We start from the raw sequence: 71,522 nt of genomic DNA on the forward strand, positions 1-71,522 counted from the left end.
AACACATGCAGATGCGAAATCTCCTGTCAGAAAATTGAAACCCCGGCAAAAATTTGTCCGAACGCGCTACCACGCTTGAATTCATCCGTAAACGAAGTCTTCTCATCGACATGCATCGCATACGTAGAATCGTAGATAACTATGAGAACATTACTATGCTGAACGCAGGAGAAGTGCTCCGTCATAGTTTCGTCCGGGCATCATTTAAAGAATCCTCTACCTGCTGGCCACTTTTGTCACGAAGGAAAGTTGACCAAAAATATTCATTAAAAAAATGTCAGCATAATTAAATCCACGGAATCACAACTATTATCAACGTTCATGAGATCAGCGAGCGAGGCGTATAAACCTTACCATTGCAGAATCTCCACGGCCCAGTATTATTATTACTACCACATTTACCACCGGGATTCCGGGACCCAGGTGGTGGGCCCCCCGCCCACATGACATCCCCAAAAGGCTGGGCCCCACCGCCATGACATCCCCGAACCGGGCCCCACACCACGACGCGCGGGCCCACCTGACAGGGGGAAAAGCGTACGTACAGTACGCCCCTCGCCACCCCCACATCCGACGGCCCAGGCGCGCCCAGCGCCGGCGCCAAAACAGCTGACGTCATCCATGACGAAATCGCCTCCGCGCTGGCCCTCCGCCCACATCCGACCGCCCACACGTTCCGCTCCCCCTCCCGATGCGCGACACGTGTCCGACCGGACTCCTCCGGTCAACCGCACCAGCTTGCACCATCCCCCCACCCCACTTGCACGTGCGTCACGGCGACTCCTCCCGCGCCCGACCCGAGCGGTCAACACGTGACACCTCGCGGGCTCTATATATAGGCGTCCTCGCGGCGGGGTAATGTTCCATTCCAAATCCTTTCCTTTTAGCTCCCGCCGATTAATTAGCGAGGCTAATCGAGCTCCCGCGGCGCGATTAAGAGCGGATTAATCGAGAGAGAGATTAGCTAACCAGGTCGCTCGCCGGAGAGAGATCGATCGATCTGATGGAGTGCGGTGGTGCGCTGCAGCTGCCGCCGGGGTTCCGGTTCCACCCGACCGACGACGAGCTGGTGATGTACTACCTCTGCCGCAAGTGCGGCGGCCTCCCCCTCGCCGCGCCGGTGATCGCCGAGGTGGACCTCTACAAGTTCAACCCGTGGGATCTCCCCGGTAAGAATGAAGCTCGCTGCTCGATGGATGTGTTTCGTTGGATTTGGGTGATTTGAGCGATGCTAATGGTGGAAATGGTGGTGGTGTTGCAGAGAAGGCGATGGGAGGGGAGAAGGAGTGGTACTTCTTCTCGCCGAGGGACCGGAAGTACCCGAACGGGCAGCGGCCGAACAGGGCGGCGGGGACGGGGTACTGGAAGGCGACGGGGGCGGACAAGCCGGTGGGGTCGCCGCGCCCCGTCGCCATCAAGAAGGCGCTCGTCTTCTACGCCGGGAAGCCGCCCAGGGGCGTCAAGACCAACTGGATCATGCACGAGTACCGCCTCGCCGACGTCGACCGCTCCGCCGCCGCCCGCAAGACCAAGTCCAACAACGCCCTCAGGGTACTCTTCTTCTCCTATCCCTTCCTTCAAATTCTCCCTACTAAACAGCACCATAGATCTCTCTAATAAAAAGATTTTTTTCATAAAATAGTTTGAAATAAATCAACAGCTAGAGGTTTCGATAAAAATAGTACAAAATTCGGAAAAAGAAACTGGAGAATGTGTCTTCATCCAGAGCTCTAGAAAGATTTTATCATAAAATAAGTTGCTAGAGCTAGAGGTTTTTGAATAAAAAATAGTTTAAAATTCGGAAAAAGAAGTTGAAAGGTGTGCCAAATTGGCAACTTGCAGCACGCCTGAGTTGTCGCTTTCGTAGCAGCCTGTGGCCGCTAGGTACAGCTATAGGCTATAGCAGTAGCTTGCATGGCGTCATGGCTCACGCACGCGCAGATGGAGACAAGCCGCAACCCACATGCATCGAATTTAACGTCACCTCGAAAATGCAGCAAATCACACAATTTACCAAACTTTAGTTTCGATTTTAACATCACTTTGGTCACTGATCTTAGCTTAATTAGCTTGATTATGTTTTACTGGATTTTAATAATTAGGTTGGTTATTGATTCGCAGTTGGATGATTGGGTGCTGTGCCGAATCTACAACAAGAAGGGCGTGATCGAGCGGTACGACACGGTGGACGCCGGCGAGGACGTGAAGCCGGCCACGGCGGTGCCGGGCGCCGCGAAGGGCGCGCGGCCGCTCGGCGGCGGGGCGGCCGCCATGAAGGTGGAGCTGTCCGACTACGGCTTCTACGACCAGGAGCCGGAGTCGGAGATGCTGTGCTTCGACCGCTCGGGGTCGGCGGACCGCGACTCCATGCCTCGCCTGCACACGGACTCCAGCGGCTCGGAGCACGTGCTGTCGCCGTCGCCGTCGCCGGACTTCCCCGGCGACGGCGACCACGACCGCGACTACGCCGAGAGCCAGCCGAGCGGCGGCGGCTGGCCGGGCGTCGACTGGGCCGCCGGCTGCGACGACGGCTTCGTCATCGACAGCTCGCTCTTCGAGCTCCCCTCGCCGGCGCCCTTCTCCCGCGACGGCGCCGCCTTCGGCGACATGTTCACGTACCTGCAGAAGCCGTTCTGAATCAAACAGAACGCTACGAGGCCTGCACGTACGAAGCGAACGAACGATCGACGCACTACTCCTAGCTCACTAACACTGTCAGCTCAGCTCAGCTCGTGTAATTCTTTACCAGTCTAGGTATACAGGCAGCCAAAACCAAACCAAATTCAACCGTGCTCGTCACCTGCACCGGCAAAAACAACCCAAATACAACAGGGATAAATTCATGGTGTGTCGAGCTTTCTGCACCTTCGCTCGTCGCGTCGTGACGACGAGCGAGGGTGAAAGTGATTCAGAAAGATCCCTAATTTTGGTTTTTGCCGGATGGAAATGGTGAGAATGGTAGAGGTGACTGGTAAATTTTCGTCGATAGGTAGCCAGAATTTTTTTTCTTTTTTGGTTCTTGTTTAGTTGACAAGCCTAGCTCCCTGATAGAGATTCAGAACAAGCAAACAGAGAAGATAAATTCAGAGACCGAATCAAGTTTTGGATTTTCAGGGGCGCCCAGCTGATGATGGTATATTTGTCAGTCGTGTCTAGGGTTCGTAGAGATGGTAGATGATGAACTGGTACATACATCAGTTCAGGTTCGTGGCAAACAGGTCTCTGACGCTTTAGTTAGGTCTTGTTTTTAATATCTTTTTTGGTTAATGTAATGTAAGGTGATTGCGACATGATATTATGTGGTAGAGTCGCTTTCTAGTTGGGTCTCTCGCGTGACCTGGAAAGCCAAATTTTGTAATGCAATTATCGTAATAAACAGTTCTGTAGCTTGTAATTATATTACTGTTCGATCCCTCTTCTCTGCCCAACTTGGGGTGTAGTTTATCCGTTTGAGATCACTCGGGTTGGCTGGCACAAGTACACGCTGGAAAACGATAGGTGAGTTGCATCTTTGCAGTGTGCCATACTGCCGCCTTCACAAAGATATTTGCAAGTGATGTTAGAAAACTATTGTCCCATGCTGATGGTTGCCTGCACGAGCATGGCAAATGGTAGTTATTGCCATCTACTGGTTGGTTGCTGTTAGGGAAAATAAGACAAAAGTTGAAACTAAGTTTTAGGTAGGGGTTTTTTTATTATTATTATTGAGAAGTACCTCGAGTTACTAGAATTTTAGTACAAAATTTTGGTATCTCTAGGTACCATGTACCTCAAGGTACTAAACTTTTACACTAAAAAATATGATACTTTAAGGTATTTTTTAAAAAATTGTAAAAAAGCTCTTTAGGTGGAAACACTTGCATGAAAAAATTATAGGCACAGCTGGCAATAACTAATGAGAAAATGATTATAATGTAGGAGAATAATAATGGACAATCGTGAACTTTCTGTGCAGCTTACGAGAGATAGATAAAAGGGAAATTTAAGAGTTCTACTAGAAAATACTAAAAATTTTACTAGCAAACTAATATCATAATCTAAATACATTGTATAAGGATATTGGATCATGTATGTAATAGTTGGTTGCTTGCTTTTTTGTAATTTGGGATTATCTGTTGAATCTGTTGGTGATGAATCCATTTATGTGCAGTTGTTAGGAGATGTCATGCAGACATGCATGCATGCCACTATTGAGCCATAATAAATGAAAAGGGCGTCATCGGCCATGACTTTCTGTTTATTTTCTGAAAAAGAAGTGGTGACAGTTGTATTTTGATGGGCGTCATGAAGTGCCCAAAGTCGTAACTATGTGCCAATAAGACAATTATCTCTGAGAAGCTTCTTTCAGTAGTACTATCTGTGACAGAAACTTGCTGTTTCAAGCAGCCAAACAGTAATTCTAGAAAATTCATCAGCTGTTTTAGTAGTCAGGAATTTAGCATGGTTTTCATTTGTAAGCTGTAAGCTTCAGAGCTTGTTGATTTTGTTTGCCTTTGACATGGTTACTTTTACCTGTATTTATCCATGCAGAACATGCAGTGCAATCTGCACAAAAGTTTCTATGATAACAGCGAACAGAATTTATGTGAAAACATCTAACCGAGTTTCTAAATCTCAATTGCACAATCTTGATCTGACGGTCAGCATTACATGAGTTCTTAATCTGTTTGTATGTTGTAAAATACTGCTCCCCCGTCCCTAGATATTTAACGTCATTAACTTTTTAATACACATTTGACTATTCGTCTTATTTAAAAAATTACATAATTATTAATTGTTTTTATATCATTTAATTTATTGTTAAATATATTTTTATGCATAAATATAGCTTTACATATTTTTAAAAAATTGAATAAAACGAATAATCAAACATGTATCAAAAAGTCAACGACGTGAAATATTTAGGGACGCCGGATTAGTATATAACTTTGCTGATGAGAAGCTTTTACCATGGCTGTCAATTGATTAGCAAAGTCGGCTAAACATTCTCTGCTTACAAGAAACCCCAAAAGCAACAGACAAGAAATCGATTAGGCACTCCACCAAGTAAGTTGCAGGTTTTCATATATGTTCATCCAACATCACTGAGTCAGCATTCTCGCTTTAGCCAAGTTTTCTCGGATTTTATAAACAGACGGTGCACAGATGCAACGATGAACCTGTAGCTCGTGACTTATACACCACTACTTTTGAAAATGCAATCAGCACACAATGAACTCTAATACTAATATAGGAAGAAATAATTAACCATAGATTCAGTCATCTATCTCTGCGTTTTATCAATGCAGAAACCCGCAGCTATTTGTATCGCACAGTAGTATTCTCTCCGTTTCATATTATAAGATTTTCTAGCTATGTCTAAATTTACATGTGTGCTAATAAATCTAGAAACATAAATAAAACATATACATTAATATATTGATGAATTCAAACAAAACCAAAAAGTTTTATAGTATAAAAGGGATGGAGTATATAATACTAACTTAGAGGCACATCACGGCATAGACCACATCAGTTAAAATACTAACTTCATTTCATTATGGCCATGCAAGATGAGCATACAAGCTTGTGATATCTTGTGTGAATCGTTTATTATTTTCCTAACATATGAATGGTCCTCCTCTATTTCTTTCCATCCTTTTGTCATTGCTGTATGTTGCTTTATACCTCATTCAGATTTCAGAGACGTGAAGTGATCATGGACTCTGAACTGGGCATTCTATCACACGGATAATCAACCCATCCGAGCAGCGCTCTCTCGTTGTCATAAATCACCATCTTGTCCAGCATTGTAATTCCTATACAGAACAGTAAATACAGTATCAGTGAAAATTTTACAGAGATGATGCATTTGGTTGACAGTTGAGCATGTCTGCATGTCTGAACTTCATACCTCCAATTAAGTTCCTTTTACCTAAAGATGGATGCTCCTTTGATCCATCAAGGATGCCCAAGCACACATGACCCTCTTGCTGCCACAAAAACCAAAGAAAAGGCATGTTAACTGTAGCTCTTTCCTTGGATGATCTGTTTTCCATTAATAAATAGCTCCTGGTAAAATTGAGTTACTGAATGTTTATTACAGAGATAATGAGGTAATGTTCAGGTGGGATCTCCAAGATGGCCTTGTTATCACCGTGGGAGAAGATCAGAGACAGTGATCTGAAGCACTTCTTGACTTCATCGACACTCCTGATTTTATCCTTCCCTTGCCAGCACACGTTAAGAGCTCGATCTTTGTCTGTCACCTCGTTAAGAAACTTGCACTCGCTGCTGAGAGTGGATTTCACCTGCAAGATCCACATAGCATATGAGTTTTAATTACTGGATGTTCTCTGTTCAGCTAGAAAATTGGCACAAGGATGTGAAGTGAAAGCTCACCACTGAGAGAGTCGCTTGGTATGGCTGGGGAGCAAAGTAGGTGTATGTGGCACCACTGTCAAATATCACTTCCATCGGCGCTGTGTTTATCGGCTGGCTATTTGAATCCAAGTGCAGGGTTCCAGCCCCGGGTGAGTAGTGCTTATGCCCTCTGGAATGAAGCACAATGCCATGAAATACGAAAAAAAAATAATATTTGTTCTTTACTGGTAGTAGAACTAATCTTTACAGTTTATATTTTCTAGTATAGTAAATCGAATCTATTTATACTACCACATCAATTACATTGATAGTAGAATTTTTTTTCTACTGATTAGCAGAACTGTAAATCAAACGTCTAAGATTCTTATATCGACGATAATACTTGTGCCGAATAATACCCGTCGAGAGCACCATAGTCCGGCTCAAAAATTAAAACCTCAATCGCATCCTTCTCTAATTGTCACTTGTCAGGGTAATCGTTGGGCAGCTCTAATAGTTTGTGAAATAATTGTCAGAGACGGACGACGAGCACTTGATGGGCAACAGTGAGAGTGCCTACCTGTTCATGGGGAACCAGGTTATACCTGAAGTTGGCACCATGGCATCCCCAAAGAAGAGGAAGCCCCCACCCTTTGAGCTGAGGCAATGGCCCACGACATGCTTGCTGATCACCCCCTGGGACTTGAGCTGCGTGAGCAGCGTCACCCTGCCCCTTCCGAGCCCAACCATGCCGTCCACCGGCGTCGCCACATTGTAATTCTCCTCCCCCTGGTCATACCCACACCTACGTTACATGAATATACAGTCGGGTACTTTCTAGATTCAATATTAATGTAACTGGACATATATATTAGATATATATATTAATCCATCGATAAATCTAGATATCACTGAAACATTTATAATATGGAGCAGATGGAGTAACATCTCGGCTTGTGGTGGGTTAATTACCCGAAGGCGATGTCGGTAGGATTGGTGCCGTTGCCTCGGAGGGAGAACCTGTCGACGATGAGCACGCCAACGGATGATCCGTCGACGTAGTGAATCGCGTAGTCGCACTGACTCTGCGGCCCGCATCTCTTCGGCTTGCCCACATCGCTCTGCAGGTCAGCGCAGCGCTGCTCCTTGCATTTCACCAGCTTGCTTTTCGTGGGCTTGTACAGCGGGTGAGGTACCTGTATCCATTTGTGAGAAAGCTACAGTTTACAAACTCATCAATTCAACAGTGAATCCAGGATATGAATATTCGAAAGCCAATTCAACCATGAACCCAAAATTAACATCCTCGTCTTTTCGTTTTTGCTTATGCTTATAAGTCTTCAATCTTTTTTCATCCTAGTTTATTTTTTAGCCTTGTTTTTTACACCAGTAAGAGCAAATGAAGTTTTATTTACAAATTATTTTTCGTTTGTAAACATTTCGTTTGACATTTTCTCTAGAAAAAAAAAACCAAACGATCGTCTCCTAAAAAGTTTCTTACGCTTTGTAACCTTGTTGCAATGCTGGCAAGGGGCGTCACACTGCAGCCAGGTGAGGATGCTGCCGGTGTCGATGTCCAGGTAGTAAGGCTTCGCCGGGTCGCCAATGTTCATGGTGATGAAGAAATGGCTGCAGAGAACACACACAAACCACAAAAAACAAAAATGTCAATATCGCACTGGACATTGACACACAAATCAAACAACTTTGATACATGGGTTCTCTGCAAAGAAGTTTTTGCCTACCCAGTAGGGTAGACGTTACCCTGGAGCTCCAACACCACATCTGAGGACGACGACGATGGCGGCACCAGCCGGAGCAGGAGAAGAAGGCCGGCGATCAGGGCCATCCTTGCAGCCATAGTTCTCTTTTTGTATCTTCTTCTGAAACTCCTCTGTTCTTTGGGATGCAAGGTATTTATAGGCCTCAGCATAGCTTCTCCCTGTCCTGTATTTTTGTGTACTCTTTCTTTGTTTTGACATTTCCTTTTTTATTGTTTTGTTCTTAGTTCCATAATTATGGGTTCCAATATTCGTTTTGTACTGATCTAGTTGCAAGACAGAGTGACAGGTGTTACCTTCTTGTTTGGAGTTACTTGTATTTGGATGGCACTGATGGCTGATGCTCACTTCACCTCTGTGCCTTCACATTAGAGCATCTGTACACAAATATATTTACACCGAATTATTACTAGATAAAAAAAATACGCATGTCAAATACATTAATAGGTTTGAGTTTCAGCACTGTACAAAGCTAATGCAATTTTGATTTTGTGTACATCTTGCTCTGCCTTGAAATTGCAACGCTCACACAAGTACTATGATTGACTTGTAAACACAGAGGACATCTACTGGCAATTGATTTTGAAATGCTGCAAAAGTGAAACGCAGCTAACTGTGACGTACTACATATAGCTAGTTTGTGTTTCCTGAATATTTAAATAAAAAATTAGATTGTAGCAGATGACAGTATTTTGGGAAATGCATACAAAATGATACTTTCAAGTGAAATAATGAGGCAGCAGTTTTTAGACCAGGCAGTATGTTTTTGTAGCTCCATATTTGGATTTTCAACTTTAGAAATGCTCACTTCTTTTGTTCTTCTTAGGTGTATTTGATTCTCATATATCCTCTGTACTTACAATTCAAACATGATATTCAAAATTATCCATATGTATAGTAAACATATAATTTGTGGACATTGAGTAGTTACCATTGGCTATTGGGGTGACTTGATTAGTGGCCATCGTTTTCTATGGTAAGTTATATTTGCATGCTCAAACGTAACCTTAACCGATCAATTAATATATAGCTCAGATTCATTTCTCCTCTTATCTCCAGATCTACAAAATGGAGTATATCCTAAAATTAATACCTATATATATCCTATAGTAGTAAGATACTCGATCTATATATACAGGGAAAGTATCTTTAGTGACCAATTTAAATACTTCAATTCTTACTATAAACATATTATTTTTACCGCGAGACCAACAGAGCTATAGCTGTCAATAAAATATACGGTGGGAAGGAATTGATTGCTCAAGATCAATCAGCTGGTGGCTCGATCTATCTCAGAAATCAACCTCTCGGTACTAAAATTTACATTTAAAATTATGATACCTCAAGATACAAATTAATTGGAGATAAAAAATTTGAGATTTACTTCAATCCAACAAAAATTATGTAAAGGTACTGGTACCTCTCACTCTACTGTACCAAGTCGTTTCCGATCGTTGGATCTAACAGTATCCATCATGTTCAGCTAGATCTAATGATGAAAAACGATTTAGTACCATGAGATATTTTGGATTTAAGCAAATCTCAAAAATTTTATAGTAAAAAATATGATATCTTCCGCAACTTTCTTAATAATAAAAAAATTGCCTGTCCATATAATAAAACAAACTCCATTGCCTGTCTATATAATAAAACAAACTCCATTATCAGTTCCCCGCAGATCCAAGAACAAAGAGGAAGGCAGCCATTACTAACAACAAAGCCGGTCATGGCACTACAGCCTGCAACACGCTCAGGGAAGCAGCCTCTCGTCGTCGTCACCGCGGCGCCGCGCGCCGGTGATGTGCCTCCTCCTCTCCGCCGCCGCCGCCGCGGCGGCGAGCTTCCATCCGAGTGACGCGGACACGTACTCGACGTGCTTCGAGGTCGGGGGGTGCACCGGCACGGGGTGCGCGATCAGGTGCGGCGAGATGGGTCACAGCCCCGCTGGCTCCGCCTGCAGGCCCAAGGACACTGCCCTCTACTGCTGCTGCGGCGTCGACCAGAACACCCCCCCCCCCTCGCTAATTGTTTCTTGAATTCGATCTGATCTCGATATATACATGTCATAATAATAAGCTAGGAACGAGGTTTCATCCTAGAGCATTTTTCTCATCAAAAGGATGTATATTTTCTACTTAAAAATTTGATATCTTCTAACATCTAAGGTAAAGAGATACTAAATTTTATATAGAAAACAATGTCTTCTTAAGGATAATAAAATTACTTAACGTCTTGGCTCAACCTATAGCCTATAGCTAAATTCGATCTTGCATTGCACATCATATATACATGCTGAATGATTTTAGTAGTGATCGTTCCATTGATGTACTTACTCTCTCCGGTTTATAGATACTTATCGTTCCGGACAAATTATCAAACTTTAGTGAATTTGAATATATATATATATATATATATATATATATATATTTGTGCATATATACTACTATGTCACAATACTCTAAAAGTATACCATGAGATAAAGAAAACATACATTGACATCATAGACAGAAATTAACTTCAAAAGTTTAATTGACATATATGTGGGGGCAACTAATATGCATATGCAGAAGGCAAGGATTTTTTTTCGTCCGGCTGTAAATGCATAAATATTTTTTCTGTTTCAATTGAAACCCTAACGGTGTGCACAAAACAGGGTCAAACGGCTGCTTGTTTTTGAAAAGCTAAATGATACCCCACGTGTTGCTGCGGGAGAACTGTTCGGTAGTTTGGAGAAGGGGATTAGTTATTCGGCACGGAAAACGTAGTAATAAATTAGTACATGATTAATTAATTATTAATTATTAAAAATATAAAATAGATTAATATGATTATTTAAAACAACTTTCCTATAGAAAATTTTCGCAAAAAATACACAGCGTATACGTGGAAAACGAGAGGGTTTAGATATCTTATTCCTTGCATCGAACGCGGCCTAGATATGAGTTCTAATTTTTTCTTACTTACTATACGATTTTTTCTTGTGTTTATATTTTTTATGTCTTTATCAATTATCCATAAGCTATAAATGATTGGATTGTATGATATGCCTTTTAGAGGAAGAGATGCAATTTACACTCTTGATGAATCATCGAAAAGCTAAAAACTAGTGAGGTGATGTGAAGAGATGTAATTTACACCTTTGATGTATCGTTCTAAGGCTAAAAAAAATTAAGATTAAAAATAATTAAGGTGGTATGACTTTACGAAAGAATAGAGAATTAGCATTATAGAAAGAAGGGACCAGGTCAAATATACAAACCTAAAAATCTGAATCAGAACAGCAGTAAGCCTTCCAATAATTCCAAATGATACACGTGGCATGGCAAGCGCTGGTGCCCCCTCTGCCTTGCCGTTGGGCCTCCCGCGCGCCCCCGTGCTAGTGGGCCGCTGCAGCCGGGCCATCTTCGCGTACGCCCGTGCACCCGATGGACGAATTTTTTGAGTTTTGAATTTTATTTATTAAATATTTTATAAATTTAATTTTGTATTTCAAAAATTTACGGAACTAACCTCCTGCCACCCTCTAGGAGCATGGAATGCTGACGTGACAAACGGTCACCCGGTTGGGAGGGACGGCCGGCAGCGGCACGTCGGGTCATTTTGCATTTAGCCCCCTTTTGCCCTCTGTAAGGGCGGAAAGGAGGTAAATGCAAAATAGACACGTCCTCTCGGGAACTTTTCATGATTGAACCGTGATTTTATACATATAGAGGGCAGAAAGGGACAAAATACAAAATGTCTCGACGTGTCGTTGCCGGCCATTCTCCTCGGCCGAATGGTCGTTTGCCACATCAGCATCCGCCCTCCTAGAAAGTGGTAGGAGGTTAGTTCTATGAATTTTTGAAATGCAAAATTAAATTTATAAAATATTTAATAAATAAAATTAAAAATATAAAAAATTCCCCGATGGACTATGCCTCCGTGGGCCGCCGCCTTCTGCCTCAGCTGCGCCTGGGCCAGGCCAGCAAGCCGTCTCGCCCATGCAGAAAGGCTAATTTCCGCGCGCGTGCTATCAGTCGATTGGCCTATGGGCCGACGGTTAATATGGTAACCAGCCGATTCTGATCTAGTAACACAGCAGTATATTATAATTTTTTGGTTATAACTTCCCTTCGGAAAAAGATTTGGTTTTTAATTCATTAAAGAAAAATAGATTTGTTCGTATCTGCTGTGATTTAAGGATAGATAATGTAATTAACAAAATTTCTAGAGGGTGCCTAATTCGTCTGTGTTTAGATAAGAACATCCAATCTTGGAGAGGTCAGAAAAGGCAAACAATTGATCCTCAAAGATTTAATTTTGCCTTTATATAACACCAACAGATTGCACAAGAGTTTCAAACAGCACAGTTTAACAGAAGAACACACAGTAATAGGGTAATCATACTCCTGAATCCTGAATTCTTGATGGCTCTCATCAAGAACAGTGCCATACTCCTGAGTCTGATGGCCCTCATGCCCTTGTTTACGACTCCCCCATCCTGCCATGCAGTTAGCACACAAGGTATGGTGGCCACATTCATGATGGAATCAATTCATTTTTTTCTTTCTTTCTTTCTGAAATTCCATTAGAACGTTCTTTGCTGTCCTCAGAGTTACAGATAGATGCAGAGGCTAGAGATGTAATCATCTTGCCTATCTGAAAACATAAGAGAGTGGTTTTAAATATATCTGTTTCCGGGTCTTCTGAACATTTGTCTGAAATTTGTGATTTTCCGCAGATGGGTGGAGTAAACAGATGTGTTTCGATTGGCAGGGCTGCACCCTGACTGTGTGTCGACAATACTGCTCACACAGGGGCCTCGAATGGCAAGGAGCCTTCTGCAACGATTCTTCTGACAAGTGCTGCTGCCAATACAATGTTCAGAGATGAACTGACGATGTACAATAGTATCACCCTGCAATTCCTGCAACAGATGATCCAATCTAATAATAATAAAGATGAGATGCTTGTGTGTGTTTTTAAAACCGCAAAATTTTGATTTTTCATCATGGGTATGTTCTTGTAAAATTTGCATAGCTGAGACCTTCTACTCATCTAGTCTGACTGGGCCGTATGGGATCATGTATGCAACACAAGGATAAACGGAGGCCCACACATCAGATACTACGGATTTGTTTGGTAGAACCCCAACTTCTAGATTCATCTTTCCTGGAGCTGTATCTCAGCCCAATGCTTTCAAGTAATCAACTCCACCAAAAAATAAAGTGGAGCGGATTAAAGTGATCTTAAATTAAAAAATAAACTAGAGATGTAAACAGAATTCAGGAAGGTCGATAACTCTGCTACACAATTCTACTCCATAGTTAAAATCTTAAAATTAAAGTCATATTGCCTCTGTTTCACGATGTAAGACTTTATAGTTTTAGCTAGATTTATATAGATGCTAATTAAACTAGATATACGTATAAATTATATATATTCATCAATAGATGAATTTAGACAAGCCCACCGAAAGTCCAGCAGCAGCACCCAAAATATTTCACCAGTACTTGTGCAGACCAAACAGGGCCCAGTGGCAACCGACGTTAAGACCAAACAGGGCCATTTTTCACAAAAGCTTATGTCAAGAAAATAAACCCACGATTGCCCCATACTTAAAGTTAAGGCTAACACAAATCACATATGGGCCAAACTACTTCCAAACACTAATAAGACACCCATTTTCTAAATTCATCATAAAATGATTTTTTTTTCATTGATTGAGGACACCAAAGTAAATAACGTGGTCTATCTCCGCTCCAAAATATAGCCACCTTTAAATTTGAACACAATCTTTGATATGTTATTTTAATCAATAATATTTATGAAAACAAGTCATTTCAAAGAAAAAGAATTGCATATTCGATGGATCTTTTGTTTTTTATTAATAGTTCAAGTTTAAAATATTTGATTTAGTATTATTCCGAAGGTGTTATATATTTTGTAATGGAAGGAGTACTCAAGTATAAATAGGGATGGTTGTGGGTTGACCCGTTAGTAATTTAGGATTAATACAGATTAAACTACACGAACTTAAATTCATTTTGAAGTGTCACTTAGTCTACTTTATTTAATTAAAGCCGACCCTAAATTATCCACGAAACTATATATATATGTCTGTCCTTATATACAAATAATGGATACGGTTGGGGAACTTCCTGGCGACTACAGTTTCTCCCAAAATCTCTAGCTCCCCAAACCAAAGAGATTTTGACCTAGACTCTAAGATAGATATATAAAACAAACTATAGCCAGAAAGTGAAAAACTTATTTGTTTATTAGATTCTGATAAACTCTCTTCTTACCGTTGCTTCTCAGAAACAAACACTATTGGAGACCAAGAGGGAAGCAGTGGCCCGGATAAGTATTGCGTCTATTTCCATAACAGTGCCAAAGGTAACATGTCGAGTCCAGCTTTGGTCGGTCCTGCCGATCGATCGTGACCGAGCACCGACGCACCCGTCCGTCCTCGTCAGTCTCTGTCCTCCGTGGTGCTGGACAGAAGCACATTCTTATACTAGTCCACAGGGGTAAACTGGTATTTTAAGAAACAAACTTAAAAATGTTTTGAAATAAGTGCTCTAAGAATACAGTTTTTTTTAGAATACGTACTTACCACAAAAGTATTATGTCCATTTAAAAATATAAGAGTTTTTATCGTGGATTAGATTTATATAGATATTAATAAATCTATAGCATATATATATATAAATAATATATGTTGATATATAAATAAATCTATTTATAGCCAAAACGTCTATAATAAATGGAGCGAGCATGTATGTACGCAACTTGGTGAAGCACAGTGGCTAGCCTTCTTTTTGTTCTTTTCGGTCACCATCTCAATCAATAAATATATATAATGTATATATATATAGGATTTATTAACATATATATATATATATATGAATCTAGATAAGATTAAAAGGTCTTCTATTTATAAAATAGAGGGAGTGCTTCACTGAGGTTACACTTTGGTCAAACAGATTTTAACTATAGCACAGTACAATCGAGTGTACTACTTACGTCGAAACGTGGCTATGTTGCAGCTAAGTGATGACGACACTGCAATACACAACAGCATCATCTGAGAGCTAAGCTTTTAAATTTTGGAGATAAAAGATTTTGCAGATAGCAGTCGCACTCAGCATGCGTGTCATCTGCTTAACACAGACTGTGCCGTAAGGCTTATAAAGTCTCTTGCGTGGAGACATACTACACCACACCACATCCCCTGCTGCTGTACCCTACAAGTAGTGTATCTTTGCACAGTTCTTTCATCAATGATCTGCAGTGTACTACCCCATTAATTCTCGCTTATTCAGCCCTGAACTATTAATGAACTCTGTGCGTGTTGCAATCGAGGACAAGCAGAGACAGCATACTTCCTTCATTATTCAAATATATGAGTACTTCTATTTTGTATCATCGAGAACTGATTCTTGTAATTTTAATCATTTCAATGATACTAAAGCCAATCAGATGTTAAAAAAAGAGAATCCAATGAATTTAAAATTCAAAAATTAACTTACAAAGTGAATGAATGAGAATCTTTTGATATCTTGCTAGTGCAAACTAAACAATTTAGAAATACTACTTGCAAATTCTAAAATATAACTTTTTTTAAAAAAAAAACTTCCGATATAAATACCTATCATTTATATCAAATACCTATCATTTCATTTATCGTAAAATATAATTTTTTTTATATCCTGCTTGGAGTATTTATATTTTAAAACTTGCGACGACCGAGGTATCGATTCAAGATGCGCGTGTCAAAGGAGGAAAAGAAAAAAAGGAAAAAGACAAGCAGGATGCTCAACCGTGCGATGCGATCACGGTAGGACCACTGACGCAGACACCACGAGGTTATTACTATTATATGCTCTCTACGTCTCTAAATATTTAAAGTCGTTGACTTTTTTATATACGTTTGATTATTCGTTTTATTTCAAAAATTTATATAATTATTAATTATTTTATATTATTTCATTTTATTGTTAAGTATATTTATTTGTTAAGTATATTTATGCATATGTATAACTTTACATATTTTGAAAAAAAATTTAAATAAACAAGTAGTTAAATATATATCAAAAGTCAACCGCGTCGAATATATATTCGGAGCTAAGGAATCGGCAAGTGCATTCCACACCACAGCATGGGCTTCTAGAAGAGACGCTAGTTTATGATTCGGCCCAGTTCCTCATGCACGCAAATCTAGCTTTACTACACGTGATGCGGCTTCGTCTTTTCTGTGTTTGGTATGCCCCATGGTACCAGTAACCAGTACCATGCCTCTAGATGCAAGTATAATAATAATCTTGATAAATGCAGACGCTGTCATGGACTTTCAGACGTTTAACGGTTATCTTATTTAAAATATACGCAACCAGTCTTAAAAAGATTCTGTTTTTAACTTACATAGTGTAAATTAATACTCCATACATGTTAAAGCATAAGCATATCTAAAATTCATGTTTTGTATCATAATATAAGCATTTCTGCATCTATTTTAGTGATTTGAATTATTCAAATAATTTCATAGTTAATAAGATGTTTTGAAAGATAACCTAATCAGTTTAAAATTTAAATGTTTACCATTGAAGTGACTAGAAGAAAATTTTGATATCTCCTTAGACTATGGTAAACACCCTAAAATACTTATATTTTGGACGGAGGTAAAACAAGGTTATAAAAACTAAAATGTACTTTATTTTTTAAAATCTCAATGCATGTATCACCTGCTTTTTAAAGTTCCGATGTATTTGTCCCTCACTTTACTAAGCTTTAATGTAATAGTTACTCAGTAAATAAAGTATTTTGAGGATACGTGAGAGAAACTTTTTTAAAAAATAAGATCTTTATGGGACTGGGGCAGTATCTCATACATAAATTTGGTATGTTTTGCTATTGTTGTTTAACGTCTTGGTGTCATTTATGATATATGGAAACGGGTGAAAGGTCCCACACAGTCTCGTTAAAAGAAAAACCATAAACAGGAGGATGAAAGGTGTTGAAAAACTTGCAAAGAAGTTCTACTACAATTCATTCTTCGCTCAGTGAGTTTCATGTCTTCCCAACTAAAATTTACAGATATTGCTTTTGATTATATTTAGCTAAAGTTCAAATTTTGAATTTGATTTTAAAATTTTCTTGTTGTAGTTTATTTTTCAACCTTTATTGTTATATCGTAAAAAAACACGTATATAAAATTTACCCCTAAAGTATCTTTTAATCATTAATAAGTTTTTTTCTTATCCTTATAACTTATAACTAAGGCCATGTTTAGATTGCAAAAACATCACATCGAAATTTTAGACACATATTTAAAGTATTAAACGTAGTCTAATTACAAAACAAATTTCAAATTCCGTCTGGAAACCGTGAGATGAATCTTTTGAGTCTAATTAATCCATCATTAGCACATGTTGGTTACTGTAGCACTTATAACCAATCACGTCCTAATTAGGCTCAAAAGATTCGTCTCACGATTTCTCTCATAACTGTGTAATTAGTTTTAATATTTATATATATTTAATGCTTCATTTAGGTGTCCAAAGGTTCAATATGATATTTTTAGGAAAAGTTTTTAGAAACTAAACAGGGCCTGATTTGTACGAGAGATTGGTCGTACATACTAACTCTGTTTCATATTGTAAGTCTTTCTAGCCTTGACTAAATTCATTCATCGATGAATGTTGTGTCTAGTTTTATTAGCATCTATATGAATTTACCCAATACTAGAAAAACTTACATTGCAAACGGAGGCCGGGAGTACATGAGAAAACACGCAACAATGTTTCTAGATAGCAGGCTTGGTCAGGTAGTGCAGGCTACCTTAACCTGTCATCTCCCCTCGTCCATGAACATTGTGTCCATACGCGACAAGAAGTCGTATATCTGACAATGGTGATCCACTAGGGTTCCCACCAAAATTTGACAACTTGCGTTTGTTTTGTTGTGAAATCGCGAATGTTACTTTGTCACATTCTTACGTTAGTTGGTTACCACCACGTTTTATCTACTATCCATTTGAGGGCCCATGTTCCTACAAATGATTTTAGATTTTTACTGTTACTTTTTCAAAAAGAGATAAATCGGTGCGTTTTGTAAAAGAATTATAATATTATCTTTTAAAAGTAATTAACTTTCTAAGTAATTTAGTTGTTTGTACTCTCAATAGCTTAAAAAACTCGGATAATCCAAAAATGTAAAATGTAGTACCAGCACCTTGAACATCATCGGCGTTTCCAAATCACCGCAGTGTTCGTCCCAGGAAGACATACTCCTCAACCCAGTGGTAGTACTCCCTCTATTTTGTTTATTATATGTCATTTATTTTTAGGTTTATATTTAATTATTTGTCTTGTTTAAAAATTTATATAATTAATAAGGTGTGTTTGGTTGGTGATCTAGATAGGATGGAATATATCATATCCATATTTTTAGAAATATGATGATCAGTTTTATGTATGATCGAATGAATATGATAGATGTGATAAGCATACTGAATTACTAATAAATAATAATATAAATTAAGAGAAAATTAAAAAAAATATCATTGACAAAAATCTAAATGTAAGAAATGTTATCGATGAAATGCGAGTTTTACTAAATATCATCGTACAAATAACTTTGTATGAGAAATGTCATTTCCGTTCCATCCATTTTTTGCGTTAAAAACATTGTTCATATTGTAGCACCTAGTGCAAAAATACCGACGGAACCCTAACAGCGATGATATTTCTTAGACAAATTCATTTGTACGATCATATATTGTAGAACTCGCACTCGTTGATGGCATTTCTTAAAATTAAGTGTTTGTCAATGGCATTTGCTAGATTTTCTCATAAATTAATCATTAGAGGTCTTATCGTAATTAGTACAAATTAACAACAGAATATAAATAAGATCACTAATTAACACTAATTAAAATTTGGCAACTACTAATTAATAATGAAATATGCTAATTATTACTAATAAACACGGTTAGTAAAAGTGAATAAGCTTATTTGGCCAATTTACCCAGATACATTCATCTTGCATGTACCTATAATATTTCTTTCTTGTGGAGCTTCGTCATGAACCAAATGCGCGGCCACGGCCAACCTAACGCATCCTAATTTTTTTTGATTTGGTTATTTATTAAAGATGTTTTAAACATAAACAAGACGAGAGATTAATTACAAGGTAGATGCAAAAGTTAACCATGGAAAATAAATAAAAAATTATAGTGGGTATTACAAAAACAGCTCCACTTTATAAACAACGGGCGGCTGCAACCGGAGAGAGAAGGGGAGGAGCACGCCGAACGCGTTTTGTCGTCAGCTCGGATGTATCTATGGATGGGTCATGGGAGGATGATCTCTGCGCGGCGTGGCGCGCGTGGGCTCCCGCCGATCCGGTTCGGTTGCCCCCCGCGCGCTGGTACAGTATATTTTAATGTAAAAGTTTAATATAAATATCTTAGGTATTTCTAAGATATCAAAATTTTACACTAAAATTTTTAAAAGTAGGTATTTTTTTAAGAATAATAAAAAACCCATGAATAAACGATATGGCCATTAATTTTTCTTTTGATAGTTCTGCGTCATAGATGATATTACATATTAAAAATTTTAAACACTACATATCACAAATACAAATATAATTTTAATTAAATATATAAATATAAATATAATACGAGGTCTTTGTATGCCTAAATCGGGGTACTTGTTTATGTTCCCACCTAGATTATTACCACTAGCTACTCTTGTGATGTAGATTCACGAGGTAGCAGGACTTGCGTAGGAGTCACCAGCGTATGTATACGTTTACGTCCACCTATTAAAATTAGAATGAACCAAAATATAAAATTTAAAACAAGCCTTCACATAAAGGCAGGAGCTGTCGTTCGCGCAGTATACCAACGCCCGAGAGCGCTCCCCTGAACCAAAAATCTTAGGTGATACTTAGATCATTGCAACCACTAGACTACATGATATTAGGTGCACTCGGTATAGTGTTTAGTATTATTATTTAGCATAGTGTACTATTATTTATTAAGGCCGCTTTCGGCAATATATACTGCTGCCTCATATTCTCTTTATCTGTGCGCATACTTTTTATATTTATATATGAAAACTGCTTTAAAATTTTAGATTAATCTATTTTTTAAATTTTTATAGTTAATAATTAATTGATGCCGGTTACAAAGCCGAATGCGGCCTAAATCTGGAAAGAAAAAGCGGCTGGGCTAATAAGCATGGTTCTAAATCTCCAGCTATAGCTGCCGCTATTGCGAAGATAGCTGTTGCAGAGGGAAAATGTTAAGCTAATTGAATATTGTCGCTATAATTTAGCTGCCGCTAATAGCTGTGTTTAGCCGGAGATAGCCGCTAAAAGTTTGGGTGGTAACATTTTGGACATCAATTTTTGGGCCCGCCAGGAATCAGTTCTAGTAAAAGTCCGAGTCAATCTCTCATCCTAGGAATTTATGAACTCTCTGTATGAAATTATCAACTATGAAATTCTATCAATATTTGGAATTGTTTTTAAATATTCTTTAAATCCACGAAATGCTATGCCTTAGCTGTGGCTATAGCCTGCCATAGCTGATCTTAGCACCGCTAACCAGCTTAGCCTGCTATTTACAACCTTGCTAATAAGCTGGGCGACGTGGCTAGCCATGGATCATATTCATGGATGATTACGTACGGGTACGGCCGGCCGACTCCTCGCCTGTCGGCCGCACACACGCATGCACGAGCATGACATGACACACCAAAAATACTCCACGCTACAGTACTACTAAATGTAATCTCTAGGTAGTACGTGCTGCAGCAGTACAGGAGTTGGAGTGAATGCAAGTAAAACCGGCCACTTCATTTATTCTCCCTTCCCTTTCTCAGACACATGCAGTATGCCTTGAGTATGCAGCTATGAAAGATTTATTAGCAATAAACAGAGTGTAATATTGTATTAATAAAAAGAGAAATAAAATAAGATTTATAGAGATGAAACCATGTATGCATAGTTACCTAGACAGCTTGTGTCTTGTATGTAATCTAGAAAACTAACAGTAGATGAAACTATGAATTGAGTTGAGAGATAAGTGTTTAATCTACTTTCAAATATCTTTAGATAACATGCCACTCTAGATAATCGTATCCATGAAACTTATATTAAGAATGGCCTAAGCCAAACATTAAATTTGAATTGAGATTAGGTGTAGTCACAACATTGTAAAAACTGCACGCAATCTGAGCCGTCCATTTTGATGATGAACGACACAATGGTCGCTACAGTAATACTGTCAAGAATAAAATTTACTGCAGTGTTTTAAACAGTGCGCGTCGCTGATTGAGACGGTTCAATTTCCATCCTATGGTGACAGCTGCAACTGCAAAGTTGCGGTCACTCCTGCACAGGATCCCAGATTCTAGTTGATTTTAAAAGTTTTTTGTTCGAAAATTATTTTTCAAATTTAATTTTGGATCGACAAGAATACATATAAAAAGATTTATTAACAAATTAATTTGTGTTTAGCTTTTTTATGCCAAACCCTGGATTCGAGTGGCTATCTAGGCCATTACGTACTGTTCCACACGCTCTCAATTTCGGGGTTTCCTTTTCGCCCGATAAACTAAATATTCCTCGCGTTTCATACATGGGTTCAAACAATTATATGCACTTTAGTTCAAACAATTGAGTTTTGTCACTTAATGGAGCTGTTAGTTGCAGCACACGGTGCTGGGCCACACGAGCAGGTGGAGTAGTGGTGGAGTGTGTAACCGTGTAATTGGGCGCATTCGCAAGTGTTAATTGGTGCTAATTTTTGGTTTCTTCTTCGTGGCCACGTTTATTTAACTGCTAAATGATATTTTCTCTATTATTTATTAATCGTTCATCATACTCAAATATCCAAATATATAAAATTATAAATTATCTATTTTCAAGTTTATAATAGCTAATATTCGATTAATCATGCACTAAGTGTTTCCTCGTTCCGCGTGCTCTGATTAGCAACACTGCCCCATGCAGTTGCGAACGTGGCCAACGTATATATGTGATGCAGCCTACTCGTTTTGCTTTTAAAAGGACTAAATGAAATCGCTTATTGGCGACCAAAATATAATTTAAAGGTAACAGTTTTTTACACGTGTTTTTAATAATTTAAAAGAAAGAATAAAAGCAAACTATAATAAAAAATTTCTAATATTAATTTAAGTTATAGCTAGTAAACTTAAACATAAGCGAGGCTATGGCGCGCGTGATGGGGTGCCGTTTGACGTCGGCTTCATGGCATCGTGGAGGGAGGCGGGTAAGGTGACAGGCTGACGGTTACCTCCATTACGTTTATACTATGAAATCTCACTTTCACCGGGGGATTAACGCGCGGGTCACCGTCGATTAGTTAACACGCCGCGTCCACAAAAGCCTTCTTTAAGCTGTTCCCTCCGTTGCATAATGCTCCCTTCGTCCCTAAATGTTTGACGCCGTTGATTTTTTTATATATGTTTGACTACTCGTCTTATTCAAAAAATTTACATAATTATTAATTATTTATATATCATTTTATTTATTGTTAAATATATTTTTATGTATGTATATAGTTTTACATATTTGATAAAAAATTGAATAAGACTAATAGTCAAACGTATATAAAAAAGTCAACGGCGTCAAACATTTAGAGATGGAGGTAGTATATATAAACCGCTTTTGGATTAATTTATCTCAAGTTTGATCATGCATGCATATTCTACGTCTGTACGATATTAAATTCTTTTAATTAATTATATCATCGAATATATTTCATAATTTATTTAGCTCCCATCGTTTCGTTTTTTGGAACAAAAGGCGAAGGAGCGTATTTTGTGAACTAAGAATTAGTTCTGGATAAAACTTTTATATATGTGTTAGTAGCAACTTGAAAGCAATAAGGTAAAATAAACCACAAAATCATGTATAAAAATAAGTTTTAAAAATCATATTTTAACTTATAAGCAGTTGCTGATACAACACAATGGGATCCTTTATTTTTCTGATGTAATCATTACTATATTTTTCAAGAAATTAAATTAGTAAAATTTAAATAGGTCTAACCTACAATGAATCGACTTTCAATACATATGGAGGGAGCATTTGCTTAATTATGCCCCAATGGGCCACCGCAGAGGATCGATGTCGTTGATTCCAATAGAACACCAAAACAAATCGTCGTCCTCTTGTAACGATGGGATCATTCTCATGCACAAGCTCCCGTCTATGAGTGCATATACGTTAATTAAGCGGGTAATTTTTGCCATTTAATTAGCATATAGGCCAGTTAATTAACTGATAGATCCCCTTACAGTACAATATAAAAGAGTGTGCGTGCGTTGTGAGCATCTGCGTAGATACATACGTATTAGTTAATTGTCAATTTTGATGTTTATATCTTAAAGATGATTATATTATGGATGGGAGAGTACGATTTTTGCAAAAGTTTCTACCTGAACTTTTTGAATACTACTACTACTTTATATCCATTAACTTTGTAATTATTAATTTATTCGTTTGTTCATTGAATTATTTAGTTATTTAGTATTAGTCTCATTCATTCCACCTAAACGGGCACTTATATATAGGCTGCGTTTATATAGCAAAACAAAAATTTTTGCAAGTTACATCGGACGTTTGACCATATATCAAATGGGGTTTTTGGATACGAATAAAAAACAAATTTTACGGCTCACCTAGAAACCACGAGACGAATCTTTTAAGCCTAATTAATCTGTCATTAGCGCATGTGGGTTATTATAACTCTTATGGCTAATCATGGACTAATTAGGCTCAAAAGATTCGTCTCATAATTTCTCACATAATTATGCAATTAGTTTTTTATTTCATCTACATTTAATACTCTATTTAGGTTTCTAAAGATTCGATGTGATATTTTGGGGGAAAATTTTTTGGAAACTAAAACGGGCCCATACTAAATGTCATGATAGACAGGGAATCGTTTTACAATTTGTGCTACGGTAGATGAGTAGATCCCAGTTTTACAAATATTTGGTGCACGTATCTCGAAGTAAAACTAACTCAGGCTGAGTTTGGCCTGGTCTCCCACACGAAAAATATAGTAATAGATTAGTACATGATTAATATAGTAATAGATTAGTAAAATATATAAAATAGATTAATATGACTTTTTTAAAATAACTTTTCTATAAAAATTTTTTGTAAAAAATACATCATTTAACAGTTTAAAGTGTGTGTGAAAAACGAGTAAAATAAGTTAACTGGCAGTGGCTGCCGAACGCGTGAGGAATCTTAACGTGAACCATCTCTCGATTGGAGTGCATGCCTTTTTTTGGACTTTCGAGTACTAAAATTCAAACGGACGCAGCTCTCGTAGTACATGCGTGAACCTTTTTATTAAGTACGAGGTATATATAATATTTTTAGGGTGATTTTATTATGTTTAAGAAAGTACTTAGGTATCAAGTTTAAAAGTTATTTTGAGATACAGAATGATTGAAGTTACTAATTTTATACTAGAAAATTTTAAGCATAAACAAAAACCTTTTATTAATAATTAAGAATAATTTATGGATAAAACTTTTATATATATGTTGACGGTGATTTAAAAGTAAAGACAAAAATAAACTATGATGAAAAACCTTAAAAATTAATTCCAAATTTAAGTTTTGAAATATAAATTTTAGCTTATAAACATAAGTAAAAAGATAGGAGCGCAATTGCGCAAATATATTTGGTCTAACCTCAGTGTATATAAGACAACCAGCTATTTGTTTCGCTCTAAGATCATGTGGTTTTGAGACAAAATTGACAACTTATCACTTGATTCGATGGGATTCGATAAAATGACACTATAGCTTGCAATTGACAAGATGTTTTACTCCATTCCTATTTCCCCTGTACGTGCTCCCGCCATTGTAGCTCCACCTTTTTCTCGCACTAAGCCTGTGGACACCCGAAGAGAAGAAGATGAACAGTTCAAAGGCTTTTCAAAAACCATTGCCCCCATCGCAGCCATGGATGCGGCCGGCGACACCAGCGTCGGCTAGCAATGGCTAGACACATCTTCCGTCTGGTAGGCTGCACTCAATTGACTACTGCTTCCAGCACCGCTGCCATGCTTGCCTCACACTTGCTTTCCTTGTCCCTATCTTGCCCTACTAGCCCTTCCTCGTGATGTCATCCGGTTCTTTTCTTTCGAGCGTATGGAGATTTTTTTTTAGTTATTTATTAATATAAACAATGGAATTTACTATTATAAAGTTGAAACTTTACTCTAAAAGGTGGCGCAATGAACTTCTGTATAAGAATGTTTTGTAAGAAAAATTACTGTCTAGCAAGTTTGGAAAATGTATTATTTTTTGTTGGTAATTGAATAAGCCGTTTCAATTTTTCTTTATAAAAACAAATCAATGGGAGCCAATTCACTAATTTTCTCGCTATTTTACTGGACATAGTTTCAAATGAACATTGGAACTTTAGTCATCAATATCTGCTAGGTTGCATTATGATATATGGTAGTGTAACTCGTACTTTCTTCGTTCATAAAATTTTAATGATGTTGACTTTAAACACAGTGTAAAAATATAAAATTATAAGTTAGGTTTAAAGTAACTTTACTCGTAACACAACTTGTAACCACATCAATGATTTTTAGGTAGTATTTTAATAAGCAAATGCTACAGGATCCAAAAACGTATAATTAACTTGAGGACACATTTGCCAATAAAATCATTAAATGTTTTTTGGAGTGTCTTTCAATCGTTCACAATCTTAGCTAATTACATATTTCTCGATATACTGTAACAAATTTTACCTTTTTAATAAGATAAAGACAAAATTTACTACTGGGCACTTGAAGCTCTTCGTCTTTGCTAGAGGACACCGCAAGATCGTGTTTCACCTGAAGGGCACCGTAAAAAAGTAATTAGCCATCGGACACCGGCGATATTATTTTATAACTTACTGGTTTTGGAGAGAGAAAACACGACCAAAGTATCAAAATACCATTGTCTAGTGACGACGTTATATCAAGAATCCATTTGCAGTGCAGCGGGTGCGGAGCCGGTTCTTGTCTACCTCACCCCCACTGTCTCCAGCGTGAAAAAAAAGATATTTTAGTACTTTTATTGTGTTTTCTCTCTCCAAAACCAGTGAAAATAATAAGATAATTTTGCCGGTGTCAAGTGGTTAACTACCCGTACTTCGGCCAAAATATGATCTTGTAGTATCTTGGGGTAAAGAATGCAAAATTCTATTGCCCTGCAGCAAATCTGCCCAAAGATAAATGGTCAAATAAGTAGGTTAAATACTACTTTCGGGATTATAATAAATACATTAAAAATAGAGTATTTATAAAAGGATTAAAATCATAATTTTAAAGAGTATATTGGTATCAAAGACGATACGCTTGGAAGATTGACAAGGGATCATGCAATCAATTAGTAGGAGATACGCGTTCCCGGGTGCCCACAATCTGCACGCCACATCTGACTAATCTACACACCCATCGATCTGTTCATCTCAACGTCTATCTCACACTGTTCGTGACAGCTTCAGACACCTCTCGCGTTGGGTGACAACCTAACTAGAAAATAATAATGCCTTGATCCAAAAATCAAAAGATGAGGTGAGAAATTTTATCCTAAAAAAAACACCAAGACGATAGGACGAAGAAAAGAAAACAGAGCAAAACTCCAAAGCCGTCCGTCACCCACCACGTCTTGCTTTCTCGACGTCATTTTCTTGCTTCCTGTTCGAGAGTATCAAAAGGTTTTTTTTTTCCTTTTACTCGTATTTATAAGCTAAATTTTAAATTTTAAAATTTAAAGTTTTTTTTATCTTAGTTAATTTTCAGCCATGACTCTTAGATCACTAAAAACGTAAACGTAAGTATAAAAGTTCTATTCACCCGCAATTTTTACTTTATAAATATGCCGGCTAAAAAAAGCCAAATAATCAACCCTCCCAATATCTGGAGCAATTAATACTGTATTAGTTTAACTTATAGTCATTTTCGTGCTTCCCTCCAGAGTATCAAAAGCTACTTTCTTTTTCTTTTTCTTGTACTTGCATTTATAAGTTAAAATTTAAATTATTAATCTTAAATTTAAAGTTTTTTATCATAATTAATTTTTAGCAGTGATTCTTATATCATTAAAAACACATATATAAAAGTTTTATTCACCCGCTATTTTTACTTTGTAAATATGTCGACTAAAAAAAGCTAAATAATCAACCCTCCCGATCTCTCGAGCAATTAATACTGTATTAGTTTACTACTAATACGATTGAGATAAATTTTTTAGATATTTTTCTGTCCGAATTATCTCCAAACCTGAGTTCGAGATAATATTTTTTCTGTCCAAATTATCTCCAAACCTGAGGAGTTCTTCGCTCCCACGAATTGGTTTTTTTCAAACCAAACGGACCAATCGCTCGGGGGTGTATATATAGCGAGGTGGAGTGGAGCTCCATTGCTGCCTTGTCTCGCCTACCCCCACCTCCCCTCGATTCCGGCGTTGTCTCCTCCACCTTATCGCTATCTCCATTGGTGGTGCGAGGCATTCGAGGCGGTGGTGATGGCGGAGGAAGTGGCGGCGGTGGCGGGGGAGCTGAGGGCGAGCTTCAGGGCCGGGCGGACGCGGCCGGCGGAGTGGCGGGCGGCGCAGCTGCGCGCGATCGTGAGGATGGTGGAGGAGAGGGAGGGCGACATCAGCGACGCGCTCCACTCCGACCTCGCCAAGCCGCGCATGGAGTCCTACCTCCACGAGGTTGGTTTCTTGGGGTGGGGGGGGGGGGGCGGTTTGGGTTTCCCTCTTCTTCTTCTTTCCATGGCGGCGAGATTGCTGATCGCATCTTGACTGAAAAAATTTTAGTTCGAATTGGATCGAGGTGCGCGTGGCGAACTGGCCCGAGATTAGTTAGCGAATAGAAAAGTTTTTGGTTTCTGATGCAGTATTACTGACGCTGTGATGATTCTGAGTTCTTGTACCCTGCCTCCTCCCGGCGAAATCGAATTTCTTGATGCTTGATTGGTTGCTGGATAGATCGAGATGCTGCTGGCCGTGGTCTCCGCCGCTTTGGGAAACCAGCGATTCTAGTCTCTTTTCATGTGCTTTGCCGCATGGAATTGTTGAAAGTGTTTGCGTGCTCCGCGCCTCCGCCAACCAGTGATCCTTAGTGGTCAAACACTCCACAGCGGCGTTGCTTCCACGAAATCCTCCTCCTGTTTGGGACGTCCCAGATTGGTAGACGTTCTTGTCAGATTATTATTATTATTACTGTTAATCTGTTATTATTATCATTGATTTGGCCGGAGATCTTTTTAATTTTACTTAACTTAAAAAGAGGTGCAAATTTGTATCAATCGCTACTTGCTGTTTTCTTTAATTATTATTATGTTCCAATCTTAGAAATTTATAACTTTGTGTTTGTCCAATCTTGGAATGCCTTGATTGAGTGGTTCCTTTGCTATAGTGTTTTTGAGATATTCTTTAAAACATCACTGTAGCACTCAAGCTAGGGATATATTGATTGGTACTCTACCCTGCCTGTCTGTGGTCGCTAAAAGAGAATAAATAATAATTTATTTTGCTGTTGCTACTTAGACCACATTCGTCCCCCTAAGTTAACTTAACCTTTTTTATTTTGCACGCACGTTTTCCGAACTGCTAAACGGTGTATTCTTCTTAAAAAAAATTTAGAAAAGTTATTTTAAAAAATCATATTAATCTATTTTATATTTTTTTAATAATTAATTAATCATGTACTAATCTATTATTATATTTTTCGTCTGGATAAGTTACTTTACACACCCTCACCGAGCCCAGCCTTACTAGTATTTCTCACAGTTCTAAGTAGAAAAGAAGTTGAGAGATACTTCCCACCTGTCACCTCCAGATTGATTTTTTGCATTGCCTGATTTAGTGGCTAGTAATGACTTATTTGCTTGCCTGCTTTTCATGACTAGATATCACTGGCAAAGGCAGCCTGCAAATTTGCCTTGAAGGGATTGAAGAATTGGATGAAACCTGAGAAGGTATTTCGTTTGCATCTTCAGTATCCACCATCATCCCTTGAGGTCAACTGTTTTGATATGAACAGATCCTAACCTCCATATATTTATGGTGTTGATGTTCAGGTACCTGCCGGCCTCACTACATTCCCATCAACTGCACAAATTGTGTCGGAGCCCCTTGGTGTCGTGCTAGTCATCTCAGCCTGGAACTATCCTTTCTGTAAGTAAATAGTGCATTCATAACCCATAATTGCATAAACACCACTTCTAGTCCATAAGAGTAATGCTATTGAGTAGGGATTAATTGCAATTTATGCTGTTATGGGCTTGTTTGTTGCATGATGCTGCTGAAAGTTCGTGCATGCTTTTTATGTGCTCGCCTCCCCTGTGTTTCAGGATTTGGTTACATGCTATAGTTGGTATCTTTCCTTTTCGTTGGAGCAATTTTTTTCATTATTACTATGTAGTGCAACCAACTTTATGAGTCCTTAAAATACCTCGCTTTGTGTCAAAGATCTAGATTTTTCTGAGGCTGAGCATTAGGAGCATATATTTCTGCACTACTTGAAAAACAGAGATCCTCTTATAAGCATTCTCCTTTTGTGCACCAAACACAAACTTTAGCTTTTTAAAGGGTCCTTTAGAAGGCAACAGCCTCTTTAATATTAATTGTGGTGCCTCTTGGCATCATTATGAGGTATGACTCTTGATGCTGTGAAGAGCATTTTTGGCCTGATACTGCCTGTCCAGTTTTGTTTTCCCCAAAAGATGATACAGGAGTCCCCACCGGTTCCAACTTCTAATCACCTCTCATATTTCTTATTATAGTACTCTCGATCGAACCCGTCATAGGAGCAATTGCTGCTGGGAATGCTGTTTTGCTGAAGCCGTCAGAAATTGCACCAGCCACCTCAGCATTGTTTGCAAAGCTGCTACCTGAGTATGTTGATAAATCTTGTATAAAAGTGGTGGAGGGAGGCGTTCCGGAAACAACTGCACTCTTAGAAGAAAAGTGGGACAAGATCTTCTACACAGGTTAAATTCTTATCTCCCATAGTTTTCACGGTTAATGTGTCCATCCAGTATGGTCTTTTTGTCTGTAGCTGCTGGTTACAGGTTATGTACTTAGTTCTGTATCCTCTTCTGTTTTGCTAAGCATGTCATGCTGTTAAGATGCTAACGTGCACATATTCCTTCGAAACTGCAGGTAGTGGAAATGTAGGCCGCATAGTGATGGCAGCAGCTGCAAAGCATCTCACCCCTGTGGCCCTAGAGCTTGGTGGAAAATGCCCTGCAATTTTTGATTCTAATGTTGATCTTCATGTAAACCATCTACTTGTGAACCGTCAATCCCTTTATTACCAAAAAAGTCTTATTTCTCAATTTCTCATAACATTTTTTCCCCATCTAGACTGCCGTTAAGAGACTAGCTGTTGGCAAGTGGGGCTGTAACAACGGGCAGGCATGCATTGCACCAGATTACGTTATAACAACAAAATCATTTGCTCCAGAACTGGTAAGGAATACCATGCACATTACAGCAGCTAAAGAGTTTATTGTGCCAATTAGACTCCTATTTGCTTATCCATGGAGTTTTTCCTTTTGCAGGTTGACTCTTTAAAAAGAGCTCTGATAAGGTTTTATGGGGAGGATCCTTTGCAATCAGAAGACTTGTCTCGTATTGTGAATTCTAATCATTTCTGCAGACTGACAAATTTGATAGAAGATAAGACAGTTTCTCAAAAGATTGTGTACGGTGGTCAGACAGACGAGAAGCAACTGTGAGTATTTAAAGTCAAATCTGGCACTACTATTTCTACTAGCAAAAGGAGTTTAATTGATCTTGAACCCTTATGTGCATACATTGCAGAAAAATAGCACCTACGGTGTTGGTAGATGTTCCTCTTGATTCAGCACTAATGACATCAGAAATATTTGGTCCCCTCCTTCCCATCGTAACAGTAAGTAGTTTTTCTCTGGCTTCATCTTGTACTTGTTATAATTAATATCACATTCCTCTGAAAATGTTATTGGACCACAGAGAAAGGAAAGTTCAAACACATACATGAAAACAATTTCAAAATTACAGTCAAAAGTAGTATGACATGAAAAAAAAAGTATTTTTCAGGTTGGTTCTAGTGGGAAGATTAGAGCTATATATAGTTGTATACTCTAGTCTATGATCTTTGTCTAGGTTCATTATGCCATAAATTATCTTGCTGTTGCTGGTGTAGTCTCAGTATCTGACTCTTTTTGGACTGGTTCCTAGGTTGACAAGATTGAAGATAGTATTGAGTTCATCAACTCAAAGACCAAGCCACTTGCAGCCTATCTTTTCACCAAGGACAAGAAACTGCAAGAGGCATTTGTGTCCAATGTCCCAGCAGGAGGAATGCTTGTAAATGATGTTGCACTGCATGTAAGTCCTCCTACCTCCTGAAACTCTGAAATTGAATAAACTCTGAACTGCAGCATCATTTTCCTCACATCACGCTGATCTGACTCTCTGCATCTTCTTTCCACCACAGCTCGCCAATCCGCACCTGCCATTTGGCGGAGTCGGCGACAGCGGGATCGGTTCCTACCATGGCAAATTCAGCTTCGACTGTTTCACCCACAAGAAGGCCGTCCTGATCCGCGGGTTCGGAGGGGAGGCAGCTGCTAGGTACCCACCCTACACGACTGAGAAGCAGAAGATCCTCAGGGGCCTGATAAACGGCAGCTTCATTGCCCTGATTCTTGCCCTCCTGGGCTTCCCCAGGAGAGACAGGCGTTAAGACTCTACTCTTTTCACTAGTTCAGTATACAGTATTTGTGCATTTGAGTGCAGGCCGTGCTGCCAATGGAAGCCATTTCCTGCATTTACAGGGGTGTACATTATATTGTCGGATTTTCATGTGTAACTTATATTGAATTATACAGGGGTTACATAAATAAAGTGTGATTTGTCAGAAATTCAGTGCCCAGAAGTGGTGGAAGTTGTTGTAACAAGCAAACCTGGTAGGAAGAATTTGACCTTTTTTTCTTTTCTATAGATAATGGATTAAAACCTGGCCTCTACATATATAGGAAGAATTTGATTAGATGCAGTTTACTAGCGTAGTCGTAGAAGTGTATGTTTCAACACTTGGGTTTGTGTTCGATTCTCAACACTCTTATACTCTTTTAGGTATTCGACGTCAAGTTCCTCCTTGGTTGTCTAGCATTCTTTTTTCCTTTTTGATAGGATGAATTTGTTCAGTGCCATTCTACTTCACCCATCTTCTCCATCTTCTGACTGAATGTCACGCTTAGGCGAGGGCAGGGGTATTATGATGTATGATTTTTTTTTCACCAAAATCAATGTGACAGAGCTAGTAGATTTTTTTTTCGTCAAAATCTTCCGGAAAACTATTCCATCTCAAAATACATTATTTTTCTTGACAAATCATAATGGATTAGTGTTAGACAAAAAATGCATTTCTCAGGACTTGAAGGGTATTGAGTTGCATGCAATTACTAGTTCAAACTTAAGGTTAAGTTGGCAAGAAAATTCAGTCAATTCACTCTGACGTGAGGCTCCATCATAGTCAAACTTCTAAAATTATAACAAATATTTTTGTGTTAAGATAAATTAATAAAATCTAATACGTTCATGATACTATGAAAGCACTTTTTGAGTAGAATCTATGTGTATCATTTGTTTTGTATTTAAACTAAGCATTTAAGAAATTATCAATAGTCAGAATTTTAGTAGTTTAACTAAATCTTATCCTAAACAATAAATATTTTTAACCGAAAGGAGTAGCATGCAATTTTCATTTAACTACACATCACCCAGGTTTGAAACTCGAACTTTTAGCTTTGATACCATAGCGACTAGCATGCACGGCCAGTTCAACCCAAAAGCTTAAACTGGTGAGGAAAGACGGTCAATTCACCTTTTGTTCTAACCAAAGGAGACATGATGTATGAAGAAGACATTGAAAATGACCAACACAACACTTTCCAATACACTGTGTTTTACCCCTTCCTCTGCTATGGCTGCATGATGCAACAAAAGCGGGGAGTGTCCTCTGTGCGTTCTCCTCCTCACTCCCCGCTTAATCCTCTCTTCCCTCCATCCAAACTTGCCACTTATGGCGCTCTTATTATAAACAAATACTAATTGGCTAATTTGTCACCCCTCTTCTGAAGAAGAAGGAGAAGAACAATGGTGATGGATGGCTGCTTGCTGTCAGAACAGGAGACCCCCTGATTGAACTGCATTATCTCACTCACTGAGGTTTGCATTCTGTTCAGTTTGGTGTAATTTATGCATGAATTGTCCACTGTGATCTGTGCAGCTTCAGAATGTCTCATACTAGATCATCCTCCATATTGTATACATGACACAAAATTTTGTAGGTTCTTGGATTTGTTGATTTTGGTTGCAATTGTTCCACAATGATTAGACGCTTGCGAGTGTTTAACTTTTGTTATTTGAAAATTTTTGTCTGCAGAAGAAGAAGCAATTCAGAATTCTGAACAGAGTATATATTTACAGAAAAAAGAGGAGACAATTGCATGAGGTGAAGGAGAATGGCGCTGTTCGATCGGAACCAGAGGCAGCGGTCGTCGCTCTGCTCGACGGCGACCGTCGTCGTGTTCGTCTCGCTCTGCCTCGTCGGCCTGTGGATGATCTCGTCGCCGGAGACCATCCCGGCGGCCAACAAGAAGGCGGACGCCCTTGTCAAGGAGGAGGACAGCTCCATCGACGCCACCAACAACGTCAAGCAGAACAGCGCCAACGTCGTCGCCGAGACCACCGCCGCCGCCGAGGCCGCCACCGACGAGGCCGACAGCTCGCTGAAGCCGGCCGGCGACACCAAGGGCGACGGCGAGAAGGCGACGACGTCCAAGGACCAGACGTTCGATGACGAGAACGGCAGGACGGAGGGCGGGGCGCTCGTCAAGCCGGAGAACGGCGGCGACGAGGCGGCCACCGACGTGAAGGAGATCGGCGGCCTGGAGCAGGCGACGATCGACATGAACGACACCGGCGAGCAGACGATGACTGACACCAAGGAGGGCGTCGTCCAGGACAAGAGCCCCGAGGAGATGGCGGCGGCGGGCGACGCGAAGGAGAGTGGCGACGGCGGAGACGGTGGCGCGACCAAGAACAAGCAAACCTTCGACGACGAGAACGGCAAGCTCGACGGCGTCAACCTGGTGAAGGACGTCGAGAACAAGACGCTGTCGGAAGAGAACTCGAAGCCATTGCCGGAGGAGACGACGACAGTGAGCAGCAAGAACGCGATCGTGGCGGCGGTGGTTCCACTTGAGACCACCACGACCGCCATCTCCGACGAGAAGCTGCCTGACAATGGCGAGCAAGGGCAAGACGAGCAGAGGCAGCAGCAGCAGCAGCCGGTGGAGGCGCTGCCGAACGGGCAGGCTGACCTGCTGACGGAGCGGGCGGCGCAGAACGGGTCGTTCACGACGCAGGCGGCGGAGTCGATCAAGGAGAAGAAGACGCGCGCCGAGAAGACGAAGAAGAAGAAGGGGAAAGACAAGAAGAGGTCGTCGGCGGCGGCGGCGGTGGAGGAGGACGGCGACACGTCGTTCGGCTGGAAGCTGTGCAACACGAGCGCCGGCGCCGACTACATCCCGTGCCTGGACAACGAGGCCGCCATCAAGAAGCTCAAGACGGACGCGCACTACGAGCACCGGGAGCGGCACTGCCCCGGCGAGCCGCCGACGTGCCTCGTCCCGGCGCCGGAGGGGTACAGGGAGCCGATCCGGTGGCCGCGCAGCCGCGACAAGATCTGGTACCACAACGTGCCGCACACGAAGCTGGCGGCGTACAAGGGGCACCAGAACTGGGTGAAGCTCTCCGGCGAGCACCTCACGTTCCCTGGCGGCGGCACGCAGTTCAAGCACGGCGCCCTCCACTACATCGAGCTGATCCAGTCGTCTTTCCCGGAGGTCGCGTGGGGGCGGCGCAGCCGCCTGGTGCTCGACGTGGGGTGCGGCGTGGCCAGCTTCGGCGGCTACCTGTTCGACCACGACGTGCTGACCATGTCGCTGGCGCCCAAGGACGAGCACGAGGCGCAGGTGCAGTTCGCGCTGGAGCGCGGCATCCCGGCGATCTCCGCGGTGATGGGCACCCGCCGGCTCCCGTTCCCGAGCAACGTGTTCGACGTGGTCCACTGCGCCCGGTGCCGCGTGCCGTGGCACATCGAGGGCGGGATGCTCCTCCTGGAGCTGAACCGCCTCGTCCGCCCCGGCGGGTTCTTCGTCTGGTCGGCGACGCCGGTGTACCAGAAGCTGCCGGAGGACGTGGAGATCTGGGGAGGTGAGAGCATACAGTAGCTTCTTGCATGGGTCATGGTCATGGGGGGGCATGGGGCTGACGCGTGGGGGAGGGATGCGCGCAGAGATGGTGAAGCTGACGAAGGCGATGTGCTGGGAGATGGTGTCGAAGACGAGGGACACCGTGGACCAGGTGGGGCTCGTCATCTTCCGGAAGCCGTCGGACAACGCCTGCTACAAGAAGCGGCGGCAGAAGGAGCCCCCTCTCTGCGAGCCCTCCGACGACCCCAATGCTGCCTGGTACTCTTTTGCTCCCTCCAATTTGTTGATTCTTGTTATTTTGGATAACAGAAAAAGTGTTATCTTTGACTTATCTACCTATATTGTCTTACCGTTTTTCAAAATAAATATTTTAAAAATTATGAATAGTCAAAGTTTTAAACGGTTCACCACGCTATTTTGTCTAAAACGAAGAAAATTGACCTTTACATAACTGTTTAAACTTACTTTCGCTACATTGGTCAACTTATATAATTATAAACCAACTTACATATGATATATTATCTCCGTTGCATAATATAAATATTTTTATATTGTTATCAAAACTCTCTTTGACTTTTTTATGTTTAGCGTAGTTGATTTTTGAATCTACCTTTGGCCATTCATTTTTTTCAAAAAAAAATGTGATTATCATTTATTTTGTTGCGATTTATTTTATCTTTAAAGAAAATTTAAGCATGACCTATAAATTTACATATTGCAAAAAGTTAAATAAACTGGTGGTCCAACAAACAAATATTTAAAAGTCAACATTAAAAATCAGAGGGAGTAATTAGGTTTAGTAAAAAAAAAAACCTATTCAAGTCCTTTAGTAGTCAAATTTTGAATCACTGAGATTCTATTTCTAAGCACTTGATTGGTCATAGTCTCATTAAATCATTGGAATCACAGAGAATCATGGGAAATCTACGTAGAAATGCTTATACAGGAGTATAAAATTGAATTCTAAATATTCTTAGGGTTCGCCTAGTTCGTCTATTGATCAAATATTTAAAAATTTTAATTCCATCGACCAAATCCGGTCACTGATGTTGGATGATAATCTGAAAACATACACGCAAGTCAAAAAAACCCATACATGTTCTCTCCCCTAACCCTTATGATAAAAGAAAAAAAATCAAACGTTTGATCACTAGCAAAAGCGATATTGTTATATTGTAAAACGTAGAGAATAGGATATACGCATGTACTTCGTGTGTTCGTGCGCTTTTCTTCATCAGCTTAATAACACAAGGACATAATTATATCTTATAAACCAAATGAAGTAGACACAGTAGTAGAATGCTTTTTTTTTTTACAGGAGCTTATTAAGGCTTTGGGTGTGCACGGGTGATGCAGGAACATAACGCTGCGGGCGTGCATGCACTGGGTGCCGACGGACCCGTCGGTGCGGGGGTCGCGGTGGCCGGAGCGGTGGCCGGAGAGGGTGGAGACGACGCCCTACTGGCTGAACAGCAGCCAGGTGGGCGTCTACGGCAAGCCGGCGCCGGACGACTTCGTGGCCGACCACGAGCACTGGAAGAAGGTCGTCCGCAACTCCTACCTCACCGGCATGGGCATCGACTGGAAGACGGTCAGGAACGTCATGGACATGAGAGCCGTCTACGGAGGGTAAGATCAGACCTCTCTCTCTCGATCTCTCGCCGGAGGCGGAGGTGTTGATCGATCTTGCGTGCGTCTCCTGGATCTCCGGCCGGCCAGGTTCGCGGCGGCGCTGCGGGACATGAGCGTGTGGGTGATGAACGTGGTGACGATCAACTCGCCGGACACGCTGCCGGTGATCTACGAGAGGGGGCTGTTCGGCATCTACCATGACTGGTGCGAGTCCTTCAGCACCTACCCGAGATCCTACGACCTCCTCCACGCCGACCATCTCTTCTCCAAGCTCAAATCCAGGTACAATAAATCTCACTACCTTTCACATTTTTCTACTATCAAATTTGTATCATCGTGAGATGAGAAATTTTATGGTGATTGAGAAATACATGTACTAATATCTTCGGATAGCCGAGGTACTGAGAATTACCAAATTTTTTATTAGGAATGGAGCTTTTTTATTATCATATTTTTCAATGCAAAAAATTAGTACCCAAAGGTACAATATACCTTAAGGTACTAAAATTTTTTATACCTCAAAATACTTTTTAAGAATGTAATATAGTATGGTATCTCCTGAAAACTATAAATTCACTCTTTCAACATAGAGGTTGGATTGATTTTCACTATCATAATAGAAAATACGATATCTCCAAGTACTACCTTCTTAGAAAATCATAATTCACTACTTTTATACGGTCAATTTTACCATTCTTAATAAACTACCTCGAGGTACTAAAATTTACATTTAAAATTTTAGTACCTCAAGATATAAATTAATGGGAGGTACCACTGGTGGTATGGTAAAATTGTTCTTTTCATATAGATGTTGGGTTGACTTCTGCTATCGAATAATGTCATTTGCATTATTAATACGGTAAAAAATGAAAAACTTTTTGTTACAATCTGGAGAACATCTGGTGGTGGTGGTTGGTGCTGCAGGTGCAAGGTGTTGCCGGTGATCGTGGAGGTGGACCGGATACTGAGGCCGAACGGGAAGCTGATCGTGAGGGACGACAAGGAGACGGTGGACGAGGTCCAGGGGGTGGTGAGGTCGCTGCAGTGGGAGGTCCGGATGACCGTCTCCAAGAACAGGGAGGCCATGCTCTGCGCCAGGAAGACCACGTGGCGCCCCACGGACGTCGAGGCACGATGACCTCGCCGCTGTAGAACAAACCAACGTACGTACAGGCTGATGTGCTTGCAGCATTGCACATCTGCAATAACCGAGCTAGATTTTCTCAAGCTTGTAGGTTTTCTTTTTTGTTTTGTTCTTGAGAGTTTTGTGGGTAGCTGTATACTGAAGAACCTGTGACTTGGGATTTTGACAGTGCATAGATATTCGAGTGACAGACACACTGGTAGTACATATGAAGGGGCTTGGGGCTTCACCTGACAGCACATAGATAGCAACCATCAAGTGCTATGTAGGATGATGTTATTTTGTTCGTTGTAGGATTAAACTTTCTCAGCGTTTTAACTTTCAGGCTTACAGATGAAGTCATTGGAGGTTTCTTGAATGGGTGCTTCTCAATCTTAATTACCTCATGAAGTTAAGATGGTGAAAGAACTTGTTTATCTACCTTACACATGGCTGCATCAATGCACCAGGGAAGCAACTAGATTACACTGTTAGCGGATGCAGATACAGATAACCTACCACCTAAAATACAACATACTGACCGTAGAACAAAGCTATTTCAGCCGATCCAAAAAGAATGTAGCGACCACCTCTCACCTTTCAGCCCAGATCAATCATGCACCAAGATGCAATCACATGTCCCAGCAAAGGCGTGTATCGCAGCAATGGTCTCGCAATATTTGTGGTAGTTTTAACTCTGTCAGTAACTCTGTATGAGAGGGCTCAGAAGTCCCAACGTTCAAGCTGCACTCTAGCTTCAGCCATGTCCTTCTGCGCCTTTCTTCGGCGGTAGAAAATAGGGCAATCCCGGCTGCCATGATTGTGCCAACAGAAGTTTAAAGCTTATATAGCTAACATGTGGATGAAATGTAAGCAACAGTTGAATGGGAGAAAAATGGCAAACCTTGTGCAGAGAACGTCCTGGTGAAGGGAGCCCTGGCACTCCTGGCACTGCGTCCATAGCCTCCCAAATAGCATCTCCAGCTCAGAAACTGCAGGCATTAAAATTAAGTCGGCCAGTAATCAAATGCTTGGAGGCAAACATGTCAGAAGGATTTGAGAGGATGTAATCGTACCGTTGGCTACAGTTTTGCAGTATAACTCTGCTTCTCTTCCCTTGCAATGCGAGCAAAGTGTTTGATTGGAACCACTGCAGGGTGAGAACACGGTGGTTAAAACATAATGTTTATACGTTATACAAACGGGTACCAAAAATGAATATTCGTATTTACAGTAACATGTATGTAAATGAAATCTTATTAAGAACATGATCTAAAATCTAATATTGAAAACTTGGAAGCAAATGTTCAGCAAAAATGCAATAGGAAAAGGTGGATACTTCATAATTGTTTTTGCATTTGCAACAAAGTAGTAAAGTCACCTTATAACTGCTTTGCATCCAAGGCAAGTCAATTGTTTCTTTGCAAATCTCATTATCCCACTATTTGAAGGAGTTGAGATTGAAACCGCCCTGGTGTGACTTCCATGAAGCAGCTCTTTACTGGCATTCTTCAGAATCGGCTCGAAAATCCTCAAAAGTGGCTAGCGATTAACAATATAAAAGTTTGTTAGAATTGGAGGAAGAGAATATTCGAATATCAAGTCTTGACATACTTTGCTAATTTGGTTCTCAAGGTAGTATTGGGGATCTATTGGTATGCTATTATCCAAAACATAAATTGGATCTTCTGACTTCTCATATGCCTGCAAGCAGAAATACTTCATCAAACTATCACCATAAAAAAAACAAATATATGCCTCTGCAATTGAAAGTACAGATGAGTTTACCTTTGCTCCTTTTGCTGCTTTGATGATAACATAAGGAACCCGGTCACCAACCGTGGGAGCAGTAGCAGCATCCCTCTACCCAAGGGAAAAACAGTCAGCAACATCATTTAAAGATCAGTGTCTCCTATCTTGATCAGCACCATTCCCCAAAGGAAAAATTGCTCATACCTTTCGCATTCTCTCAGCAAGCTCCACATGGGCAGCTTTGACAGCATAATCCTCTCCCGTTTTAGTCAAACCCTGTATAACAAACAGTTAAGAGATTTACAACACAGACCACACAGAGGATTCCAATAATAATAATAAGTACACTAATTCACCTTAGTTATAACTAGAAGAGATAAGTCTACACGGTTCATTAGTAGATCAGATATGGTGTTCTTGACATATTGAACTGCAGCAGGAACATCTCTGTCCACTAGTATTTTATGAAGGCACTCAGTAACCAGGTTCTTTACCAATAAACAGTTGTCCCTTCTCACTGTTTCAATACCTATAAACAAAGTAAGAAGCATGTTAAAGCAAGAATGCGAAATAAGATCTCAGACAAGTACGACATAAAAGAAATACCTTTTGTATCCATTTTGTCAAACTTCTCAGGGTTTGTCCAGTACAAACCAGCATATCTCTTCTTGCTAATCAATAGATATGGGAAATAGATCTTCTCAAACTCCAGCTTGATGGGCTGCAGGACAGGTATCAAAATAAAAATAAAGGTTGAACTTACAAGTAATATAAATACTATAGATGCAAAATTAGAACAGGACATGCAAATAATAAAATTCTAGGTGTATTTACAACAGATACCATTTCAGAAATTGTAATGGAATATTATTGTGAACACTAACAGGCCTTGCAGTATTTCATGTAATCACCTTAGTAAATGTTCCACTAATATAGTCTGCAGCTTCTCTTCCTAGCTTCATGGCATCCTCAACAGTAGAAACACCAAACTGGACCATTACAGAATCAGTATCTCCATATATTACCTGCAATGCAAAACATAAAGCATAAAAATTGGAATATAAGTAGAAAAGCATATAAAATCCTGACAGGCAGACTAACCAATCTCATAGACCAATTCGTAAAGCAAAATAAGATCATGAATGCAGGCCAGAAAATTGACTATTGTGCCAGTGCCCACCCAACAACTGCAAAGTACTAGAAGGTTTATATCAAACAACAATACGGTAACTCATCATTCACCTCTGCATTGTGCTCATAGCCTCCAAGTGTCGTGAATTTATCTTCAACAAGCTTTTTTGTATGTTCAATCATCTGTCGACCTGTTTGATAATGATGCATCAGTTTTATGCAATCCAACATTTTTCTTGCAAGCTCATTGTACAATGAATTTATTGATTATGGCACATCTAGGATCGATGCTCACCATAGCTTGTCACACTTGAAGAAATTTCTAAACAAGGTAATTGACCAACAGTCGCTCCAGTAAAACCATATACAGAATTTGCACTTATCTGATAATATCATAATTCAATGAGTACAAGTTTGTGTATCACTGATTTGAGGGAATTGGAGATAAAAAAAGGCTATGTATATACTTTTAGGGCAAGCTGACGACCATCAAGAACAGCCCTTTCAAATGGGTCCTTTGCTTCCTGGACAGGTAATTAGTGAATTTAGCATAGGATGAAAATGTAGCAGTTACAAGTTCAGAATATTTTATTTAAAATTTGATCAATATAACAGCAGGGGAGAAACTGATAGAGATACCTTCAAATCTGCTTTTGCCCTTTTACGAGCAGCCAACAATTCTTCAAGGATTTCAGGAAGAATACCCTGATATTTGATATATCATCTTGCTTAGGAAAAACTTGTTCTGTTAATAATAACTTTTACCATGTCAGGAATGAATTACCTTTTGCAGCTCTGGTTTCACAAACGTTTCACCAGATGGGGTTTTGTTGAGGCTTTCAGGAGGCAGGTTGAGTTTGCGAGCATCCTCAGGGGGTACCTTCAAACAGTAGAACCAGAAATGTTTATACTTGTGGATACCCATTAATTTCACAGAACAAATGTTTATACTGTATGTAGTAGATATTATAATCAATTTTCGGGGAAAAGGAATTAGAACCAGAAATTAAGAAATTTATTTTTACCAAAGTACAGTAGCATAGGTTATACGCCATCATGATGGATGGATACAATGAAGCAAAGTCCAAAGTCGCAATGGGTTTTTCATAAAATCCAGCCCTTGCCTCCAAAACCTAAAAATTAAAGACATAAATTGATGTAAAATCAAGAATAACTGGACAACAGAAAGGCAATGTAGCTAGAATGTTCATCCTGCAACCATTAGAAACATGACAAGGAAAAACAAGGTGATAAAAGTTCACATGCTAGCCAGGTGTAAAGTTAGCTGGTACAGAAATATATTTTTCTCAACGGGACCCTCAAAGCATTTTTTTTTTTGCATGGATGGCTTGCTGATTTTAAATGCAATAGCTATACGATAACATGACAGGAAGCAACCAAAGAACTAAAAACATGCAATCACCATTACTTACAGTTGCACCCTCAAAGGTATCTTGTCCAGACGCTTGACCCTTTATATTTGGTATAACAAGGTTTTTCTGTTTTGCTTTCCTGAGCAGCTGTGAGAGGACCTGAAGAACAAATATTCTTGCTATTAGAATGTAACTGAATATTTTCATTAGCAGGAATTGGTGTGCTTGGCACCTTAATGCTCTGTCCCCTTGAAAGAAGAAATGAAATGGGAACTCCAGTGACCCTTGCCATTTCCACATAGTTGTAGATATACATCAACTTATCTAGCAATCGTTGTGGAAGATAGGCATCCTGCATTTACAGCATTTGTAAAAGTTCAGAAGTGGGTTTTCTATTGGCACCAATTGGCACATCAAAATCAACAAGGAATCAATTAATCATTTGAATTACAGGACTTTTAGCAAAAGTATCACACTAGCTAATACCTAAGCCACCGGCAGTCTAGCAGGTCTACTGGCAAATAGGAAGTTAAAACACAGTTGTTTCTACAGGGAAAAACATAGCTATAATGGAAAATAGAACTATGGCAATGTTGAATAAGACTCCACAAGTACACAACCAACATACTCTGTAGAAACTAAAGGGAAATTTTAACTAACCTTCAAGCAATAAACTGCAAGCCTCCTTCGTGTCTCTGAGTTCCCATTTTGAAGATCAGATATAATTGAGTGATGGACATCTTCTTTCTACTCAAAACAAGACCACTATGAGAAATAGTAAAAAGAGAATATTCAATGCAACTATTGTTAGCAACAGTGTAGGACATTGTTAAAAATAAAAGAGGAAATATAGGCCACCATTTGGTAGGTAAGGTTGTATCAGAAAAATAATCAAGCCAGATGAGAGTGACCAAACACAGAAGATATGAATGAAAAGCTATGAGCATGATTAGAAGCACTTTGGGGGTGTGAAATTTTAATAACTCATGAATGATGTGTCCAAACCCAGAAAATTTGTGTTGGTTTGATGATATACTTCTTTACAGTAAAACACTGAAGGAGCATCAACAGTACTTGCAGCTAACACTTTTTTCTGTGTGACAGCAACTGAGAGAACTTATAATATATCGAGTCTGGACTTACTTGCTCCCCAAGGAAATGTGCAGATACAGAGTTTAATGAATAAGAACTAAGCTTGTAATCCCTTTGCATAGCCTGCATCATAAACAACAAGTAAAGATGAAACATTGTAATAATTTATATAGCTACCGGACTAATTATGTTGCACATCAGTAGATCATAACCTGCAGAAGATCAAATTGTACCCTTCCTTCCACTGCTACATCTTTACTTTCACGCATGCCATACTGCCTGGATATGTATACAATTAGGCTGTCAAGTCTTTGTTTACGAAATAGAGATTTTTTTTTCTTCGTTGCATTTCATCTTTGAGGTTTTTAGACAGTAAGATATTTCACCAATATCGATGCAGCTTGCAGAATGGGAAATAATATCATAGTAATATGTGATGATTAATGCAGACTGAAAAATGGAAGGGTGAAATCCAACGCAGCATATTGTCTCTCCCATTCCTCCCATATAAACAAAAGGGATGTGAACACCAAATATTTATCTTATTAAATAGAGGTATTGCAGATGTTCAAGAGATAACACACAACGTCCAAGTTACTTATGGATCAAATATCTCAGAATGTGCTGACAGGCACAGACATTTAATGGCTATATAAGCAGGACAAAAAAACATACTGACAGAACAAAACATGTGGAGTGGAATGCCTTACAATGGCAATGCCACTAATCATTATAGGATAGTAGTTTCTGAACAATAAGCAATATGATCTCCTTGAAGACAAATTAAAACAAGTGGCACTATCAGCTGAATCAACTTATAACAAAGTTGCATTCATAAATCAATAAAGAAATAAGTCATCACCATAACTAAATATAACAAGGAAAAACCATGAAGAAGGCATCAGCTGCACATGTAAACAGGGAGGATCAATCCAAGATAACATTAGCAAAAAATACTTAACATAATTAGGAAATATAACTGTTTGGCCATAAAGGGACTACTCACTACTGTAACACATGGTGAATATAATCTAATCTGGGTGATAAATGAAAAATTGAAAACTAATATGCACTAGAGTGACTATAGGAAGTAACCTTGAAGAGAAGGTTGTGTCACGAACACGAACACGACTATTTCTTATTCTTCCAAGTATTGGAAATTCTACTATTTTAAGAACTTCAGCTCTCTGCAAATGAATGAAATCAAACTTCAGTTAGATAATGCAAATTGCCATGTTAGCCAAGGAGTAAGTTGTGTTGTGTTTACAAAATGTGTACATCAATAAGATAAGGCAAATCAAATTTGCAGATATTGTATCCAATTATAATATCAGGATCCACTTCACGAATGAAATCCTGCAAAATTATAAATCAGAATCAGCTTAGCAACTTTCTATGTAATCAGAAAATTGTAAACTCCAAACCCAGCAGTACTTACCCTCCAAGCAAGTAGAATATCCCTCTCTGTGTCAAATGACATAACATCAACTCCGACAATGGGTGAACATGATTTAAGAGTCATAACGTTCCGTACAAAAGGTTGTCCTTCTCCTTGAAGGGTGACCAAGTTAGCTATCTATTTCAATCCAGAGAAGTGAGTCAAAAAACTGTCTATGGGACTTGGAATTGAAACTAGATGATGTTAAGTGTCAACTATATGAATAATGAATTCAACCTGAATAACAGGATCATGAGTTGGCTCTGGGAAGTGACCTTTGCGACCAGCACATTCAATATCAAAACTTAATATGCGAAATGGGGCCAACTTAGAGTGTTCTCCTTCAGCAGCATGGCTTACCAAATCTGAGTATCTGTTATTTGGCTTAAGAATTCACACAATGAATAATATCATAGATACATAGTTCAGTATCAAATATGAAAACACTCACTTAGTATAAAAGGATACAAGCAATCCAACTCTAGCTGACAATAGGACATGACACGAGCTGCTTTCCTATACTTTCCGGAAGGAACTTCAATCCAATTTCCACCAACAATGTTGCGGTCAATCATGAAGCGAAGTGCAAAAAGAATATTGCTTTCATATGTCAGGAAACTCTTTGAACCAAGGCCTTCAATTGATATGCCCCTTTCTAGGATACCTATAAGATGCAAAGTGCAAACATATGCAAATTGTGGTGAGCCACTAATAATGAGAAAGTAATTTTTAGCATCCTCTTAGGAGATCAACAAAAGATGGGGGCAAAGCAAAGATCACAAAATCACACAATAATATATTGCACAGCTTAAAATACTATTTAAACTATACATTGCATAAAAAGATTGGAAGTTCAATATACAAGAATAAACTGTAGCTTTATTGTATCTTAAACCAACACTGACCTCGACAACTAGCAACCATTGTCGGCAAAGCAACCACTATCTTGAGGAAAGGCTGAGATTGATGTGGTTGGTAATGCATAATTGTCTGCTTCTGGACAAGTTCAATTCTTTTCACAAACCTTGGCACATTGCTGCTCCTATTTGAATCCCTCATCCTCCCCTATAGTGCAGTATGAATAACCATGTCAAGAGAAGTTGTACTGACAGAGTACCCAGTTTGTGAAAAGTCTTGACATAAGATACAATTGAGAATAGAAACCTCTAGAGTTTGGTGGAAACGTGAAATATCATCAGGGCCCATCCCCATCGGACAGCTGATATAAAAATATGGCTCAAATCCATGTACTTGGCAGCATACACTGTGACCTAATGTTAACATGACATCACTATGAGCATCACCCCTTTGATAGGAAGACAGATAACTTTTAAAGATAGAAAATATAACCTTCTCTAGTGACACCAAATATCCTGAGTATAGCTGCAGGACCAGATGAGTTGGGGAGCAATTCTTTGTGGCTCTCACCAATGACATAATCTATCTCCAGCTGCTGAAAAGCTAGAAATTAAACAAAAGGAGAAAAACATTAATAATAAGATAAAGCCTTGTACTCATCGGTCAACATAGATCTTTATTCAAATTGAACACAAATTATACCTAACAAAACAGTTACAGACTATCTATGCCATGACAAACAATCCTTACAAAAAAAACACCATCACATGATTATTAATTCCTCCAGTCATCAAAAGATGATGTTCTGGACATCATCTATCATACAAAGATATGGTCTAGTATGATACTACCCTATACACTCCCAACCAATGGAACTACTACAAAGACAATACAAACCTGAAAATGCTGAAGATGCAACTAGAAGCTTGTATGGAATCTGGCTAGTTTGAGAACAAAAGCTATTAATTGCAATCTATGTACACATACATACATACTGATGTCAAACACTACATAGAACCTAAAACAAATGAGTAAAAAAGCCAAAAGTCAGCAACCAAAAAAAAAATAATCAAAACAGACTAATTGAGTGCATCAATACTACAAAATCCATCATTTCAGCCCGAAATTGCAAGAATAAACCCTGCTAGTTTGTGCATAGCTGCAACAGACAAATTATATAGCACTGTATCTCATCATATCAGTTCAAGCCACGCAGCATTGTTGAAAATACAAAAAAAAAGGAGTCTACCATTACTAGTGTTTCATCTCTATATACCATTACATCCCATGTAATTAGTGATGTTATAGAACAATATGTTGGACATGGCAGGACCTCTCCATTCAAAAAGCCCAAACTAAGTAGCCTGTGCGCAAATGTAATTGATAATGTTATACTTACACACCAGTTTGTCAACAGAAAATTGGTAAGGAATCTAAGATAAAACATCAAAAAGTACAAACAAAATCAAGGGAATAGAAAACCCCTATTGGAATTCAGAGGGTTAGTAATTTTAAAACCACCAACAGTTCAATTGAATACAACCTCAGAATCAGCTTTTCTTGATGAACAGAATCAACAATTTATCAAAGGTTTACATTTGGTTATCCTCCATGCATGGATCAGGCAACCCAATACGATAAGAAGTACACTGTCACAGTCCATGTCACACACTACATGTCAAACAAATGAGTACAAAACCGAAAGTCAACAACAACAAAAAAAAAATCAAACCGGACTAACTGAGTGCATCAATACAACAAGATCCATCACTTCAGCCCAAATTTGCGAGGCTTAACCATGCTCTAAACTCTGAGCACTGAATCAAAACAATCCTGCTATTTTGTGCATAATTAGCTGCAACAGCCAAATTATATAGCACTGGGTCTCATCATATCAATCCAAGCCACGCACCATTGTTGAAAATACAAAAGAAAAAAAAATCTACCCAGTGAAGAACATAGGTCTCCTACAATGAGACAGAGCAGCCCTGGATCCATCCCAATTTCGCCTCCCTCCGTACCCATTCAACCCAAACTGAACATACCGGAGCAATCCAATCACGTATAGGAGTAAGAGCGGGTCGGAGAAGGGCTGGGTGACCGTACCAACAGTGCGGGAGCAGCCGGACGCTAGGTCAGCGGGGAGCGCGGGGCGCTTCCACCGGGAGAGGCGGGAGGCGAGGGCCTCGTCCCGGTCGAGCAGCAGCAGTGCCGCCTCGTCCTCCGCCAGGATGGTCTCGTCGAGGAAGACGTCCTCGTCCATCATGTCCTCCTCCTCCGCCGCCGCCGCCGCGGCGGGCGGGGGCGGCTGCGGGGCGCCACCGCCCACGGGGTGGGCCCGCTTCGCCGCCGCCCCGGACGGCGCCGGGGCCGGCGCCCCTCGCCGCTTGCCGCCTGAGCTCATCGCTGGGGAGAGGGAGAGGGCAGCGCGGGAAGGGCGGGGGGGTGGAATTTGGGGTTCCCGCCATTGCCGCGCGATGTAGGGTTTTATAGGAGATGAGTCTACGAGACCCAGGAATACGCCAACGATGTGTCGCATACGTAAAATGGGTTGACGTAAATGGATAGAGGCTCTTTTGCAACGGCCCACACAGAGCGGGCCCAAATTGGCCCATGACGACCGGACTACAGAAAGTTTTTCAATTAACTGCCCATGCGAAATTTCAGTGTAGGCCAACAGGTCATTTCTCAAGGGGAAAAGGTCCACTCTTCGTCCCTTAACTGCAAAACCAATTATAGATCATCCGTAATCTCTTTTTTCTATAAAGTTAAGGTCTACTGTTAATGCTAATTCTCTTTTCTCTCGGGAAGTCACATCACCTTAATTATTTTAAGCCTTAGGATGATACATCAATGGTGTAAATTATATCTCATCATCTTAATTATTTTTAGCCTTAGCATGATACATTAAATTACATCTCTTCGTACCATCTCAACTGTTTCTAGCCTTTGGATAATTCATCAAGAATATAAATTGCATCTCTTCCTCCAAAAGACACACCATACAACCTAACCATTATAACCTATGGATAATTGATAAAGGCACAAAATATATAAACACATGAAAAAAATCATATAGTAAGTAAGAAAAAAATTTAGAACTCATATCTACTCTATTATCACACAGTTCTCCTGTAGCAACACGCGGGGTATCCATCTAGTATTCTAATGTCGATGGTTTTTGCTGATGTGAGGCATATCTAGCGTATTAACTATGATTTTTGTCCTATGTGGTAGCTAGGGCTGGACAGAAAACTCGTGGCTCGTTAGCTCGCTCGACTCGTGACAAACTCGGCTCGGCTTGACTCGGCTCGTTTCATTTTTCTAACGAGCCGAGCTAGCATTTTAGCTCGTTAGAGATAACGAGCCAGCTCGAGCCGGTTCGTGAGCTGCTCGCGAGCCTAACGAGCTAGACCAAAGACACAAGATTCACTAGCGTTTATTGATTTCACCCTGGAATGCATGCATGTGTTCAGTACTTCATAGATTCACTATGTGATTTGTTAGTTCAAACTTTAATATGTAAATACAATTTCATATGATTTGCATGTTTAAAATGAAAATTTGCTTGTATAACATATTGAAAAATTGTTTAGGTTAATTTTTTATGCATGGCTCACGAGCCTAACGAGTTAGCTCGAGCTTTATAACGAACCAAGCCGAGCTAGTTTTTAGCTCGTTACGATAACGAGCTGAGCCGAGCCGAGCTAGCTCGTTATCCAGCCCTAGTGGCAGCCTTTATCGAGCTACATTTGTTAGATCGGCTGATTTATCAGAATAATACGAATAATACGAAGATACAAACTAAAAACTATATAAAGTTAATACATTAACTTGATAGTATCTACTCCCTTGGACTCCAAAAGACTTTATTTGTAGCATACATTACATATACTGTATCAAGGTTCCCATCATTTCATTTTGGGAAGAAAAGGCGAAACAATACTTTTGCAAATGAATAATAGTCGTTTGATAAAACTTTTATAAGATGATACATGTGTTTGAGTACTGTATCAGCTATCACTCCTGGCTGATGTCATGTTGTACATTTTTGTATGTGTCTCACCGTCAGTTTTCCTATTTGCGAGTTATTTCCCAATATGACACGTTACTTTCTTAAGTATATGTTAGAGATTTATATATTAGAGCATGTCCCACAGTTCCCCTAAATCCATCCCAACCCAAAAGGTGTGGCCTCCACTTGAGCCACAAGGCCCACAACCAAACCCAGATCCACGTTGCTTCCTCGATTTGAGCACCACAGCCGTTGATCCGAACTTGGTTAGTTGGTATGCAATGGAATACACCGCCAAAAGAGATAAAACTAACCCGGGATGCAATACAATGCCAAGGATTTATAGGTTAGCAATGCTCTATGTTGTGTTTAGCTTGATACCCGATACGCAGATGAATCACCATCATGGTGTTGAGTATTTGCAATACTAGTTTGTCAGAGCTACAGAACCGTTGTTTTCTTGTGATCTTCAGTTGATATATTTTTTTATCAATGATTTTGATGTTTGGTGGATGTATTTTTCTTCAGAACATAGTATTTGTAGTGTGCATTTTTGTTCTATACATTAGACAAATCATTATGCATTAGCTCCTTTTTACAGCTATTGTTCTCTGAAAAGCTTTGGTACTTTAGCATGAAGGCTTTGTATGTAATTGATTCTCTGCCGATTTCTTCCGTCTCTCATAGTTAACAAATGTTTTGTACTCATAAATGAATATGCAGAGGAAGAATTGAAATTACAAAGCTCATATAAAAATAAGCATATGAATTTACACCTAATGCTCATGCTACTTGCTGCTGACGATATCCGCTTCTGCTGATATTTGTTGCTTGCTTATTGCTGATGCTACTGCTTGCACGAAGAGCGGTGAGGGGTGGGAGTGGACATGAGGAGTGGCCACCAAGGGTTTTTTTATCGTGCTTAAAAAAAAGTATCTCAAGGTAGCAAGAATTTTAGTATAAATTTTTGGTACCTCAGAATACGATGTATCTCAAGGTACCACACTTTTTATATTAAAAAGAGTAGTAACTTGAGATACTTTTTTAAAGTTGGTAAAAAAAACTCGGCCAACAATGGAAGGCCACCCGAGAGGACATGGACAGCTGCGGCATTATGTTTTTGTTCAATATTAGAGCAAGTTCAATAGTATAGCCACTGTTGACTCTAATTATTCTATAGCCAATTTAATAGTCAATTCATACAATAGTTATATACTATACAATTAATATCCGATCTCACAAATGTTTTAGAGTCCGTGCTGCAGCTAGCTACAAATCTATAATCCGCTCCTCTTCTCTCTCATCTCTTATCTCCTTAAAATGTACTTATAGCTGATTTATAGCCTGCTATTGTACCTGTAGAGCTAGTAGGAAACCGATGTAAACATTGTTGTTTTTTCCGTTGTACGTTGACCAATGTGTGCAACGGCATTATGTCTTAAACGTGGAACGGTGATATTTTTATAGATGTATTTTCACTTGGAAGACACTAACGTGTTAGGGAAGGCTGGTATATGCTAAGCACTATATTGTTGATTTATGCCATGCTTGTTCGTGGGTATGACTACGTAGTGTAGGAGGGCTCGTTATTGGAACTACTTATTAAAAATGATATACTCCCTCCATTCCTAAATGTTTGACGCCGTTGACTTTTTTATATACGCTTGACCATTCGTTTTATTCAATTTTTTTAAAAAAATATGTAAAGCTATATATACGCATAAAAGTATACTTAACAATAAATAAAATGATATAAAAATAATTAATAATTTTGAAATTTTTTTAAATAAGACGAATGGTCAACGGCGTCAAACATTTAGGGACGGAGGTAGTATAACTTATGGGTTAAACTTTTATATATATGTTTATAAAACCAGCCTTTTCTTATCGATGGCACGGATATCATGAATAAGGTGGACATTCTTTCTGGGTCATCCTTTTGCCAAAGGACTAATTGGAGACACGCATCACTGGTTCTATCATAAACAGAATAAGCTTATTGTACCATATAAAATAGAAATATAAGAGCTGAAACTTTAGGGTATTCACAGTGAGATGATGGACCAATATGCATTGCTTGGAAAGTGGCTATGTGTCGTGGAAGGTGTGCCTTTGTTTAACATTATATCGTGGCCAGACTACCGTTATATTAGATACGCAAATTCAGGGAGAGGTGCTTTCCTCTTCATGAGAAATTATGGAACGCATGCATGGCTCTTGAATAATCATGGGTAACCACAGCTAACTTACATGTCTCTTTGTTCTCCTTTGAATTAGTACTAAAAAAAGCATCACTTGCTGGTCAAATTGCGGGTAAAGAATCAATTGATTGAGTATCAATGGTTTGCTTGTGACAGCACTGTAGAGGTTATGATACCTAAGCAGCTTGAAAGATTTTTGGCTGACATGACAGATAATCTAATCAAAGGAAAATTCGACATTGTACCAGAGTAAGCATAGTGAAAACAGTCTAAATGTATTGTCTATTTTTAGATGGGATTGTAAATTTTATCTTTTGTTTGCAGGCTAATAGCCTGCAGTGCTATTGACTTTCCTGAGTCACCGATGGAAATTCAGGTATCCTGCTGTTAGATGCTTTATTTTTAGAACAGTTTGGATCTTTTAGCCACAGTTTAGTATGTATAGAGATATGCTTGACATGATATCATTAACCTTGTCTTTGCATTGAATGAAGTTTTATTAGCGGTCTGTGTTATATGCGGATAATAACATTTGCGTTTTGGGTTCCTCTCCAATGCACTTTACTGGTAGTATTGTACTATCAGTAAAACTAATCTCAGTCATTGATTAAAAAGAGTATTTTTGTACTTTGTTAATTAATTAATCAGTAGTATTTTATAATTTTGTTTATTTTAGTAAAGATCACAGTAAAAAGGACAATATTATCCCATTAAATTTCTACTACACCTAATATTGTTGATGATATAATTTAATCATAATTGTCTAATAAAAATAAATCAACAGTTTCGATTAAATTATACTCCCACAACACCTCATAGGTAGAAGACGCTCGAAGTCCGAGTCCTCTTCAAGCAGTGTTAAGAGAAAAAAGACACTTAAAGTCGTCGTCCAGCGGTAAAAAGAAGAGGAAGAGGAGAAGCTCAAATTGATCCTCATCAAGGAGGACCAGCAACAGAAGAACATGAGATTACATAGCGACAAAATACCATGGGATTAAACATCACATCATCTGCAGCAAATGCTGGGGGCATGCACCATCTTACTTCATCTTTGTTTGCTTGCTCCTGTGTATGGTTCAAGTGTTCAACCGTCATTCTTGCTATTAGTACTGACAGCTACTTAGAATTGGTAATTAAATTTGCATATATTGCCGTGGACACCATAGTTCGCAGTTTTTAAGTTCCGCAAATATGCTTTTACTTAGCTCGATGGTCTTTGTGTATAGTTCTGCCTGCTAGTCCATACGTGAAAATTGTGCAGGTTAGTTAGGTATGTGGTATTGAAATGTTCAGTCGCTTTCTGATTGACAAGATGCTGTGTTGTGGCATCTGCTGACCAAGACTACGCACACGAGGATCAGTTCAGAGCACTAAGTAGAGGTCTAATATCGAGTACCAAAATAAAAAATAATAGCACTTATGCAATGGTTGTATTGGTAAAACACTCATGTCACTTCAAGAAATTTAGAATTTAGACCAGATCTTTATTTTCTTATGAAATAAAATCTTGAGGAACTATACTGTTATATATACTTATTATATAAGAAAATTTAGACTGGTTTCTAATTAAAAAAGTCCAAAACTATTATATATACTTGGTATACTTTGTAAATCTTGAGGGCCATGATTTTTAGGGCCCTGTTTGGTCGCCCACCTCGTACGGGTCCAGAAACACCCCTGCTATGTGTAGGATCGAACAAGATCAAACAAATCTACCAGGGGGTGAATGGTAGGAAAAACAAAACCTAAAAATCTTTCGCGGAATAAAGGATTACCTCTGTCAAAGAAATTGACGAAGGCTTGCTACCTTGATCACGTCGCTCCTGTGTCGCCGCTACCTTGGTCGCGCCGCTCATGTGCCGCCGAGCAGATCATCGAATCGCGCCACTCCTATGACGTCGATCGGATCGTCGGAATCCAAAAAATCACCAGTAGATGAAAGCCGAAAACGTAGATTGAATGATCTTGACTTTATTGCATCAACTGGTATTTACAAAGTGCACCAACAGCACTCCTATCAAAATCATCGATCTAGAATCAACAACTAAATCTCACAAAAAGCATACCGGGGGCATACCCCTCGGTCTCTATTTATATCGAAAAGTCTACCACCAAATAGGAGTAGGACTCCTTATACTAATATGACTCATCTCTTAGTTTTCCTAATCAAATCCAACATGCCAAAATCAGACAGCCGCAGAAGTCTAAACGTGCTACAGTAGTCCGACTGCTACAGTACCCGCCGCGCTACAGTAATCCGGGTGCTACAGTATCGTGACGCTACAGTAACCGACGCTGCTGCCGTGTCCGAACCCGTAGCAAATTCCTTTCCTTTTCTCATCCAGTTTTGATCCGATTTACTTCCCGATTTTTTCGGCGCTTACACACACAACATGTGAAGCCCGTTACGATTCCATCCCACACGGTGTTGCTCCACCATGTGCCAACTCGTATTCAATATCGTCACCTGGCATCCTCGATCGTCCGGACCTCAGCTCCTCCCTGAGCCTAGTCACGATCCCACCGCCATTGACCGATATTGACCTCAAGTCACCTGCACAACTAGAGACAAACCAACCGTTTCCGAGCACAGATATCGCAACCTGACTCACATTAGTTACACACACTCGCACCAACACCTTAATTGTTTTCAAACCAAATTCAATTTATAAACCAAATCGCAAGCCAATTGTTCATCAGAAAATATTAATCATGCTTATGATCTTACATCTCCCCCTTGATGAACACATTGGCAAACACTTCAAAATTTGTTTTGTTGTTTTTTGAAGTAACTCCAAAAAGCATGCAATGCAAAAATCTCTCACTTTTGAAAAGAAAGAAAATCCTTTGAGTATGACAATTATGCACAAAATTTTTTTTGTTACCTTGTTCTTCCCCTTTTGACAATAAATTCATCAATGAAGGTTTTTTATTTTTATTTTTTCTCGGAGAGCTTTGGAATGTACCAATAGTAACTCAAGAACTTGTATTGCAATAACAAGATAGAAAAAGTGATTAGCCAACTAACAAGCATGCACTAAAGTAAAACTATGAACTTAAGATATGTCAATTAAGATCAAGTCAATATTAAGAATTCATGATTTCAAAGAGTTATAATGCAACATCGGTACAAGCACATAGATTGAAAAATAAATACTGTACATATATACCCATTGTATTTATCACTCTTTCTCAAATTAGCTCTAGCACAAAATTACCAAGAGAATTTTTAACCTTTTTACTTGAGCCTTTTTGCTCAATTTTTTTCTCTCAATTATTCCGGGTACGTCCTTGTCGTCAAGACTGTTTCCAAGGATTCGGCACCCATTATTTTTGCTCACATCGAATACGTCCTTGTCGTCAAGACTGTCCAAGGATTCGGTATTCATTTTTTTCTCATAGATATTTTTTATTCTCTTGAGCAATTTAAAAAGCTATTGAGGAATAACAAATCAATAAAGCATATATATAAGCATTTAAAAACAACCCATATGCTAGCATCAATATTGCATATTTACTTAATTCAAGTATAAAATTTAAGTGTCATGCATCATCTCCCTTAAAAGTAATATCAAAAGCTCATGTATAAACCAAAAATGCAGACAAGCTAGATTACTAATCATATTCTCTAACAAGTATTGCAAGCAAGTACTACAATATACTAAAGGCACGAAACAAAGCTCTTCCTTTTTTTATTTTTTTTTATTTTAAAACACACCATGCATTAATTAAAACATGTATGCAAAAACAAAATCAAAAGAGAAAAATGCAACACGGAGCCAAAAACTCCCCCTTAATTGATGCCAAAAAGATGAATAACTCCCAATTCTCCCCGAAGAAAAGCAAATCGAGAAGAATCCAAAGGTTTCGTGAAAATATCAGCCAATTGCAATGTAGTATCAACAAATTTTAATTCCACATCTCCCTTTTCAACATGATCCCTCAAAAAGTGAAAACGAATATCAATGTGCTTAGTGCGTGAGTGTTGAACAGGATTCTTAGCAATATTAATAGCACTTGTATTATCACAAAAGAGAGGAATTTTCTCAAAAGTAAGACCATAATCTCTCAAGGTTGAGATAAGCCACAAAATTTGGGAGCAACAACTAGCAGCAGCAACATATTCAGATTCAGCAGTTGATTGAGCAACATTAGATTATTTTCGAGAAGACCATGCAATCAGTGAAGTACCAAGAAAATGGCATGTACCACTGGTACTCTTCCTATCAATTCTACAGCCTCCAAAATCCGCATCCGAATAACCACTCAAGCATATAGAAGATGAAGTAGAATACCAAATTCCAAATTCAAGAGTGTGTTGTAAGTACCTCATGATGCGTTTAACCGCTTGGTGATGTGAAGCTCTCGGAGAAGCTTGAAATCGAGCGCACAAACACACAGCAAATTGTATATCCGGTCTTGAAGCAGTGAGATAAAGCAATGATCCTATCATACTTCTGTATTCCTTTTGATCAACCGCTTCACCATCTTCATCAGGATCCAACACAGTAGCAGATCCTATAGGTGTAGTCATCGGCTTGCAATTGTCCATCTTGAAACGTCGTAAAAGATCCTTGGTGTATTTTGTTTGATGCACAAACGTACCTTGAGGTGTTTGTTTAATTTGCAATCCCAAAAAATAAGTCAACTCGCCCATCATACTCATTTCAAATTCCCTGTGCATCGTTTTAGCAAACTCCACAACCAAATGGTGAGATGAACAACCAAAGACGATATCATCCACATAAATCTGAACGAACAGTTGATCATCACCATGCTTAAGAACTAAGAGAGTTTTATCAATTTTTCCCATTATAAAACCTTTAGCAAGTAAAAAGTTTTTAAGCCTATCATACCATGCTCTAGGTGCTTGTTTCAAGCCATACAAGGCTTTAGACAAACGAAAAACATGGTTGGGAAAATCAGGATTTTCAAAACCAGGTGGTTGTTTCACATAAACTTTCTCCTGTATATAGTCATTTAGAAAAGCACTTTTAACATCCATTTGAAATAATTTAAAACCTTTTGAAGCAGCAAAAGCCAACAAAAGTCTAATTGCTTCAATTCTAGTAACAGGAGCAAAAGTTTCATCATAATCCAACCCTTCCATTTGAGTAAAACCCTGAGCCACAAGTCTAGCCTTGTTTCTAACAATTAAACCATCCTGATTTTGTTTATTTTTGAAAACCCATTTAGTTCCAATAATATTATGACCAATAGGAGGTTCAACTAAGTACCAAACTTTATTTCTTTCAAAATTCTCAAGTTCTTCATGCATGGCATTAATCCAGGATTCATCAGTTAAGGCATGAGTAACATCTTTGGGCTCAAAATTAGCAACAAAAGCAGAATTCACATGAAAATCACGAGTTATTACCTTTGACCTTGTAGTACGTTCATCCAAGTTACCTATTATTTGTTTCGGAGGATGTCGTCGTTGAATATGAAGTGGAGCAGTGGCTTCAGATGAATTTTCATGTTCTGTACCCTGTTCTAACGAACTAGAGGTTTCTGGAGGTCCACCACCATCTGCACCCGAAGCACATGAGGAAGATCCTCCGGCCCTGTTTGACCGCTCTTCTGCCTGTGGTCTGACTGACATTGTGCCACTGGTCTGACCAGCCGACACTTCGTCGTCGTCCTCGTCATCACTTTCCTCCACAAATATATCCTCCCCCTGAACCTGTGATATTGTACCTGAAATTTCGGGTCTAGTACCTAGACTAGCCTCATCAAAAGTGACTTCACAAGTCTCAATAATTTTGTTAGTTTCTAAAACAAGTACACGGTAACCTCGAGAATGGGCAGCATATCCTAACATAAGTCCATCACGAGAGCGTGATTCAAATTTATCTAAAATCCCAGACTTTAACACAAAGCACTTGCACCCAAAAACACGTAAATGAGAAATCTTAGGTGTATGTCCAAAACGAAGCTCATAAGAAGTCTTTCTAAGTTTTGATCTCAAGAAAACACGATTGGAAATATAGCATGCAGTATTAACAGCTTCAGCCCAAAATTTCCTAGTTGTACTGTACTCATCAAGCATAGTCCTAGCCATCTCAACCAAAGAACGATTTTTTCTTTCAACCACACCATTTTGTTGAGGAACCCGGGGAGACGAAAATTGATGTTCAAGACCTTTTTCATTGCAAAACCTCTCAAAAGAAGCGTTTTTAAACTCTCCACCATTATCGCTTCGGATGGTTCTTAAAGATCTAGGAAGTTGAATGGCCAACCGAAGATACAAACTTTTAAAGTGTTCAAAAGCCTCATCTTTGGTAACCATAAAGAAAACCCAAGAATAACGAGAGAAATCGTCAACTATAACCAACACATACCACTTTCCTCCAACAGATTGCACTCTAGCCGGACCGACAGTGTCCATGTGTAAGAGCTGTCCTGGTGCATCCGTCATCACAGAAAATGTAGGAGTATGCGAGCATACAACCATTTTAGCATGACGACATGGCGAGCAAACCAAATCAACATCTTTTTTAAGTTTAGGCAAACCACGAATAAGATCTGAACCACTAATCCTAGTTAGATGATCAAAGCCAATATGTCCAAGTCTGCGATGCCAGAACATCACATCTTTAGAAAACTTTGCAACAAGACATATAACTTCAGAAGAAATACTACTTTCAAAATCAGCTTTAAAAACTCTTCCATATCGAGAAATATTAAGCACAACATCTCCAGAAAAATCAAAAATTTTACTTCCACTTTTCTTAAACAGAACATCAAAATTCTCATCCACAATTTGAGAAACGGAGAGCAAATTGTACTTTAGATTTTCAACCAAAGCGACATCATTCAATGTAAATTTGTCACTTACCTTGACAGATCCAGTTGCAGTGATCATACTAGTAGAAGCATCACCGAAGATGATTGAATCCTTCCTTGATGCCCTCACGAGAGAGGAGAACCAACTTTTATCACCGGTCATATGTCGCGAACAACCGGAGTCCACAATCCACACGTTCTCCTTCCTCGCCAAAAATGCCTATGCATAAGCAGATGCCGAAGTATCAGTACTGGGGTTAGATAATAAACATTTAGGAATCCAGTACTGAGACACACGACCAGATCTAACAGGAACATAACTAGTAGAAAATTCAATATGTTTCCTTTTAGAAAAATGCTCCCAAGGCTGGTTTAACTGCTTAGGAACCTGCGGTCTGACCAAAGCTTTACCACCGTTCTGACGGGGGTTATAACACCGGTTTGACTGCTGGTACTGCTGCAGTCTAACCGCCTGCCTCGAGGTAAAAGCCAATTTTTGCCATCTTTGTTTTGCAAAAGCAATTTCCCGTTCCTTTTTCTGCTTTCTAGCAAGTCTAAAACAGAAACCAACAATATGGCCATCTTTGCCACAAAAGGAACATGTATACTTATCACGATGAGTTGAAGCACAAGTTGATATAGCAGGTTTAGCATTAACAACCGATGTAGTACTAAAGACAGGTTTGGCATTTACAACAGATTTAGTGTTAAAAGCAGGTTTAGCATTCACAACATGTTTAGCACTCACAACTTTTGATGAAGAAGCACTCAAGGAAGACATGATGCCAGCAGATTTAAATACAGTGGTCTTAGGTTCAGGTTCAGTCAAAATTTCACCATTCTGAGCAATACTTAAAACAGTAGAAGGATGTCTAGAAAAGTGAACATGAGGATCAAAACCTAAACCACGATTGTGTGTGCTAACTTTAGATTGATCAAGAATCATGTTGAGGTTCCTTTTTCCATCAGAAAATCTTTGCAAAGAACTTTTTAGATAAGAAACCTCTTGAGTTAAACTAGCACAATTTTTGCAAGAAATCACTTCATCTCTTTTAACAACGTCCTCCATTTGTTTAACGCATTCCAAAGCATGTTTAAGTTTCATCTCATTAGCAGGGCATGTCAAGCAAGGTTTAGCACTAGATTGCTTGATTCTTTAAGAGCTAATCAAGTTAAACATAGAACTAGCAAACACAACAACTCGACATTTGTTTAAAGCTCTCTTAGCTAAGAACAATTCATCAACCAATCTAGTATTCATTGTAAAGCTAAGAGCAAGACATGATTCAAGTTTTCTAGATTTCTTGGTTACAACATCAAGTTTTTTGCAATTATTCTGATTAACTTCTCTTACAGCATTCACTTCAGCAAATAAAACATAACACGATTTGCATTCATCATCATTAGAAGCAAGAGATTTTAATTTACTATTTTCAATATTAAGAGAATCAATAGTAACTTCTTGTTGACTAATTTTTTTCTCAAATTTAGAAATCTTGTAACCAAGTCTAGCAATCACTTCTTGAAAATATTCAACACTAGAAGGACCAGTTACCTCGTTGTCATCGTCAGAATCTTCAAAACTTTAGCCATGAGACAAACACCAGCAATGTTCATACTCTTGTCTTCTTCTTCATCATCTTCAAACTCAACGTCACTGTTTTCTTGAACAGCTACAAAAGCTTCATCCAACGCCTTTTGATAATACTTCTTCATCTTCATATTCTTGATTTGTTTCTTATTCTGCTTGGCATCTTTGGATGCATCTTGAGGTTTAGCTTCTTCCTGTTTACCTCTTCTAAGCTTGGGGCACTGAGAACGGATGTGATTCAGTTGACCACATCCAAAGCATCGAATTGATCCTCCTCTTCTCCTGATCCCGATATTACTCACAGCTCAAGAAATTCTGTTAGCGGCCAAAACCAAGTCCTCCTCACTGATCTCTTCTAGTTGATCATCGGACAAGGCGGTAAAAGCAGCAAAGGCTGCCAAAGAAATAGACTCAGAAGAAGATCCAGATGAGGATATTAAAGCAGTAGATTTCAAATCAGTCCTTTTTGAAAGAATATTCATCTCATATGTTTTCAATTTAGTATAAAGAATATCCAAAGTTAAAGCATTCATATCAACAGACTCTTGAATTGAAGTAACTTTAACATCCCAAACTTTCATATCAAGGCCATTCATAAAGTGACGAGCAATCTCAGATTGAGAATAGTTAACATCATAAGAAGCATCAACAGATCTAAGATCACTCAAGATTTTATTGAAACGAGCCAAATAGTCATCCAAGGATTCTCCAAGTTTCATCTCAAATTTTATGTACTCCTTTTTGAAAACATCCTTTTGCAACTCTTTGATATTTGAAGTTCCAGAATGAAAATCATTTAAAGCTTTCCAAATCTTATTAGCAGTTGCAAGATGCGAAACACGACCAAAATCGGAGCGAGAAATCCCATTCAAAATAATATTGCGCGCTTTGAAATTATTTTCAAATTCTAATTTTAGAGCCGGAGTATCAATGCGTTCAGGAATCTCATAAGGTTGATTAACTTTAAACCAAATATTATAACACTGAGATGTAATATAAGATTCCATCTTTTTCTTCCAATAGTCAAAATCAAATCCATTAAATATGTGAGGTTTGTTTGAAAACTTTTCAGCCATGGCAAACAAATCTAAAGATCGGCGAAGATCAAATAGAAAACCTGGCTCTGATACCACTTGTAGGATCGAACAAGATCAAACAAACCTACCAGAAGGGGGGTGAATGGTAGGGAAAAACAAAACCCAAAAATCTTTCGCGGAATAAAGGATTACCTCTGTCGAAGAAATTGACGAAGGCTTGCTACCTTGATCGCGTCGCTCCTGTGTCGCCGCTACCTTGATCGCGCCGCTCATGTGCCGCCGAGCAGATCATCGAATCGCGCCACTCCTATGACGTCGATCGGATCGTCGGAATCCAAAAAATCACCAGTAGATGAAAGCCGAAAACGTAGATTGAATGATCTTGACTTTATTGCATCAACTGATATTTACAAAGTGCACCAACAGCACTCCTATCAAAATCGTCGATCTAGAATCAACAACTAAATCTCACAAAAAGCACACCGGGGGCATACCCCTCGGTCTCTATTTATATCGAAAAATCTACCACCAAATAGGAGTAGGACTTCTTATACTAATATGACTCATCTCTTAGTTTTCCTAATCAAATCCAACATGCCAAAATCAGACACAACCGCAGAAGTCTAAACGTGCTACAGTAGTCCGACTGCTACAGTACCCGCCGCGCTACAGTAATCCGGGTGCTACAGTATCGTGACGCTACAGTAACCGACGCTGCTACAGTGTCCGAACCCGTTGCAAATTCCTTTCCTTTTCTCATCCAGTTTTGATCCGATTTACTTCCCGATTTTTTGGCGCTTACACACACAACATGTGAAGCCCGTTACGATTCCATCCCACACGGTGTTGCTCCACCATGTGCCAACTCGTATTCAATATTGTCACCTGGCATCCTTCGGACCTCAGCTCCTCCCTGAGCCTAGTCACGATCCCACCGCCATTGACCGATATTGACCTCAAGTCACCTGCACAACTAGAGACAAACCAACCGTTTCCGAGCACAGATATCGCAACCTGACTCACATTAGTTACACACACTCGCACCAACACCTTAATTGTTTTCAAACCAAATTCAATTTATAAATCAAATCGCAAGCCAATTGTTCATCAGAAAATATTAATCATGCTTATGATCTTACACTACGCAGATGGGCTCGACAAAAAATCAGATGTTTGCTTCAAATATAACAAATTAAAAGGGCTATACTCCATTTGTGAGTTGTGAGTGAATCTTCGACATTCATGAAGCCGTTGGCAAGCAGACACAAGCTTCATCCTGCTTGGACTCCCTAGGCAATGCTGGGCTGTAAGCGACATTCTTTATAGAGCTTTAAATCTGCTACGCTACTTGTCATAATACGCAGTAATTAATTATAGTTCTAATAGCGGGAGGGAAGCTGAAAACTTAGTGGACACAGCCATTAAAAGGTCGCTCAGATAGTAATAACTACTCACCAAAGCGCCACAGAGAAACTGTAAAAAAAAGAGGCACACACATGCATCAACATGTGCCAACCTCCGTTGATCAAAGTATCTTTCATCAACTGCTTTGGTAGAGGCCGATTCTTCAAACCATATGAAAAATAAGCTGGTTAGTATGGGATAGAAAAGAGTCGTACTAAGATTCTCCATCTTACATTTGGGGCGGTAAGAGTTAACGGTGAATCCTAACCATTGATTTATTTTATTTGATTATTTAGAAAAATACAATTCCAACTCTTAATTTATAAATCATAGCAACAAAATAAATCATTAATGTCTATAGTCACACATGCAAAGTAATGTGCACAATTTTGCAAAAAAAAGTCTTAACATTTCAAAATTTCATATATTTTTTTCAAAATCTTAATAAACAGATAATAAAATATTAATATATTTGAAATTTTGAATATTTTAATTGTTCCCAAGCATCTAAATGCATATAGCCTAAGTATTGATACTATTTTAGTATCAGATTTGAATTATGTAAATTTAAACATAGATTTTAATTTATTTCTTTCTAACATAAAAAAATACATATTATTGTTTACAATGCATTAATGATTTCATTCTACTATTAAAAATTTTAAAAATTATATGAGCTAAACTTGTACTCCTCTTTCATCTTCAAGCCATTTTAAATTTTGCCATATGACAGATTTCTCAAACTTTCAACGAGTTTATTGAGAATTGCAACAACATATGCAATAGGGCATAAGTGCACTATCACGACAAATTTCACAATGCATTTAATAAGACTAATTTAATGTAATGCTGTAGACGTTGATGCATTTTTTTAAAAAAAATGACTTGGTAAAAAACTGAAACCAGCTAAAATATGAAAGGAGTGATCAACTCATAAAATATTACAAAATTATTGAAAAAAATCAAACTTAGATCTAAATAAAGTAAAATCATATGCAATATCGAGGCCAACATAAAAGAAAATTGCATATTGTATTGCTCTACAAATTTATGCTAGCTAATTAGCTCTATGCAATTTCATGCGACCAAAAATCATATACCAAGGTAGCGTTGCTGGACTGGTAATTAACATTGCATTTAGCACTGGGCATGCATCTCCAACGCAATGCTTGGATAGGCTCTTAATTCGTTGGGAAAGACGGTTTATTAAACAGAATTGAATTGACGCGGCGTTGCTCCTTACTGCGTTGATGCGTGCCTGCCGGTGCTTAAACCAGTGACGAGTTAATTTTTGTGAAGACAGACGATGATGGACGCCAACCATTTTCAGCACTTGTACGAGTCATTGAAACATTAGATTTTAAGGGTACCAATGAAAGAATCTGATCACACGTTTGCCATAGTACTAGAAATCATCTATAAAAACTATTTTTTTACAATAAAGGTATCTTCGAGTAATAATTATTTTCTCTTTCTCTCATAACTCTATATTCTTTCACCAATAGTGACACATGTCCTTTAGAAACTAATGATTTCTTCTCAATGGTGAATTAAAGGTTTCTTGGTGTATTGGGTGAAGAGAAGACTTGATTTTTTTCATGAGGAAACCATTTTTAAGATTTTCTTCATTAATTATGTTGCCATGTCATTATTTTTCTTATGTGGAGAGCTATTTCATAATGATAGAAACCACCATTAATATATCATTGGACTGCCCTAAGGTGCTTAACATTAATTTTGTCTAAACACCTATATAATCACTTAAATTGGCGATGGCCTTGACTTGACTGATGACTAAAGATTGCTTAATTATGTAATAACCATGCAGAACACACAAATTTTTTTTAATCCTATTTCTTGAACCTTTTTAGTTTTATTTTAAATCTAAATCCTCATACAACTTATTTTTACATATAAACCTTTTGTCCAAACCACTTCACCCGACGTGGCTAAATAACACTGTCACACAAGTCTGGATAGTAGGACAACGTTATTTGGCCACACTAGCAAGAATGACATGAAAAAAATAGTAGTATACCAACTCCTCGTGATATGAAGCATTTTTCTTATTTTTGAGGAGGTACCATAAGCTACCACTTGTTTTCTATGTACCTACGTTATTTGGCCACACTAGTAAGAATGACGTGAAAAAAATAGTAGCGTACCAACTCCTCATGATATGGAGCATTTTTCTAATTCTTGAGTAGGTACCATAAGCTACCACCTGTTTTCTATGTACCTTTTAGTATCTTATTTAAATACTAAAAGGTATCAAATTTTAGATAAAAAAAAGATAAAAAACAATGTACCTCACGGTACCTTCTCAAGAATAGTAAAATTGCTCCATGACATTACAATGTTATTTGGGCATGCCAAGCTGTGGCATGACCAAAGATTCATATATGAAAATCAGGCGTGGGGCGTTTAGTTTTAAAATTAAAAAAAGATTCAAAAAATAATAACAATTCGGGCAGCACATGGAGTTTCAGCCATCTCTCTTGCTTAATATCAATGTAATGTACTGTATTGCAAAATTACATCCAAGAAACTGTAATATGCTAGGGTTTCAGGGAAAAAAACACATTAGGTAGCTAATGCGTGTACTCCTTGGGACAACCTTACTTATTACACTATCAAACGGAGCGGAGCCGCTCGTACCCATGCCGCCGGCGCAGGCTGAGGCAGCGGCGCCTGACGCCGCGGCAGCACAAGCGGATGCGGCCGGCGAGGCTGCGCCTAAGCAGCGCGTCGCGGTAGCCGTGCACCTCGTCCACCAGCCACTCCTGCGCGGCGGCGTCCGACGCGAAGGCGTCGAGGGCGCGGCGGAGCACGGCGAGCGCGCGCTCCTCCTGGCCGAGCCGCAGCTCCAGCTTGGCTAGCTTCGCGTGCAACGCGGGCTCGTCGGGGCAGGCCGCCACGGCCTCCTCAGCCACGTTGCGTGCGCGGGCGTCGCCGCCGTGCCGCGCCTCGAACGAGACGTAGCTGCACCAGAAGCCGCCGTCGTCGCCGCTCCGGTCGGCGCGCACGCGCAGGAGCCACTCGGGGAACAGCGCCCGCGCGGCGTCGACGTCGCCGGCGTGGTCGGCCTCCATGGCGATCCACCCGCGGTAGATGGCGCCGTAGTCGGCGTCGCGCCGCATCAGGCCGCCGCGGAAGAGGCCCCGCGCCTCCACCATGTCGCCGTCCTCCCTGTACAGATTCATCGCCATCTCGTAGCACCGCACGGCGCGGCCGCGCGCGGCGTCGGCCTTGTCCAGCAACTCGTACGCCCGTTGCCGCGCATCCACCCTCTCCATCGCGGCCGGACGATCGAGCGGGCGCGCGATCGGTCGACGAGTACTGCAGGTCGGAGACTGAGTAGATCGAGAGATCAAGACGAGACGAGACGGATGGCGCATTGGCGGGTGCAAATTTATAGCGGCTTCAATCTTGCGACTCGCTCGCGCGCGCGCGTGTCCTGGCCGGATTCCTGCGGGCTGCGTACTCCGACTTCGGCTGGGTTTCTTTCACCGTTTCAGAATTCAGATTGCGACTTCAATGGCTGTCGGACTGTTGCTCTTGCTCTATGGCTGCCACCGGACTAAAATATTCCATCTGATCAAATATAATATTTATTGTTTAGGATAAATGAGTGATTGTTTGGTTTATTGTTTTTCAATGAAAAAACCAAACAACATATCTGCAAACGAAAAATAATTCGTGAATAAAATTTTTCTATACTATGTGTCTAGATTTATTAGCACATGTATGAATCTAGAAAATCTTATAATGTGGAATGGAGTGAATAAAAGCTAATGCTAAAAAATAAACTTTAGTAAAAAAAACCAAAAGATCAGCTCCAAATTTAAGATTGAGAATTTAAATAATAGATAAGTATAAGAAGAAGCAAAAAGATGAGGGGTATAAGATTTAGTCAAACTTTTAAAATTCCGATCATCAATTATTTTTTTAAATGATGCGTTTAAATGCAAAACAAATCATCATTATAACTAATATTTATGGAATGATATGTTTAGTATTAACTTATTTTCATATATATTTTCAAAATTTTAAGTAACTGCTTAGATAATATGGAGTAGACAATAAATAAGATGATATCCTTTTATTCATCTTATTTAAAATTTATATCCAAATATAAAAAATTATAAGACATATTTAAAGTTCCTATAATAATAAATCATATCATAGTAAAATAAAATAATTAATAATCATATAATTTTAATAAGATAAATGATTAGACGTTGATATAAAAGTCAACGTCGTCTGGCGGTTCCGCACACGCTTATCCGATTCCGGCCGCTTGCTGCCATGTCAGGGTTTTCGATGTCCGATTCGCATTCTGGATCGAGCGTCCCTCTCTGAAATGTGAATATAGTGATGGGTTGGAGGCCGTAGCTAGGCATCTCCCGATCCAACTAATTGCTGAAACAACTTTGTATAGGTAAACCTAAGGAGCTCACCGTCGCCGCCGTCGTCCGCTTGCGCCACCGTGATGTCGCTCCAGGTCGTCGTCGGTCCTGCACCATCCGTGCCGCCACCACCATGGGCGCCGCCTCTTCCGCGTCAGCTCAGCGGCGAGTTTGTCGACGTCGAGCTGGGACGCGGCCGCTCCACCGCTTCGCCGCCGCCGCCGCCGTCGCCGGCCGCGCGGAGCGTCGACGGCGGCGGCAGAGAAGCTGCCGGCCGGTTCTGCCGCAAGCTGGGGCGGGTGATGACGCACTTCTCCGCGGTGGTTGTGATGCTCGTCGTCGTCGGCACGATCGGCTGCTGATTGCTAACCTAATCGCGTTTATGGTTTCGCTCGGCGACGAAGCCCCTACGAAGATTGTCATTCTACAGTCGCCTCCCACGTAACAAGGGTATCAAATGTTTTTTCTTTTTTTGAGGAACGAGGGTATCAAATGTTAGTTTTTGTTATAAATTGTGTTGGCATGTTAATTTCTACACCTTGAAACAAGTCAAAACTATTTGAAGCAAGCAAAGGATGGAGGTTCAATGTACTAAGAATACAATAAAAAAGAGGGGGAGACACGGGTGATGACAGATAATGTTTTGGAACAGAGATTTGCTCCGGTTACCAAAAAGTATCTCGAGGTACTGGTATCTCATGATACTAAATCGTTTCTCATCATTGGATCTAGCTAAACAGGATGAACATTATTAGATCTAACAATCAGAAATGATTTGGTATCGTGGGGTACCGATGTCTTGAGATACTTTCTATTGGACTGAAATAAATCATTTTGGAATGGTTATGCGATGTCTTGTCATGACAGCCCTTATATTGTAAGAGAGAGATTCAAGAGATTTTAGTTTTTGTCCCTCCTTCGCAATTCCAGTTGGTGGATGGCACCAGATGGTTTGTAAGAGGAGTTGCTAAACAATATTTATTTTCTTTATAACTTTTGTGTAAAGTACTGTTACATAGTAATGGAAATGGAAGAGGCATCGATCCTTTCTAGTTAAAAAGAGCTAAAAGTGTGTACTATAATCTACTATCTCCGTTCCGAAATAAGATCATTTTTCAGTTTTTTATATAATGTTTTGACTCTTCGTCTTATTTAAATTTTTTTGCAATTAATATTTTTATTCTTACCAGGTGATAAAACATGAATAATACTTTATGCGTGACTAATTTTTTTAATCTTTTATACAAATTTTTCAAATAAAACGAACGGTCCAACGTTGGACATGGAAAAACGAAAAATAAAGTTATTATTAGATCAGTATATATGATCATGTTGTTCTGTGCTGCTGTTTAGTTTCGTTTGTTTTATTTATTTCTGTCTCTTCCGCTCTTCCGCTGATCGAACCATAACTCATTTAGTTTGGTTAGCATAAGCATCTGTTATGATTAAGAAAACTGTCGGAGAGATGCTCAAATCAATTCTGTTACCATATTTTTTTCGTCGAGAACTGGAATTAAAGAGGCCGAAAAATGGCGGAAACAACTATCCAAATAGAAAATATTGAAAACATGGAGGAATAACATTTGCCATTTTTTTCAAATTTGATGACAGAGATATATTTATCATAGAACAACTTAGTCATTTCTAGAAATACGTACCCCCCCCCCCCCAAGAAAAAATTTTCTGGACAGTGTTATATAGAAAATAATAGAAAACAAGCTAAAAATACCAAAAGTTAAAAATTTTGCCAATACAAACAGATAGTTAAGCAAGTATAAGACAAAGGCACGATATTATATTAAAACTAATGTCTGGAATGGTAAGTGAAGTATTTAGGCTGCGTTCGGACCCAATGTTAGATAACTTATCTCCCTCGTTTTTCACACGCACACTTCCCGAACTGCTAAACGGTGTATTTTTTGCAAAAATTTTCTATAGAAAAGTTGTTTTAAAAAATCATATTAATCTATTTTATATTTTTTTTAATAATTAATAATTAATTAATCATATACTAATCTATTACTGCGTTTTCCGCGCGGGCTAAGTTATCTTACCAATGTTTCAAACGAATGCGGCCTTAATCACATAAATTATACAGAACTAGTACATCCCAGAATTGAAATTGACGTACGTCAGGGTTTCAGGAAATATATATACAAACTGAAAAATACAGAGCAAAAACGGCAGCACGAGCAGAGGCGGCCGGCGAGGCTAGCTGCGAGGACGCGGGCGAGCACGCCGAACGCCTTGTCGTCGAGGCCGATCGATCGAGCCGCAGCTCAATACCTGGGAATGTGTGATGATGATTGGGAGAAAATTCCCTCTACAAAAATGAGCCTCTAAACACAAATTACTCGGAAAAAAACCTGAATACTTTTCACCATCAACCGATGATACCGGACAAGCGTGACATTTTTCGGATAGTCATGTATAATAATATAAGCCAAAATCGGTTTCAAAGTCAGCTCTAAGAGGTCCTCCATCCGGTATTAACAGTTGAGGGTTATAAATATCCATTCTTTTGGTTCAGAGATAATTCGTTCTCACCCAATGATTTATGGGTGTAATTCAGACTTTTCCTTTATTTAATATTATCCGGTCGGTGCCGTAATTTCCTGTTGGTTTTTATATCTACTTCGGAGTAATAATGAAACTCTCGACACTGATACCTCCATCAACTCCCTATATACTTTAGATCCCCTTTTCAAAATTACCAACCATTAACTCGAGAGAGAGTTGCATAAGGGGTGTTTGTTTAGCATATGAGGAAAAAATCAAACGACATATTTATAAATAAATAATAATTTATGAATAAAACTTTTATATCCGTGTTCTAAAAGCTAATGTTAGAAATAAACTACGATGAAAAGAGTCCTAAAATCTACTCCAAATTTAAGAATGAAACTTTTTAAATTTTGGTTTATAAGTATAAATATAAGTGAAAACACGGGCCTGGCAGAATGGAAGGGAGTGCTGAAATACCGATCGATTAGTGGGGTGTATTATGCAACATATATGTCATTTGTAGGATCCATCTTTTTCTTCTAATAATTTCCAATGTGTTTGTCCATGATTAGAAATTTCTTTGATTTTCAGATTTCCCAGAGCGAATACAGTTTCTAACAATTATACAAGAATTTATGGAACATATACCTAGGAGGGATTACCAGATGGGTATGCTGCTTTTTCTAGCATTGGCAATACGCAAGCTGAGGTATAGTGATCAAGTAAGGTAGCATGTCAAGACTTATAGCAAGGAGACCAGCAATGAGGTGTTCCTCTTGATTTTTTTTATTCTTTATTTTTAAAAGTAAATCCTCATGAAACCTATTTTCAAATTTAGTTTTAGAATATAAAAATAAAAATGTTTAAAAAATAATAAAAGTTCGTTCATCTTCAAGATGGTTGGTGCGCTACTTGTGATTAGTAATAACTACGTAGTACTACATACGAGGATCGAGGATCATGCAAAGGTTAAGTTTCATATTCAACACTTGACATAGAATCGCTATTTTGCCCATGTTTAATCACATACGAGGATCATGCAAAGGTTAAGTTTCACGACCGGGGCTGCATCATGTGTACGTGCATCATACATTCATACTATGTGCTATCGAAATAAAATGAGCAATTTTACTGTTCTTAAGAAAGAAAGTAACGGGAGGTATCACTGTTTTCTAAATTTTACATAGAAAACAATGATATCTCATGGTATCTATTCAAGGATGAGAAAAATGCTCAAGTAAAATACTTTATGGCTCGATGATTGAAGAGAAAGAAACAAGAAAAAACAAACAGCAGAACAGATTGGAGCGTTCAAAATTTGAAGATTTCAAGGGATAAATCTGGGATCCCAATTCTGTCAAAAACAAAATATTTAATGGCTCAGCTCGTCGTATATAGCGGCCGGGAGACAGATGCAAAATTGTACTCCGTACCACAATGACACAATAGATAACTACAAAAAGCTAGCGCCCCGACGAAGGCGAGCACCACATCACCACCCGCCCGAGGAGGCGGCAGAGCCCAGATTCCTCGTCGTCGACGCTCCGGGCAGCCGGCGGCGGCAGCAGCTGCTGCTTCTCGGTGGAGCCCCCATGTCCTCCCAGCTCGACGTCGACGAACTCGGCGCTGAGCTGACGCTCTAGCGTTTTCGTCGACGTCGCGCGTGGCAGGACGGGCGGCGCCGCCGACGTACGGTGGATGGCCGGCGACCTGGCGCGACGACATCGATC

At 39.4% G+C, this 71,522-nt stretch overlaps 5 protein-coding genes across 5 annotated transcripts; 3 read left to right on the plus strand and 2 right to left on the minus strand.

Annotated features, from left to right (window-relative positions):
- Positions 1-874: 874 nt before the first annotated feature.
- LOC102702143 (NAC domain-containing protein 71) lies at positions 875-3,397 on the plus strand. The gene is made up of 3 exons (XM_040528994.1): positions 875-1,169; positions 1,262-1,551; positions 2,122-3,397. The coding sequence occupies exons 1-3, from the start codon at positions 1,004-1,006 to the stop codon at positions 2,635-2,637; spliced, it is 972 nt and encodes a 323-aa protein (XP_040384928.1). The 5' UTR covers positions 875-1,003; the 3' UTR covers positions 2,638-3,397.
- Positions 3,398-5,467: 2,070 nt separating this feature from the next.
- Positions 5,468-8,203, minus strand: LOC102711839 (aspartic proteinase Asp1-like). The gene is made up of 8 exons (XM_006662725.2): positions 8,088-8,203; positions 7,854-7,971; positions 7,315-7,538; positions 6,923-7,147; positions 6,382-6,532; positions 6,084-6,290; positions 5,894-5,972; positions 5,468-5,798 (listed from the first exon to the last, which is right to left on the minus strand). Exons 1-8 carry the CDS (start codon positions 8,201-8,203, stop codon positions 5,680-5,682), a joined length of 1,239 nt encoding a protein of 412 aa, XP_006662788.1. The 3' UTR covers positions 5,468-5,679.
- Positions 8,204-27,559: 19,356 nt separating this feature from the next.
- On the plus strand, positions 27,560-32,085 carry LOC102712119 (aldehyde dehydrogenase family 3 member H1-like). The gene is made up of 10 exons (XM_006662726.2): positions 27,560-27,883; positions 29,083-29,151; positions 29,254-29,350; positions 29,959-30,165; positions 30,338-30,453; positions 30,542-30,646; positions 30,739-30,911; positions 31,001-31,091; positions 31,400-31,549; positions 31,659-32,085. The coding sequence occupies exons 1-10, from the start codon at positions 27,692-27,694 to the stop codon at positions 31,905-31,907; spliced, it is 1,449 nt and encodes a 482-aa protein (XP_006662789.1). The 5' UTR covers positions 27,560-27,691; the 3' UTR covers positions 31,908-32,085.
- A 1,220-nt stretch (positions 32,086-33,305) lies between these two features.
- On the plus strand, positions 33,306-38,495 carry LOC102712580 (probable methyltransferase PMT26). Its single transcript, XM_040528836.1, has 6 exons — positions 33,306-33,394; positions 33,612-35,446; positions 35,529-35,703; positions 36,802-37,074; positions 37,165-37,359; positions 38,002-38,495. Exons 2-6 carry the CDS (start codon positions 33,691-33,693, stop codon positions 38,213-38,215), a joined length of 2,613 nt encoding a protein of 870 aa, XP_040384770.1. The 5' UTR covers positions 33,306-33,394; positions 33,612-33,690; the 3' UTR covers positions 38,216-38,495.
- On the minus strand, positions 38,465-48,248 carry LOC102702420 (DNA polymerase delta catalytic subunit). The gene is made up of 30 exons (XM_040528835.1): positions 47,951-48,248; positions 46,337-46,447; positions 46,151-46,257; positions 45,892-46,051; positions 45,455-45,650; positions 45,224-45,359; positions 44,987-45,124; positions 44,827-44,904; positions 44,644-44,735; positions 43,761-43,827; positions 43,600-43,671; positions 43,117-43,203; positions 42,689-42,808; positions 42,517-42,615; positions 42,109-42,216; positions 41,868-41,963; positions 41,723-41,788; positions 41,551-41,607; positions 41,379-41,466; positions 41,195-41,274; positions 40,864-40,977; positions 40,559-40,673; positions 40,309-40,481; positions 40,157-40,228; positions 39,989-40,063; positions 39,815-39,904; positions 39,582-39,742; positions 39,277-39,350; positions 39,105-39,192; positions 38,465-39,011 (listed from the first exon to the last, which is right to left on the minus strand). The coding sequence occupies exons 1-30, from the start codon at positions 48,246-48,248 to the stop codon at positions 38,924-38,926; spliced, it is 3,306 nt and encodes a 1,101-aa protein (XP_040384769.1). The 3' UTR covers positions 38,465-38,923.
- Positions 48,249-71,522: the final 23,274 nt, after the last annotated feature.

This window comes from Oryza brachyantha, chromosome 11 (genome assembly GCF_000231095.2).
Source record: "Oryza brachyantha chromosome 11, ObraRS2, whole genome shotgun sequence".
Taxonomy (NCBI): Eukaryota; Viridiplantae; Streptophyta; class Magnoliopsida; order Poales; family Poaceae; genus Oryza; species Oryza brachyantha.

What these genes read in the sequence shown, in the direction of transcription:
- LOC102702143 (XM_040528994.1), top strand. Translation starts at nt 1,004, where the DNA reads ATGGAGTGCGGTGGTGCGCTGCAGCTGCCGCCGGGGTTCCGGTTCCAC. An exon ending in CAACCCGTGGGATCTCCCCG is followed by an intron (nt 1,170 to 1,261) that starts GTAAGAATGAAG and finishes GTGGTGTTGCAG; the next exon opens with AGAAGGCGATGGGAGGGGAG. An exon ending in AGTCCAACAACGCCCTCAGG is followed by an intron (nt 1,552 to 2,121) that starts GTACTCTTCTTC and finishes ATTGATTCGCAG; the next exon opens with TTGGATGATTGGGTGCTGTG.
- LOC102711839 (XM_006662725.2), bottom strand. Translation starts at nt 8,203, where the DNA reads ATGGCTGCAAGGATGGCCCTGATCGCCGGCCTTCTTCTCCTGCTCCGG. An exon ending in GGTAACGTCTACCCTACTGG is followed by an intron (nt 7,972 to 8,087) that starts GTAGGCAAAAAC and finishes TGTTCTCTGCAG; the next exon opens with CCATTTCTTCATCACCATGA. An exon ending in ACCTGGTTCCCCATGAACAG is followed by an intron (nt 6,533 to 6,922) that starts GTAGGCACTCTC and finishes GCTTCATTCCAG; the next exon opens with AGGGCATAAGCACTACTCAC.
- LOC102712119 (XM_006662726.2), top strand. Translation starts at nt 27,692, where the DNA reads ATGGCGGAGGAAGTGGCGGCGGTGGCGGGGGAGCTGAGGGCGAGCTTC. An exon ending in AGCCTGGAACTATCCTTTCT is followed by an intron (nt 29,351 to 29,958) that starts GTAAGTAAATAG and finishes TTCTTATTATAG; the next exon opens with TACTCTCGATCGAACCCGTC. An exon ending in CAGACAGACGAGAAGCAACT is followed by an intron (nt 30,912 to 31,000) that starts GTGAGTATTTAA and finishes CATACATTGCAG; the next exon opens with AAAAATAGCACCTACGGTGT.
- LOC102712580 (XM_040528836.1), top strand. Translation starts at nt 33,691, where the DNA reads ATGGCGCTGTTCGATCGGAACCAGAGGCAGCGGTCGTCGCTCTGCTCG. An exon ending in GGACGTGGAGATCTGGGGAG is followed by an intron (nt 35,447 to 35,528) that starts GTGAGAGCATAC and finishes GGATGCGCGCAG; the next exon opens with AGATGGTGAAGCTGACGAAG. An exon ending in GACGACCCCAATGCTGCCTG is followed by an intron (nt 35,704 to 36,801) that starts GTACTCTTTTGC and finishes CGGGTGATGCAG; the next exon opens with GAACATAACGCTGCGGGCGT.
- LOC102702420 (XM_040528835.1), bottom strand. Translation starts at nt 48,248, where the DNA reads ATGAGCTCAGGCGGCAAGCGGCGAGGGGCGCCGGCCCCGGCGCCGTCC. An exon ending in ATTTGCCTTATCTTATTGAT is followed by an intron (nt 44,736 to 44,826) that starts GTACACATTTTG and finishes ATTCATTTGCAG; the next exon opens with AGAGCTGAAGTTCTTAAAAT. An exon ending in TTCAAGTGTGACAAGCTATG is followed by an intron (nt 41,275 to 41,378) that starts GTGAGCATCGAT and finishes ATTATCAAACAG; the next exon opens with GTCGACAGATGATTGAACAT.